Here is a 72,089-nt window from a genome sequence, read left to right as displayed (position 1 = left end):
TGTATACAGCAGTGGCCTGGTGGGCACAAGGCTAGATAATATTTGAAGGCACCACATCTTAGTAGAAAATGGGGCATTGTCAACCTTGGCAATTTATTCCTACATTGTGCACATGCAAGGCGTGTGGTCTGTTGTAATACTCTTGGGTAGCAACATTGTGGTGCTTGTTCAAATCAAGTCTAACTGATGCTCATATGATTTAGCAGCTCTAAGGCATGCGCATCTTCTCCGCACGTGCTTCCTTTGGTTGGTTGCTCCAAGTCTTCTCGTTCCATTTGTCCAGATGCATGGATTTCTCAAGGGCGATAATGCTGTTGGAAAGACATTGAAGATTGAGCCCCAGAGCAAAGACCATATTTTTACTGTTGTCATCGCTACAAGTTCAGAGCCAATCGGTCCCAGGTCTTCATCGGTTCTCCAATGCACTTTCCTCCTATTCCACCTAATGCTACGCAGGTAACAGCTGGGGTGTAACATGACTTTGGCATTGGCATGGCAGAAAAGCATTGTCAGCATGGACTCCTGGGGCTTGATGAGCAATCTGTCTTTGCCTTGCAGGGTATTTTCTTGGGTACAGATTTACTTTCCAGGTGTATTATTTTGAGTTTAATATTCAGAGATTCTCAACTATTTGCATGATTTATCAAGTCTAAGGCAGACTTTGCTTCTACATTTTGATAACAACATGTCTGTTCTATAGCAATCTGGCAAATAGGTGTTGTGTACATTATTATTCTGTGAGAGAGAGCATAACTACACTTGGTTCTTTCGTTTATCCATGTCCTCCTTTTAATGGATCATGATTTCACTGTTTCTGGTTTCATTTTTGATTGCAAGTCTTTATTTGCACTCTGTTTGCTTTCAGTCTCTATATATGAGTATTCTGCAGGGTTTTAATTTTTATGGGCCTCCAAGTAAACTGGCTGATGGTCTCCCAGTGCCTTCTTTTAGTATTTAAGAGGTTCCTCTTACCGTATGAGAGGATGGACAGGTTGTGAGGGCTACAGATGGAACATTGAGTTGGGGCTGATTAACCAAGTCCCATTGTGCATCAGGTGTAGACCCAATAGGTTTCAACTCCAGAGCAAACAGCAGACTTTGTAATTAGTGCTGAGGATGCATATAATAGCCCGATGGTGGCAAGTCATTATCCCAAGTGTAAATGACCCCTCCCAAGGTCTGTAAGGCTATTAGTACATGGTGGTGGTAGCAATACATGTTTTGGAGTTTTGGTGGTGAAGAAAAACATGTTTAAAAGTTAGCTGAGTTAACTGAGTTAGTAAATACATGTGGTTCTATTTTGTACTATTTCAATAACATGTCTGTTTTCATGCGTTAGGCAGTTTAATTGCAAAACGGAAACAAGTTTCACATAACAAAGCATGCATTTGGTGTCATGTAAAAGTAAACTATTTCTCTATAAGAAAGCAAACGCATGTTCCCATGTTTTAGCTTTCTCATGTGTCTGTTAAATAGGTGGTGCAGCAAAAAAGAAAAGGCCTTGCAGAGAGGAAGTATCTTGTTGAGAGAAACAGTGGGCCTCATTACACGGATGACGGTGGACCAAGGTGCTATTAGCACCTTGGTCCATGCCGGTAAAACCGCCTAACCGGCACCGCCTTGTTGGAAAGGGGAATAACCGCCCTATTCCAAGGTTGGTGGGGCGGTAATTCCCCCATCCCCCATTGCCCTTCCCCATTCCCATTTTTGCCCCATAGGGCATCATGGGAATGGGGAAGGTGCTAATTACGGCACCGCAAATTGTGGTACCGTAATTAGCTCCCTGGTCCCTTTGCCGGTTGGTTTTTAATGCCTGCAAAAAGCAGGCGTTAAATTCCACAACCGGCAAAGGGACCTCGTAGTAAGGCGGTAAGGGTTTACTGGTAAATACCAGTACCGGTAAACCCTTACTACCTACCGTGTAATGAGGCCCATTGTCTGGAAAGTGCATTGTTGTTTCCTTGTCTGCTATTGAATAAAAAATATTCAGAATGCAATCAATACCAGTAGTTATTGACTGCACTTTAAACATTCTTACTGGCTGAGACGAGGTCAATAACTATATCCATGTGTTAATAGAAAATGAGGACCAGGTTGAAAAAAAAAAGAAAAAAAGAACATGAGGACCATTGTGGGTCTACCATAAAGTGCCTGATACCTTTGGGAAAGGAGTTACTTGTTCCTTTTCTGCAAGGGATTTTTCTTCGTTCATTCAGCTTTGGGGCCCTACTGGATTGTCAGATCAATGGGTTCTGGCACAGTTGATGCTGCTCCTGTTCTGAACACTCCAACATTTCAGACCTGATTGGTTTTATACATGCTTTAGGTTATCTTCAGTTGTACATATTACCAGCATCTTGCAAGTTGTTTTTCTTTCTCCTTTTCATTGAGAGTTGAGCTTGATCAGCCTGCCATCCTTTGCTTAACTGGATGCTTCATTCAGAGATGTAAACAGCAGTGTCGATTATATATATCCCGACCTTCCTATTCAAAAATCACAACCTGTTCTAGATTAGTGTGTCCCCCATACCCTGAGTTAGTTACCCTCACCAAACCCCCTCCCGACATGCCCCTATTCCTCTTAACCCCTTCAACCTGCATTTATTTTCATTGCCATATCTATACATATTAATACATTACTTTGTTGGCAATATGTACCTGACGATGCAATGTGTTAATATGTTGGTGTCAAAATTATACCATACCTCATTAAGTTGTGGGTTAAGGGAATTGTCCAGCTACAGCACGGAGCGTTATGGGGGCCATGAGGGATGACATGGCGGAAGACCAGTGGGGACTAGTTTAGGTCAATCCAGAAAGGCAGGTATTCAGGGCGAAGAGGTCAACGGTGTCAAAGTTCACTAAAGCCTACGAACCACAAGCATTCCTGATTGGCTGGGGTCAGGAGTGGCATTAAAGGGGGACAGAACACTAGGCTATAGGGGAGGCACTTCAAATAAGCGAGGGACAGCAAGACCTTCCTCTGAACTGTTCATTGCCTTGGAATTTCACCTGGAGTTTTCCGGGAATTACTGCCTGGATCCAAACTACTTGCCGGACTTGCAAAATAGCAGTCTTTGTTTTGGACAGCCTGCATTCCACAAGCAAACAGTGGCATGTCTGAGACCACAGCTGCCTTCGCGATCCCAGGCCAACGGTCACTTTGTGAAGGGTACCACGTCCGAGAAGGCAAGCGGACTGTGTCCGGAAGGTGAACAGGGGCAACCAGCCTCAACAGAGGTGTGCACAGTGGCGGAGGGAATTCTGAGGCATCTCATGTGGACATGGCCAGGCTCAGTATACAAGACGAGTGGGGGCAACTGCCCGCAGCACTGGTGCTCACAGGTACAGAAGGAATTCTGCGGCAGTTCATGTTAATGGGGACGGGCGCAACACCCGAGTTGGGGTTCACTAGGACACCCAGGAGATAAATTGGGGTACCGTTATTAGCTCCATCCACATTCCCATTCCCATTGAGCCCTATGGGGGCTCGAATGGGAATGAGGAATGGTTCCCGGAATGGGGACTTACTGGGTCCCCCAAGGTTGGAATGACCCAGTAAGTCCCTATTTCAGAAACCCGGACCCAGAATGCGGTAAGGGGGTAGCCATGGTGCTGATAGCACCATGGCTACCTCCTACCTCGTAATGAGGCCCTCTGTCTCATTTGCAGTGGCACAGGTTCATGGAGCTCGCGCGAGATGCAAGGAGATGACTGCATTCCCAGCCAGGCTGTGGGAAGTTCATTTACAAGAGATTTTATTCAAATGAAAAGGGTGAAAACACCTAGATAGCTCTATCGCTATGAGGGAAGTTCCCTACCTAACAAAACAAAAGCTAAAGTGGGCTTTAAAGTCCAAAATACAGTTCTACAGTCTGAATCCTAGCCACTAACTGGCCCTTCCACATTAGAAAAAAACATCTAATTTAAAGGGACATGGGAGGCCTTGTTAAAAAAGCCTCAACAGGGCGTCAGCTTGGCCCAATTTATACCTGATGTGCCTGTGCTTCAAAAGTTACTTTTAACAACACAGGATATTCTACCCAGTCTTTGTATCAAGTTAGGGTTTCACTTTATCCAGTTATCAAAGAAATGTCTCTTGTAAACATTTCCGTTCTTCAGGGCTTTATTGAAAACCAGTGGTCGAAGTGTACGAAAAGAAGTAGTGGAACTCTGTTCCCTGCTGGCCTGCCCCCACTCCCCACAAACCCCATCACCACGCCCCCTCACACAATACAAACCCTCAAACACTTGCACTTGCTGTTTAAGGGCACGTCCAGTGCAGTGCACTGAAAGTGCACGTTTGAACTTCCTCCTACACTTTCATTTTAAAACGAAACCATTTCGGAACGGTTTCTTTTTAAAATAAAAGTATAGGAGCTGTAAAACGTAATTAAAAAAGTACAGGAGCACCGCTCCCGACCGCTCCCGCTCACTTCGACCACTGTTGAAAACAACCAAAATAGAATTCTGTTCCTTCTGTTACTTGCTCAGTCTTAATTCAAAGTGTCCATATCTATTTCTCAATCCCCCTTTCATAGAATGTTTGCAGCCAGGGGCATTGCTAGGGGGGGGGTAAGTTGGCTATAGCCCCTGATCTTTTGGTTGTAGCCCCGGATAGAATCTCAGATGCTACAGCCAAAAGACTAGCTAGCCCCCAGTCCCAACAATTCCGACATCTGCTTAGCCCTGGGTCTTTTCCAGACCTAGCACCTCCCCTGTTTGCAGCCACATTTTTCTCAGGTTCCCGTAAACTTGCTAGCTTTCCCAGCTGTTTTTCACAATTTTCATATTATTCTCGGTCGCCCTTTCAGAAGGAATTTGAACATTTAGGCTTCTCAGGCTCCTGTAACCTTCATAGCTTTTCCAGCTCTTATTTGCAATCTTTGTATTCTACTTAGTCCCCTTTTAGAAAGGTACATGCATATTCTTGATTCTGAGGCTCCCATAACCTCAATAACTTTCACAGCTCCTATTCAGCTCCTATTCACAATGTTTGTATTTTTCTTGGCCCTCTTTTCATAGGGTATATCCACATTCGGGTTTCTCAGGCTCCCATAACCTTCATAGCATTCACATCCATTAATCACAATAATGTACCTTTTATTGGCATGCTCTCCGTCGGGTTTCTCAGGCTCCTGTAACAACGTCGGTTTTCCCCACGGTAACCCGTCTCAGTAGCTGCGCTCTTACATTTATTGGAGCATGGGGACTCATACTCACTCTAATTATCTGTTCTCAGAGTCTGTTACCGGCCTCCTGGCCCACCACAAGTTGCTCATGGTTGCACCGTCAGAGGCGACGTGGATATACCCATCTCTGTTCCTTCTCCAACCTCGGTTCCTCGATCGTGTGGAATCCTACCGTTCAGGCTTTCGGCTAGTGCGTCGCTCTTTGCCTTGCTGCCACAGACTCCGCAGCCCGGCATGGCTCCACCCCTCTGTTAGGCAGAATCACCTGCAGTACCCTTGGGGACCACTATAGGCAATTAGGACTACAAGTGTAAGCACACTTTAACCTTTAGTACAAGCCTGTACTACACAGTAAAGTGGTAGTGATGGCTGAGCAGCCAGACTTATCTCAAGAGTTTGAAGTGAGCAGTAGAAGAAGTTGCACAAAGGATCAACTAATACAGTGATTCAAGTAAACACTTAGTCAAGGTTTCTTGGTAAAAGAATATAAATGTATTTACTCAGTCATTTAGAAAACATTACACTAACGCAAGCAGCTTAATATCACACACTACTACACCACAAAAATCCAACCAATAAGTAAATGAACAAGTTTAGCTCCGAAATGAAGTGGGAGCAAAATGGCATTTCAGACACTTAATAAAGGAGGGAAAAGACAAGGTTATAAGAATAGACAGACCAAATGCTTTCATAGACAGGGCAAACGGTTTCAGTTAAATACAACCAGCAATTCTTCTCAACAGGCCTGGGCAAAAGTCAATGGTTCAGAGTCTTTTGTGTAGGATACCACAGTTCTGGTATATAACGGTTAAGTCTTTTCCAAAGATTTTTAAAAGATTTGGCTAGGCAAAAAGTTTGACAAATGTTAAGGGAAGGACAAGCCTTCGTAGTTGAGGAAAGTTTTGTGCACTTTCTCGATGGCCGAAAAGCTTTCCGGACCGCGTTTGCACAGTACCTTGTCATTAAAGAAAGCTGTAGCTGAGGCAGTTGTTCCTGGCAGTTCGAGCAGATATCGCTGTTCCTGGGCTTCATTTGTGAGACAAGAAGGAGGACATCGGGAGGTTCCTGCACTGCCCATGGATGAGGCCAAAAGCTGTAGCAAGATGTTGTTTTAAGGTGTGAGTGCCTTAAGGTGCACGTGCTGGTTTCCTCCCCTCTGGCTATCCGGTTTTCAACAGCACTCTGATGAAAATTTGACCAGAATAGGACTGTGTCCAGGTGGCTTGCGAGTTGGTTGTTCCCACCAAACTCAAGGGAAGAAGTTAACCTTGAAGGGCTTCTCTGTCAATCGGAGTTTCAGGCAATTCGGACCTGCAGCACGGCTTCACTGGTCATCCAGGAGTTGCATCAGTCCTCTTCCTTCAGCTCGTCTTCGGTTCTTTCATTCCAGTGGTCGACTCTGCTTTCCAAGTATCAGAGACCTGCTTTTAAACAGTTTTCCCCAATTCATTCCAGCCTGGCTGTCACCCACACAGCAGGGTGGCTGTCCTTGCCAGACAGCCAGCCGGCCAATCACGCCAGAGTGCATTCAGGTCTCCTAGGATACTAAGCACAGGGAGTTTCGGGCACCTCCCTCACATCATGTCCATCCCAGACACTCAGGCACCAGAGGAGGACTTCAGCACTGAAGCCCGCCAAAGGCCAATGAACAAAGGGACCAAACCCAGTTTGGCACGCAGAGACAACAACAAGAAGGACTTTTCCTAAAAGAAATGGTGAAAAAAGATGACCGGAGTCTGTTTTTACAGATAGGTCTTGGGCGCCATATTGAAAAACATAGCTGACCCGATTTTAAGCTATCGTTGTTAGCGATCGTGAAAAATCACGGTAGTTGATCTAAACCACTGCCACCAGTCATTTAAAGTAGGAAAAGGTAACATTTTACTGTTACATGAGTGTTTTGACTCAGGGGAAGCTAGGCAACCCCGCCAGCACTCTATAGGAAGATAGTGTGTGCTGGGTCAATAAATTTAAAAAGACTAGTAAAGCCAATTTAACTTTACATACTCTGGGAGACGGTAGTCAGTCCATGAGAAGGTATTTAAACCTTGGGGAGTCTGAAACACACCCCTGTGCCGCTGCACTGAAGGTGCTGTGTGACGCATAGAAAAACATGATGTCACTGGAGTTGGTTTAAAACTCCATAACCAAGGAACACAAAAGTAAAACACACACAAAATACATGGAAGAGTGGGGGGAAAAGGCTCACACTATTCCCAGGTAAAAAAATCGAATCCTAGAAATCCAGCAAAGTTGCTGGGGGTCTCAAAAGGTAAGGGAAATTAGCACATATTGAGAATTCTTCCTAAGACCCTCCAGGACATCAACGATGCAGAGGCTGGCCTCTGTGTAGCGATACCTTCTCCTTTCCTCTCTTTTACACATGATATGAAGAAACAGAATGCAGTCCTTCTTCGCTGACTGTGGTGTTCAGGCTGTATTCATCATTGCTTGTAGCCAATATATACAGAGAAAGATCTTTGTGGAAAATAGTTGTTGTAGGGGATAGTAAAGTCTCTTCCACATCCATATATCCATAAACAATGGTTTGGGCTGTGAGTTCCACTCAGGACCTGGAGTCCTTGTCCGCTAAAGGGGAGTCACTAGGGAGGGTCTTCCGTAGTCGGATCACCTCCATAGCCTCACATGTGGTGCTTCCACTCTGGGGAGAAGGGACGAATTGTCCAGATACATCACAGTGCCAAGACAGATGCAAGGCAACCAGTGCTATTTCATTACCTAGGTTGTCCTGCTGGAGGTGCTGCAAGGGATTTCTGCAGGGGAATATGAGACAGTGCTATTTTGGGCAGTATTTTTGTTGGCTTCCTTTGGGGCGTTCTGCATCAGTGAGCTACTTCTGTCAAACAAAACCTTAGGTTTGCTCTTCGTGGATACCATAGTGGGGGAGGAGTAATTAAGATTAAAAATCAGGAAATTAAAGATGGTCCAAGTGGGCCAGGACCGATAGGTTCAACTAAGGTGCATAGAGGTTGGACAATCTTGTTCAGTATATCTTTTGAAGTCTTTCCTGGTCATCGGGCCAGTGGGGCATCATTCACTTCCTTGAAACACTTGTGTATAGGCACGTTATAAATGCCATATCATATCATATCATATTATTCTCCATGACAGAATCCCGCTGTCTGTGTTTCTGTTAATGGCGGTTATGAAGTCGGCATTTTCCAAAATAGCTAAACATCTGCCAACAAGACGCACTAATATCATGATTAATGGATTTGAAAGCTGTCAAGGTTACGGGACCCTGAGAAACCCACATGTGCACACACTCACACACATTTTGGTACACACTCATTCAGGATTGGGGCTGCCACAATGGCAGTGGGGATGAGCCTGCTGGTGGCCAGATTGAAAGAGATAGGGCGGTGGAAGCCAGACAGCAATAAGAGATATGTGAGGTTTTGGTGGAATCTGAAGTTGGTTGCATTGAGTAACACAATCTCTATCCCCCCTCATTTATGTATTTATTTTATTTATTTTTTGCTTCCTAGACACTTATACAGCAAGTAAAATACTGTTTCAAAGCACCCATAGTGCAAGGGGAAGGATTATGGAAGTGAACTACATTACAAAACCCAAATATTTAATAAGAGCAGTGGAGGAGAAAAAATGAAGAAATGACAAACCTATTATGCCTTGTGAGTATTCAGAACGTGCAAGTGCAGCAAGGAAGAGGGCAGGGAGGATAAGGCCTGGGGAGTCCGAGCCCATGGGTGAGCCACAGATGATGTGCTTGAGTTGTTGAGTGCAACACGGTCTGGAGCCATGGTAGGAAGGTGTGCCAAGGCAGATCCTGCGGGTAGACAGGAGCTGGGACGATTGGGTGTGGGTGGCCAGTGGCCCTGAGGATGCATAAGGGCCACGGACACCAATCACAGCAACTTTGGGATTAGAGGAGATAATGGAAGGAGGAGATAAAGAGGAATGTCTTGAGGAGCTTCTGGAATTTAAGAAAGTCATGCTCAAGGCGCAGAGGCAGGGGGAGGCTGTTCCATAAGAGAGAGCCAGCTGAGGAAAGTGATTGACCACCTACCCTCTGTTTAGAAAAGTGCTTTACACACAAAGAGTTCATGCCAGGAGAGTATTTAGTAAGATAAAGTTGAAGATAGTGTGGTCCCGGGCCCAGACAGCCTTGTGGATGATGCAAAGGGATTTCAATTTAATCTGTGCAGCAACCGGGAGCCTGTGAAGACTTTTTAGGGCAGGAGAGATGATGTCCTTGGGCTTAATGCCAAGGATAAGTCTTGGTCCCTATTCTGGACTAGCTGGAGGGGTCACAGATTGGAAGAAGGTAGATTCAGGAAGAGGCTATTGCAATAGTCAAGCCTAGAGAGAACCAGGGCTCAGGTAACATTGAGCCTCTGGGGGAAAGTTAGAAAAGGGAAAATTCCTTTGAGAAGAAAGAGCTGAAAGTGGGACTTCTTGGCAATGTCCTCAGTGTGAAGGAGGAAAGAGAGAGAGGAGTCACAGGTGACTCCAAGGTTCCTGGTTTCAGAATAAAGAGCAGGTGGAGAGCCCAATGAGAAAGGCCAGAGAGAAGGGAAGAAGGAGTGAGCAGGGGTCCTGATAGGAAGGATCTCAGTCTCAGGCATTGAGGCAGAGATTGTTGGAATTGCACCAGGACTGGATGGTAGATAGGCAGTCAGGCAGGGGTGATGGAGGATGCAAGAGGGTCAGCAGGAAGTTTGAAAAGGAGCTTTGTGTCATCTGCCTAACACAGGAAGTTGGAGAAGGAGGAGATGAGGCATGCAAGCTGAGCAAGGTAGATGTTAATGAGCCAAGGGGAGAAGATAGAACCCTGGGGGACACCACAGGTGGAGAAGGACATAGGAGAGGAGACGGTGCCCAGGGTTGCTTATGAAACAGGTGGTCCCCCAAAGAGGATAAAAGTGGCCCGGGTCGTGGGGCATTCGTTTGTTAAACATGCTGAGGAATGCGTGGTCTTTCGCGAGAGAGGTGGGAATCCCAGATTTCAGAATGCTGAAGTCAATTGGTTTGAAATATCAGAAATGAGATGGGAGAATTTGTAAGAACAGGTGATCACGCTCCTGTTAACACGAGGCCTGACGCCATTATCATTCACCTGGGGGGTAACAACCTCACACCAAAAGGCAGGGGTCAGTTGCTGCAATAAATGTCAGCTTCATTTCAGAGCTTGAGCTAACAAGTGGGGGAGTGTGAACTATTATGGTCAGCGATGGTGCCTAGATAACAGTCAAAAGGAGGAAGTGCACATAAGGCAATTGAATAATCCAGGAAAAAATTGAACCTGCCAATGGCCAGGTTTTACAGAATGGCAGGCTTTTGCCAAATTTAAGAATGGGCTAAGTAACCTGAACAGACTAGTGTACTATAGCAAAGATGGTGTCCATTTGTCTGCAGTGGGGACTGATATGTTTATTGTTGAATATTGCAGATGCACTCAGCGAGAGAGGTTTTGTCTGAAGTGATCAGCAAAGTAGGTATCACAGTGGACTGCAAAGAGGCGAAAACCCCTTTTTGCCGTAGTGGTAACACAAGCCATCAAACAGGACACAAATGGCCTATAGAGCAATCAAATTGGTCACAGAGTCCTCTCGCCTCTTCAGAGGCCTGATACAGCAGGGTATGGGGGAGGTCAGATATCATGTGTCGGGTGATGGGGGAGGTCAGATATCACAGCCCCGCAGATTCAACTTTCAGACAGAGAGAAACAGACAGCACTCCTTTACAGCTCACAAATGAGGCCACACATTTGGACTAAAATCAAGGCGTGGGCAAGGTTGGGGAGTGGGACCTATGCATTGGAAGACTGAAAAACAACAGCGTTGCTTTAAACAAAATGGTTAAAAAAATGTTGGATACATTGAGCCTGCTGACTATGATGGTGTTGATCATTGTTTGTAAATATCAAATAAATTGCTGCCTTATATTTTCCAAAAGAGAAAATAATGGTTTCCTTCGAATTATTCATCAATTTCTTCTTAAAGTTTATTCAGATACCCCCATTAACAATAAATACATTAGACCAGCACACTTTGCACAATCATAAACGCTTTCCAGACATAAAATGTAAAAAGGCCAAACATGACCCATCATAATTAAACATTTAAGAACATAACTTTCCTTATGATCCCACATTAAAATTTGTTCAAGTAGGTTCATATTTGAGGCCAGTTCCAAATATCTAATCACACATAAAAGGAACTGTGGGACTATGCAGTTAAAAATGAAAACCATTGCTTCCGTACAGCTTCCGATATTATTGTAGTATCGGGGAACCTCAAATAAGCAGCCAGCATGCAGGAACCATGCAGAAGTCAAGTAGGTACCAAAAGTAAATGTGCTTTAATACTTAGACCTCAGGCAGGAGGGTTACATGGGAATAAGGGGTTAGGCATCCTTCTAGCTCAGACTCCCATCTCCAAGTCCCCACCAACAATCATCTCCAGAATCCCCTACACTCAACATTAAGCATTCCCTCTGGCATTCCTAAAATAGCTGACCCACACAGACAGCAAGCAAAGCCTTAACTCAGCACACAATATGCCAAACAAACATGCCAGACACCACATACTTCCTTTCCTAAAGAAACAGAAGAACAACCCTAACACAGTATAGCCAAACACTCAGGACCAAACACTAGAACCAGTCATACAACACACGTTACTTCCAGACACAAAAAACATTCATCCTTCTGCACTGGGATGACACTCCAGGGCCTGAGACCTGCCACGTCTGAGCACAGCTTGCTCCCAACCGAACAACAACCTGCCGAAACAGAAGCAGTAAACACACCCAAACACACGTTACCCTCATAGAAAACCAACCGCCTCCCGCCAGAACCTGCCACATTCCAGCCTCAGATGTGCCACATCTGAGAACAAACCCTCGCTCAACAAACCTGAGCAACCAACAACACAAACTGTAACCTGTCATGCCACTAACACTAAAGAAATCCTGAGAAAGAAGCACAACCAACCATGCCCACTTCTCCCTAAGAACACAGAAAAGAACAGAAGGAAGAAAAGTGACTTACAAGGCTAAGGAACACATTGAAAACAAACGTGACTGCAAAGGAACAGCACATAGAAGGCCCAAGTACACGGTTGGCAAGCCCAATGCACGTGGAAAGCACACTATCTCACTCAGATGCAGGTTAGTCACTCGTACATCTTGATGAACCTACAAAATAGAGCAAACTACATTGAAACATCACATAAAAAATGTAATCTCCAAACTATCTGCACAGCAGTGCACTAATGTCTACCTCCTGACATTAGCCCACCGACACTAACCGCAAATCAACCTGCACAGCAGTGCACTAATGTCCACCACCTGACATTAGCTCCTAAAACAACACCTACTACAAGCTGGTGCATAAACTCCAAAACTACACTCAGGGAACACTTCAACCCCAACCAGTGGTTTGCTAGGCCATTATCCGGGTGAACAACTCTCAACTCCTGGCAACCAACCTACACCCCAGGACTACCATACCCTAACCAGTGGTTTGCTAGGTCACTGTCTAGACAGGAAATTTAAAACACCTAATCTGGCTATACTCAGAACACATTCTAATAACTGCTATAACTATTCTCTCCAGAACAGCTACCAAGCCACCAACGAATCCCTGGTGCACAAGATCCTCCTCTCCTACAGGTGCACACAATCTATGTTTTATGGCTGGTTGTAATGCTTGGTCCCGAGTGTTTGGCTGTACTGTGTGTTAGGATAGATCTTCTGTTTCTTTAGGAAGGGAGGTGTGTGGTTTCTGGCATGTTTGTTTGGCACATTATGTGAATGCTTTCCTTGCGGTCTGTGTGGGTCAGCTATTTTAGGAATGCCAGATGGAATGCAGAATGTTGAGAGTGGGGGATTCCGGAGATGGCCATTGGTGGGGAATTGGAGATGGGAGTCTCAGCTAGAAGGATGCCTAACCGCTTACTCCCATGTAATCTTCCTGCCTGAGTTCTAGCACAAATTCAGCATGAAGAATTATGACGCCCCACAACCCTCTCAAAATCACTTCACGTTTCTGAAAATGCTGCAATAAATCCAACCGCAAGGCTAAGAGGAAGTTCCTTATCTCCCAGCGCTGCGGCACATAAAAGGCAATTCCGCCAATGTAACTTCTGATACTTCTCCCAGCAGCACCACACATAAACAAACTCAGTACCTCAGGCCAGGCGCAGCTGAGAAATTAACTTCAGTGCAGCTCCATTATCCTGAGTTCCACTACTCAGAAAGTTAAATATTTGTAGCCTGCACACCCATAATATGCTTTTTGCACATGTCATCACGCCCCAGTATGTTCGGCGGTGCCTTCTTCTAATTAAATCATAAATGCTGTGTGAATCCTCGGAACGCTGTCTCCTGAGGCGTTCTCACGTCACTATCCCCTTCAGCTTGCAAAATGACATCACCAGTACATTCTCTACCACAGAGCATGATGGAGCGCCTCCAGTAAAACTGCGCCAATGCCTGCCGGTGCGACAAAACATCCACCGGACACATTTACAGTCTTGTGCACCCTCACTGTGAGCAGCATACTCCTTCCTGCTCTCTCGACAAGCCGACTTCATTTCGGTAGGGTCCAAAACGCCTGCATGATTAGACTCTCAGTGCCAGGACACTGCACTGTGGCTTCCTTTGGAAAGATACCTTACTGTGGTGGGCAGCCCTACAGCAACCCGCTCCTGCTCCAGGTCGTCCTGCTGCATGTCCTGACACCTCCTAGGTTGGGTTGCAGGGATGGAGCTCTCCTTGCTGAAACCCCAGGACCTGGATGAGCACTGGACTCTTACTGCGCCTCCTGACCCCAACTTCTCTTCTGCTGCTCTGCCTCCTGACACCAGCTTCTGGCCTTCTGCTCCTTCACCACCTGGAATGGTCCGCCACCAACACGGCTCAGCATTTAATCCTAGGCTCCTTTCTCAGAAGCCCATCCTCATCGCCAAAATGTAGTATCTGGGAACCTCAGGTAAGCAGCCAGCATGCAGGAACGACACAGGAGTCAAGTAAGTACAACAAGGAAATGTGCTTTAATACTTAAATCTCAGGCAGGAAAGTTTAATGGGAGTAAGGGGTTAGGCATCCTTCTAGCACAGACTCCCATCTCCAAGTCCCAAGCAAGGAAAGCATTCACTCAGCACACAATATGCCAAACAAACATGCCAGATACCGCAATAAAAAAGTTATGTTTTAACCAGCTCACCTTCTCCCTTCTGTAAAATGGGCAGGTCAGAATAAATTGTACCAGATCTTCAGTCACACACATGTCACATTGGCACTTTACTGAAGCCTTTAGCCAAATACATTTAGCCTGCTCATATTTATAAGTCGTCTCCCGTCTGGTGAATTGAGGCCAGGAATAGGACGTGTCGCAGTCAGGCACCCCTTATACTCCTTATAAATTGCGACAGACGGTAATAATTTGAGATTTTTTACATGCACTGCCAGAGATCTGTCTCTGGACCAGTTTTGTATTTCAAATGTAACTTGGTCTGCATTAATCCGCCCTTTTCTGGCTGAGGACTGGTCCAAGAGCCTACAACCTGTTTTATACCAGGCCGTCTTATGTATCTCCAGGCGGTCCGCTATCACTGAAAATCCTAGCTGTAAATTTGTATTTTTTGTATCGCCCGATTTCAGTTTAGTAAAAAAAGCCTGCTGTCTCTGTATCCGCAGTTCTATTTTTGGGGACTACTTAGGCGACCCCAAGGTAGCCCTAAAAGTTGGTGCCAAGAATATCTCTGGACAACCTCCAGAGGCTTGCAGGAGCTGTAACCCCATATTTTACTACCATACAACATCTGGGTAACCACCTTGCATTTAAAAACCTCTATGCACTTATCAAGCCTTCTTTGTAAACACTGGAGTCTTATTTTTTCCCAGTCTAGATGATATTTAATAAGTTCCTTCCAGAGGCAGTCCTTTGAACATTTTAATCCCAAAATAGATGTATGAATCCACAACTTCTATTGACGCTCACCTTGCTGCTTTCCTCTTTTTCCCAAAGATCAGAATCTTGGTTTTGTCTTGTTTAAACTTCAATTTATTACTTCCAGGAAATTCTCTGCATTATTAAGTGCTTTCTTCAAGCTTGCTGTAATGAGCGCCAGGATAACTGTGTCATCAGAATAAAGCAGGGCACTGTATTCCTTATTACCCAGCTTCGGTGGACCCACACTATTATTATAGTTTGCAGGGTCAAAATCTGGCATTAAAAGTATAAAAATAAGTGGTTTGACCGGGCAGCCCTGTTTTAACACCCTGTTTGTCTCTAACAAATCTTTGTTATGCCCTACTCTGCCACGTCTAACCGCCGTCCTGGTTTGATCGTAACATAATTGAACCAGTCTTAGTAAATTGAACAGGATCCCCAATATTATTCGTTTTTTTTCCATAGCATACCTCTGTCTATTTCATCAAAAGCCTTTTCCAAATGTAGAAAGGAGGCATGCACAACTCTGCCTCAGAGTTTACAATATTGGTCAATAATTGATGACAAAATAAATGAGTGATCTATTTTTGCAAAACCACTCCTGAAGCCTGCCTGCAAATGGCCCAATATTTTGTTCTCCAGGGCCCAGTCTTCCAATCTACCAAGAATTCAGTGTTCTGAAATCTTAGCTGAAATATCCAGTAGCATGATGGGGCGATAGCAATTGGGATCATTCATGTGCCCTTTTTTAAATATAGGAACTATTATCCCACCCTGACACTTGTAGGGAATCTTACTAGTACCAGCTATTGCTTCAAAGAATTTTACAAATATATGGGCCCACCAATCAGTGTGTCCTACAAATATCTTTGAGGGTAAAAGCAGCTTTCCCTGCTTTTAATTGGATAATATCCCTTAACACATCCACCTCATTAAACCAGCTTTTATTATCTGGGGAAGCCACTCGCAACTTGATCTCCTCACCCCTATCAATACAGAAAATAATTCTGAAGTGCATCACCCACTTGTTATTTCCAATGAGTCCAACCTGCTGGTCCTCCAACTTATCCAATTATATGTCCCATTGTTTCTCAATGGCCTCTTGTTTCTTTGTCTTTAGGAGCGTCTCATATTCCTTAAGTGCTCCATACAAATGTCTCTTCCCAGCCCTGCACTCCAGGCCATGAAAGGTGCTGATCATTGATTGTAAATATGAAATACATTGTGGCCTAATATTTTCCAGAGGAGAAAACAATGGTTTCCTTCGAATTCTTTTTCAATTAATCCTGGAATTAAATGGTTGTTTAGTGTGTATGCAAGTCCCGGCATGGAAGACTGCACATGTCCTTCATTATATGTTTCTGTATTTCTCTGTTATGGAAGGCTGGCAAGCTCACTTCACTCTTGTGGTGTTGTGTCTTAGTGTTTTATTTGGTGCTTTGATCTGCTGTGTTTTCGTGTTTTACCTTGGCACTCATAATCGACGAGGCTGCTCTACAAGTATCCGGCAGTATCTTAGTCTTTCAGACCATATGAGATTATGGTAGCTGTTGTTGGTTCTGCACATTTGGACTACTTCTCGAGCGTATGCCATGTTGTCATTGTATGACACATTTTCCGTTGCCAAAGACAATTCCATTGATGACGGGACCCTACTTCATATGTTCTCGTGAAGAAGGCTCTATGAGAGAGCGGAGTAATGTTAATAATTGGATAACTCACTGGGAACTGTACAGCAGCGCCCATCTACTCCCTCACAGTCCATGTTTACTTCCTACACCGCCTCCGCTGTAGACTGTGTGGTAAGGCAATGCATACTGCGTAGGTATTGCAGACAGGACGTCAGGATGGAATGTCAAATAAATGTGTCCTCGGGCCAAGGCGACGAGGTCAACATATTGTTACATTTAAAGGCCTGGCGTGATTGCCTGTTTTACTAGTCGTAAACATACAGAGAGAGCTGTAATGAGATGGAAAAGGCTCCCGAGTTGTTAAGATTAGCGGGAAGTAATTGGAGCACGGATTGTTTAGGAATGCTTTGCACACATATTAGCATAGCCCAATTCTCTCCAGAATTTGCATGAGAGTGACGTTTATATTGCATGCAATGTATTGAACACTCTGCTTGGATTTGCTTGACAGGCAGCAATTCAATGTAGGTTGCAACCTGCCATTAGCTCTTGTGTTATCTACCAGCCACTGCATGAGGCGTGTGCTTGACAGACAGTGCATGCCTTTTCCAACTATTATTTGGAGAATGCCTGTAATATGCTAGACAACTTTCAAGCGAACATCTTTGTCAGAACATGGAACTAGTTTCAGCGCCCGTGCATCTCCTCCAGAGGGAGGGCTAATGTGCAGCCCCGCTGATGAGAAGGGCCACTCACCATACATTTACACTGTCAGTTCCACCTTAGTTCTTATGAATGGGGGAATAATTCGGATTTATGTTGCGCACTCTATAATCAAAACTCAACATGGGCACATTAAGGAGAAACGCACAATCCTGCACATAGGGCTTTTTTTGTTACAAACTCAGAGCAGCTCTGCTTTCCCCTGATTGCATGATCAAAATGATGCCTGCAGTTCAGCAAATTTCAGGCGATTTTAAAAAGCCAAAGACCTTACTAGAACGCATGCCTGGCTATGCGGGCAATCGGACATCTCTGCTCTTGACTGGTGACAGGTGTAATCAAAACAAAAAATAACAGGATTTATAGAGTTGAATTGAATTGTTTTATGTATATTTTTTTTTAATTGACGTTGTCTACATCTCACGATGACCCAAACGTGATGAGGTCATTGACCAGCAAATAATATAATAATAGTAAACACAGTAATAATAAAATGCCTTTCTTGATCTCCTATTTAACCACATCGTTTGGCCCGCTCCCCCGTGAGCAGCACTACTGCACACAATGAAGCCATGTCCTAAAGTGTGAATTATGAACTTTTCTTTGATTTAGGGTAGTTAGCGAATGAATGCACAGAGTAGAGGCCGTGCGTATCTTGTTTCATTACTTTACAAGGCTGTTTGCTGTTATCGGCGCTCTGTAACTGGTGCTAACTTGTATTCCTAGCGGGGCACGGCGATTTATTCTCTGGACCTGCACCGCTTTCTCTAACCCCTGCCAGCAGCTGGTCTCACGGGCTGCAGCTTTTCGCCCCTGGCCTTGATGTGCAGGTACAACCTGTCAAGCTCCCCGCCACGCCGAGCTTTCCGGGCAATGTAATGAAAAAACAATTCAATTGATGTCACTCAAAAATATCTGGCCATGGAGTGAAATAACGCATTTTTTTCATTTTGAAATTGAAAAAGTTGCACGTCTCACTGATGAGCGGACCGCGTGACAGTTGACCGGAGCCTTATTTTTTAAAATCAAGCGTTTGATATGATAGCAGTGCCTATCTCATTTCTGTGTAAGGTCCACGAAAGAGAGGTCTGATCCAATAAGAGGAGGAGAGGTCAGGCATTTGCTGCGGGGAAGCTATGTACCAGAATGTGAATGCGTTCAAGACATTTTCAAGGATCCTTCACAATCGGAATTAGAACCACTTCTTTACCTTTTGAAAACACTTTCAATCTTAATCCTTGATTTGCCAATATTTCTTCAGTTGCTTGTGAAATAGACCACAGTCCACTGGAACATTTCAGGAAGACAAGGTACACATTCCCTTACTCCCACCTGACCCGGCTGGTAACCATTATACTCTGGGTAAAATCATGTGACTAAGACCACCACGGCTCAACTATCTTTCTTATGTAGCAAGACAGCTTAACTGGGCAATGCCAATCATGGAAGACACACATGCTGACAAAATATCCCAATTGCTGTGTTAAAACAGAAGAAAAGTGGAAATCGCCCCAGGAAAAAAAGCGAAACAACCTGTTGGCTTTCAACATTGTTTCTGTGGGTCACAACTTAACAGGGAGGGCCTGTGATTACCCAGTCACAGTTCAACAAGGGACAGTCTGCCAAGAAGCACACTTTGCAGTCAAGCGTCAGCTACATTTAAGGGCAGAATACAAGGTTCACCAGCCAATCAGCAGTCCAGCCCAAAAAACATGGACCCCTAATATTATGAGAGAGGAGCCTCAGATCGCCGAAGATGCTGCGGTATCTGGTCTGAGGAACTTCCCAGCGCTGGAAGAATGCCTCATCAGGGAGACTCTATTCTCAAGGGCCAGTGCATGCTGGCTCTGTCTGAAGGGGAAACCCCTGGGTATCAGTCACAGAATGTATTGGTTGGGATGGCTCCTATAATGCTAGCCCTAGTCGCACAATCAGCTTTTGCAGTTAGTTCAAAAGGTACCTTGGAGTGAGGTAAACTTTGGAAGGGTAATTTCCAAGTTTTTACTGGCTTGAAATGGCAAGATCTGTCTGACTCATCATTTCTCTGAAAAGTTCAAGCAACGGACTAAAGTACTCTTAGTGACATTGATGATTAGAACCCGGGGGCATTTTAGGTGACGGTTTGCCGCTGTGCTAACAGTTCAGGATGGACATACTGGCAAATAAAAAGGAATCCACTGGTTAGATGCCGCTGAATGTTGGCATTACTATTGACTGGTTAACTGAAGCTTGCACTGTGGAGTACTTATCTAAGTCACCACTAGGGAAGCCAAATCCGAACGGGAACCTGAGAGACCCCCATCCAAAGCCATTGTGTTTCGCCTGCAAGCCACCTTGTAGAGTTGGCTGCATATGCTCCAAAAGCAGTATCAGCCATTTGTAGAATATAGTGGGATTTAGTCTGCTGTTCCCTCAGACTGCCTCTCCAGGTAACCCTTTGAAAAATGCAATACAGACTCTAACAGACAACATATTCAATAAGGTCCCGTAACAAATACAAAAAGTGAGTAAACCTGAACATCGTCAGCACCCTGAAGTTCATCTTGAAAAGATATGATCTACAGGAGCCAGTTCATATAATAATTTGTTGTTTTATCTCCTTTACGTAGGACATATTATTATTAACCAATCGTAATGAGTACTCACTTTATCGACCGCAGGAGGATAAAAGGCTGAATCAACAACGCCGGGATTTGAACCTACGACCTCCAGATCAATCACAGATTACAGCAATGAGCACTTAACCCCCTGAGCCATCATATGCTGGCTGTTCTGTAGAAGTTGATCCCACACTATTAGTCCACATCGGAAACAGGTCTGTTATTGGAATTAAGTTACTTCTCTTGATTCATCAAGCGACAAGCTTGATACCTTCTTGAAGAAATCCTTCACAGTGATCAGATCTAGTTCTTAGGTCTCAGGAATATGTTGAGTACATGTCTGTTGTACTCAACATATTTTTGATAGACTTTACCTTGCCTGTTTTGAACCTAAAGCAAGAAGAGTGAATCGCACGCTCAGCTTTTCCTAAACCCAGAAGAAGGGAGCTGAAATTAGGTAGACACAAACTCTGGATTTCAGACTGGAAAACTGAGCATTCACAAATAAACAGTTAATTGAACATGTTTTTCATTTTCCAGAAGGTATTTGGTGACCAGATAGAGGATGCCATGAAGATAGAATATAAACATCATCAGCATGCACAGACCTGCCAGCAATATTCTCCACATGCTGCAATGGCTCTTTACTTACTCTTTTCATCAAACTTTCAGGGAAGTTGGCAGACCAAAGCCACAAAGCCAGATACTGGGGGATGGTCGGGACCTTGTCCGACAACTGCGGATGTACTAATATAATCAGTTCCTAGGTCCTGTATATATAGAAGCAGTGGACACAGAAGAACTGGTTGAGGTGCATGTCTGTTCTTTGCTGATGAGTAGAAATTAGAGTAAACTGGGAACCCCACAGATCAAGTGTGGTTGTGAAAGCCTTACCATGCAATGCTCTCAAAGTAGAAGTTGGGCCCAGGTCTATAGTTGAAGAGACTCATTCTATGTTTAAAATCCAATACATTCAAGATGTAATCCCTTTAGCAAATGATAACCCTTATTTGAAAAAAAGACATTGAAAATTCATACATGTTTGGCTCAGGCACCATATGTTCCTTATTTTGGCATTCAATGATTATTTTGAAATCAGGGTGCTACAGTTCAAGCTCCAGACTGTGCCAATGTTTTTATAAAAGGGATGGCATCAATTGTGAGATCACTGCATACAAGATGCATCTTTTGTCAAGCTCGATGTGACAATTTGTTATTCACCACTGATGCTTTTGTACAAGGAATAGATGAATACTCTGTTGGTGGTGCAGATGCTTGGGGTATTTGTTCTGCTGCTGGATTTATGGGAACCATCTGTGATTCCCCTCCAGGACCTCTGATTTATGAGCTCTTGATTCAGGACAGATCAGGAATTGGTGTTGCTTCCTGATGTAAGAGTTGTGAAGTTTCAGATGAAGCTCCAGAATGTATCACAGCTTCACCAGGCTCCAGCGAGGTTACCGCTACTTTTTCAGAGTGGCATAGCAACATGTCCCTATGCAGTTCTTTAGGCGTAACTTCACATGAGGACTCACATGCATTGCCATTGCTGTCTGGCTATGCAAACATTAGAAACAATTTTTTTTGTACTTCAACCCATCAAGGAAGATAAGCAGTGCTCAGTGGATTTGGGCAACTTAACAAAGGATTGATTACATGTGTATATTCAAGGGCTTACAGCAGATGCCAGGGAGCTAGTTTAAGTAATTATGAGACATGGCTCGCGCATATTGAAGCCAAGGTATGAAGAGCATTGCAAGGAAATTGGGCAGCTGCCCAATTTAATTATAGTACACATGAATTGCAAGCAGTTTCTTTGACTCATGTGTATGCGTCTAAATCCATTACTGTAGCAACCTACGCTACTGGGAGTTCAGGTTAATTCAAAAGCTTTCACTGCAGATACATATGAATGCCTTTCTCAGGAAGACTGCATATGTTTATCGGTCCGACCCTACTCTTCCCATGCACTTGGAGTTAGCTCAATACCAGGGAAGGAATCGGGTCAGAACAAACTCCAGCAAAAACTGTTTTTCAGGAGCACACTCCCGTGTAGAATTCAGGCCTAGCCCCCTGTCCCCCCAAGTTAAGGAAGCTCTTTGCCTCCTACTGTTATTAGTTTCCTCAACACACTGGGCCTCATTACGACCCTGGCGGAGTGGGTTTACGCCAGCGTTATTCGCGGCGGACCCGTCCGCCCTACTACGAGTTCCCGTAGCGCCATGGAACGTTTTCCGCCTGGTTTTTCCGGGCGGAGAAATCCATGGCGCTACGGGACCTTGATGTTAATTACGCCACCGTATTTTGCGGTGGCGCAATTAACGCCTTCCCCACTCCCATTATACCCTATGGGGCAAAAATGGGAATGGGGAAGGGTAAAATGGGGAATGGGGATTTACCGCCCCGCCAAGGTCGGCATGGGGCGGAAAATCCGCCAACCTCCATGGCGCTATCGGCAGCTTTCCGCCGTGCTCCGCGGTGCATTTAGCACCGCGATTTCCGCCAGGGTCGTAATGAGGCCCACTGTCTCAATGGGTGCCACTGATCAGTGACATGCAACAACTACACAGCCGCATTTGAAAGTCTTCCTTCGCTGGACAGCCCAAACTCAAACAATGAAACAGGCCCAAGTTACGGTTTGCTGACACTTTACTGTTATGGTGACTATTCTGACAGATGAAATGGGCATCATACCAAGTGTGCTGTGCATGCTCAGAAGGAATGCACATTTGGATTACTATCACAGACATGTTTGATTAAAGTGAAGATGGTAGATACACTAAGATAGCCCTAGTTTAGCAATTCATTTTGTGATTGCACAGTGATGTAAACTATAATTGATTGCCCATTTATTATATCACACTTTCACTCCTGTGTAAATATTGTATTGTCAATTGTTTTGTATGAATTACTTTTAAGTACCTATTTTTTTTTATAAATGAAATGAATTATACATAATAAAACCATATTAACTTTTATAGAGATAAGCTACTGGGTCTAGATTTATCTGTAATTGCCCTGATCTGTTTGTGTTTTACAAGTAATGTGGGTCAAGGTATCTTCTGGGGCCAATGTGCGTTGTTATAGCCCTCTGTCCTAGATTTGCAGTAAGTGTCCCTGATTCAGTTCCTTTCAAATAAAGAATAACATGTCTTATGCACATTTACCCGAATAAAAACATACCTCTGAAATAAATGCAAGGGGGATTTGTGTTACTTGAGTCTAGAATTAGCAATGCCGGGGGATCAGTTGCCATTTTGTGGAACACCAGATGATAAGGTTCCATTCAATCATTAGACTAGTGGAATGTTTGCAGAGTATAAGGACACACATTACATCACTAGGTCTGTCTTTGCAGTGTTCCACAGATCCCTTATATTCAAGTGCTATATAATGTGAGACCCACTTACACAGAGCTGCAGAAGACTGCATCCAAGGGACCGATTTCCAGGCCATGCTTTAAACTCCTCTAGCACAGCACTGCCCCCCGTTGGTCGTAATATCCTGAATGCCTTCCTTGGAAGGACAGCCACCTTTTGCTTTTGTCATTGACATGGATCAGAGCTCTGCAACCTTCAGCTCTCTCTATCTTTTTTGTACTGCAACTCTCATCAGCCCTAGCCACCATATTCTTTGGCAGGAGCTTAGGGAGATGTAGCACAACACATCTAGAGAACCACAGTTGGTGACTAATTTGGCCAAAAGACATATTGGGCTTCCTTATGAAATAAATGTGCAAACAGCTCCTCTTATTAAGTGATATTCGGTTAGGGCAGGGGTCTGCAAACTCTGACTCTGCATGTGTTTTGGACTACAGCTCCCATCAACCCTAATCAGCAAAGTACATACTGATGGATCATGGGAGTCATAGTCCAAATCATCAGCCAGAGGTTGCAGGGGAACATAGACAAAAGATAAACTGGGCCTGCTGATGAAATATATTTTCAAGAGCTACTCTTGCAGTATGCTTTTGTGTTTATGGGGCACATCTTTCAAATACTTTGGAAAAGAGCTTAACAACTGCACGGCACATGAAAAACCAAGACATGTCTTGACTCATTTATTAATTTTACAAGCATAAAGTGTCTGTGGGGAATGGTTTGTTGCATGCGATAGATCACCTTTCTTACTGTTAGTAGGGAGTGAATCAAGCCTCTTGAAATAGAAATGTTGCTGTAGCTTTATTTTGCCAGCCAACTTCCAGTGCTATGTGGACCACACTCAGCTCATTTCCAGGCTACCTTCAGCCACCTCTTCTCCTTCACTCATCTCTGACTGTCTGTCTGCTATCCAGGAGTGGTGTGCCGCCAATGATCTCTGCCTTAATGCCAGTAAGACTGAGATTCTCCTCATCGGCACAACTGCGCCCTCCTTTCCTGTCACTCTCTGGCCGGCCTCTCTTGGCCCTCTTCCTGCTCCCACCTGCAAGGCTAAAAACCTCGGGGTCATCTTCAACTCCACACTTTCCTTGTCTCCTCACATCTCTGAAGTCTCTAAGAAGTCACACTACCAGCTGCACCTACTTAGAGGTATTCTTCCTTTCCTCTCCTTCCCCCAGAAGCGCTGGTTCTCTCTAGGCTGGACTATTGCAACAGCCTCTTTCTAAACCTACCCGCCTCTACTCTCCGCCCTCTGCAACTCATCCAGAACAGGACTGCAAGACTTGTCATTGGCCTCAAGCCTAGGGATCGTATCTCTCCAGGACTGAAATCTCTGCACTGGCTCCCAGTGGCTCTGAGGATTAAGTTCAGAACCCTCTACATTGTCCACAAGGCCTTCTGGGGCCAGGGGCCTCAATCCCTTCAACTGTCTCTTCCTAAATATCTTCCTTCCCGAGCTCTTCGGTCATCTGCCTCCAACTCCCTCAGGGTCAGTCGCTTCTCAAAGCAACAAGTTGGTAGTAGATCTCTTTCTTCAGCTGGGGCTTCCCTCTGGAACAGACTCCCTGAAACTGGAGGAGAACCATCTCCGGAAGCACCTCAAAACCTTCCTCTTTCCTTCTGCTTTCTCTCCTCCTCTCCCCTGCTGAATTCCTGGCTGAAATTGCACTGGGTACCTGGCCACCCTCTGATCTCAGGCCTAGGTCACCTCCCCCGCAGGTTGCATACCTGCACTGCCTCCCTGGCAACCCTCACACTTGGGGACTGTTTTCTGTATCCCTACAGCCCCCCTACCAGCACTTGACACCTGATGTCTGCACTTACCCGTGCACTTGCCACCAGCTGGCGGTATATTTTTTATTTATTTTGTTATTCTATTTATCCAATGTACTGCACTGTACCCGCCCCTTTCCACCCCACATGTTTCCCCTTCCCTCTTCCCATTCACTTGCGCGATCTGAATGACACCTGGCTTAGGAAGATCGTTGTCTGTGTCTTCCCTCGGTTCCCCCTCCATTGCCGCGTTGCACCTTGAAATACTTGTGTATAGGCGTGTTATAAATGCCATATCATATCATATCATACCTTGGTTCTGCAGAGTCTGGATAGTCCCCATACCTCCTTGCCCCAGCTTTGTGGTGAGCAAAGTACTTGTACTTGTTTGTTCTGTTTTCTTTAACACAGCATGTATTAATAAAGAGCTTTGAAGAGGACAAGTATTATTGAGGTATGTCTATATTGTGGAGAGAAATAGCCCTGAAAGCCATAATTACCGACCCGAGTCAGTATGAGGGCTTCCCCAAAATGAAATGCCTGCTTTGAATTAACATGGAAATAAGGCCCTACAATTTCAAAGCAAAAAGGAGCAAAATTAGGCATCAACACTTGGAGATGCCTAAACATGTTCATTGCCTTACATAGGGGAAAGACATGAGACCACATTTGCAAAAGGTCTGGGAGAGCTGAAGTCATATTGTCAGAAATGGCAGTATTCAGAGGTTAAATGAAAATGCCAAGATTGTGTGCAAGCCTGCACAGCAGAATGGAGCTTTTTACTGTGATAAGAACAGTTGCATGTAAAATGCATTTTTCTCATTCAGTTAAAGATATGCTCCTCTAAATGTGTGCAAAAGTGTAATAAAGGAACTGCAGTTGTGTCCATCAGGAGCCCATCAGAGAGTAAACCATAATTTACAGAATCTACAAGGAGATGTGAATTGCAGCAGAATGAAAGCTTTCACGGCTGGAACTTTCCCCAGTGACATTGCAATTGTGCCTTTAAAATTAAATTAACACTTTAAGCATTCAGATATACAGCTAAAGTCTTTAAATATATATTATGTTGTCCTTCTGTAATCACTGTTTGCAGGAAATTACTTTTGCAAAGGGTTACGTGTTCAGATTGTGTGCATTTGCTAAGATTGGTAAAAAGTAAAATGCTTTTCAGCCGAGGTAGGCCCCCAAATCTTGGTTGCTGGTTTCACGTCTCTGCTGTAGGTCCCCCACATGTGAAACTAGATTTCAAAGCTTCGTTGTCATCAGGATTAAAGTCTGATTCTTCTTCAAACAAGAGTCCATTCTGTTAAGCGTGCAAGCCAAGGCTGGTAGAGATCATTTTTGTGCGGACGAAATAAGGAATTCTCTTGCTCACCAGTTTTATGACTCAGACCACTTAGGCCGTAATAAAGCTTGCCATTAGCCCTTGAAGCCTTGAGCTAATCTAAACACTGGAACCCCTCTTGAAGTCACAGCCAGAAACAGATCCCTTCCAAGGGTGGGGGCCAGAGCTAAGGAGTAGTTTCATTACTATTCTGTAAAATGGGAGATATGCTGTTTTTGGGGGTAACTTTGGCAATATTGATCATACACTATTCATGTTCAGATTTCTGAAAACCTGTCAGCGAGCCGCTTGGTGACACCAGCATACCAAAAATTATAAAGGAAAACTTGATGTGGCCCTCTGTACAAATGTGAGAACCATACAATGCTGATAAAATATGGAAAATATGATCCATATTCCACCCACCGACTGCCATATTTTTCATTAATATAGTTCGGGAGTAAACAAGAGAATACTGTGGCTCCGCCCCAGTACGTCACACAGACACCTTATAAAGTTCATGTGATTCACAAAAAATGTAGTATTAAAAAATGCTGACATATGTGTCCAAATAAGATGAGAAAGGACATTTTTCACACAGTGAGATTTCCCTGTGCAAAAACCAGCCCCAGCCCCCTGTCAGAGTTAGATAATGGATCAGGTTTCCTCCCCTGGCTTCCCAAAACACTCCCACATTATCTGGACCTATTGGCCCACATATAGGAGGGAACCTTTGGACACTGTCCAATCCTTTCTGCGAGAACTATAAGTCAATCTGCCTCAAATCAAGGCGCTCCCTACCAGATTTTGAGGTGTGCTCTGACCACATCTGGAACCATACTAACAGAGTGAGGCTTACATCTTGGAGTGGAGCCAGGAGCTGCAGTAGCTGGAGTGGGACTCTTTTTGGAAGAGAGAGAGAACCTTTGACTGACCCCTTGATTGTCCCAGCAGTGAGGCTCTGGTGCCCCCTGATGTTCATCAAACCCTCTCTTTTAAGTATATACATCCCGAGCCATAGATTAAATAAGCCGTATCTTCGCCAGCCTTTCCCTTGAGATTCCCCCAAGGATAAATCCCCTACCTTATGTGTTTGTGTAATTCAGTCATTTCCTATTGAAACATATTTTATTTGTCTGTGCATTGTAGTAATCTTTCCCATTGAAATAATACTTTGCTTGCCTGTGCATTTCAGTCATTTCCCAGTAAAGAATGTCCAGTTGGTTGTGTAGAACCCTATTAGATTTTTCTTTCAGTAAATCAATTAATTTCCACATTTATTTAACGGGATTGGGATATTTGGAATTCGAAACAACTATCTCTTCCCAGTGCCTTGTGAGCTGTTATAGTTATAAAGTGTTCCCCAAATAATTCATTTCATTGTGAGATGAAAAACAAATATGTGTGTTTAAATTGTGCTACAAAACGGCTTTCTCTTTGCATTTGTCAGTTTAAACCCAAAAATGATTTTGCTATGGTGTGCTATTCCTTTGCCCAGAGCCTACCTGTTATTTGCCTCTGTCATTTTAACTGAAACCCAATTTTTCCTATTGTGAGTTCCCCCGTGCACAGAGCTGCCTGTCATGTGCAGCCTTAGTAAAAATGAGTGTCATTTGCATTTAACTTTCCCTGGAAGTTTAGCTTCACTGTTTAAAAACCATTTTTCCTAGTCTACTTCTCTTTACCTACTGTACTGTGATAATGAAATTCAAGTTGCATTCCCTTTTGTTTTCCCATGTGTTGCATATGATAAAATCGATTTTCCTCTTGTGTGCCAGTGTTCTAAAGCCCTATTTGTCTTCTAGTATAAGCAGCACAAAGTACCCTTGTGTGCTGTCCCATAGCATTTGTCCTAACTAGTTAAAAACCCATTCTTCCTGGTGCAGAAAAACAAATTGACCCATTCATTGCTGGTTCCTCATTTGTTTCTGAAAACCCCACTCAAAATCAGATTTTAACCGGGTGTTCCCATTCCTTGCCACTGCCTACCCTGCAAAGCTGACAAGCCTAGTGGAGGTCGGGCAGGGAGCGTGGGTTAGGGTTGCTGGGACTCACAAATCCTTTGTGTGTGCATGCACTTTTCTGTGGGTTGCATTCAATTTCAAGGTTTTTTAAACTGGTTTGATGGTATTGTTGAGAAAAGTAAAAAGTAAATCCTTGTGCTATACATGTTTGAGTGTCTTAGGGTGCCTCTTGACTAGAAGGATTCTGAAATTTGTGTTGCCACACCTTGGTGGCTAGTGTAACTATTTATTCAACTTTACTATTAAATCAGAAATTAATAACATATTCATTGATAAACACACCAGCCTGGTTCCTAGTCTACTGTGACACAGGGGACTTGTGGAGGTTGGGTGCGATATGGGTTGGAGGCCTCATTAAAAGAATCTACATTGTAAAAATAAAAAACGGTTTTATTGTGCGCCACATTCATTGCAGGGGAAAGAGATCCCCCACTTGCCTGTGCTGCAAAATATATTGTGACAATGTCTATGGTTCCCCATGGGGAGTTGGTCGCAGCAGGTAAGTCCCAGGTAAGTCTCAGTAATGTAAGCAGACGACTGTCAACCTGATAGAATGATGGGGTAATTTATACTGCCAGAACCAAAATTATTCCACATTCCTGTGGGATTGCAAGTTGTCATGTGTTTCCGGAATGGCATATGCTGCTGGCCCATGAGCCTGAGCATGTTCCCCATGAACAGGCTAGGTTTAAAAGAAGCTTGACTAGGAAGAGAGAATTGGCTTTGGGGTGAGCACCGCAGCAAATAACTTGTGATGCAAAAAAGGAGTTGGGGTGTGTGTGAGCAAGACCTGGTATTGGATGAGCATTGTGTTATGGTTGGATCTCAACCCTGCCTTAACGCACAATAGTTGTCATAGGTCCTATTTGAATGGACTAACATCTGGGCACTCATTGACTTGAGCGAGATTGGCAAATGTATTTGTTGAGGGGACGAGAGGAACACTGCCACCTGCCAATGCAAATACTTCTGTAGATGGGCTGAGGGGATAGGAGTGTTCAGAATTACTTGAGTGTGTGGATGTGGGTGGGAGTCAGAGTACATCCAGAGATGTCCAAGTTTGGACATCTGTGCCTTGTATTATCTTAATATATCCTGCATGCTGCCATGCTCTGTTCCTGATGGCTTCTCCATTTTCATATAGGTGTGTTTGGGAAATGATTTGGTAAATAAGAGAGATTGAGGGGTTCAGAATAGGGGTCTGGCTGTCAGTTCAGTCTGTCTTGGTGCAGATATAGTGTTGAATGGGAAATCATATCATGCCTCCTTAACTGTATATATTGGCCTAAGCCCAGTCGCTCTGCGAAGAAATCCGCGATGCAAGGTTCTGACCTTAGATCAATCAAGCCACCATTTTAGGTTCATCCGCCATTTTGATTCTCGCTCCAAAGTCACCCTGTGTTCTAAAATGGTGGACAGTGTTCTTCTGTTAGTAACATGGCCATCTTGACCTCTGTATGCATGTTAATGCCTAAACTGCCAGTAGGCCAAATGTTAGGGTCATGTAATGAGACCTTGTGCTTTGTTGACCTATAGATCGAGGATTACCTGTGTCAACAATACTCCATGAACATATATTAAGCACAATGTAGTTCAAATACTGAATGTGAGCACGTGTTTGACTACATTGTATGAAATATGTACTAAGGCTTATGTTAGATCCGAGAATATACTGTTGCTATTGTGATTTGTTGAACATGTAAACTGAAGGTGATCCATATGCATTCAGCTGGGTGAGTCAGAGGTGAACTCGGCACGAACCCTAGATTGGGAATTATTAATGTACAGAGGGGCTGAACATCATGTTACAAAGCTGTATAAAAGAGCGAATATTTTGATGTACAGTCCCACTCACTTCACACACCGAACAGGGCTGGTATTCACTGTGTTGTACTGAGGGCCTGATAGCTATCTGTTGCTTTGTCCTTTGAAAACTGTTCAGTTGTAGAATAGAGATCTGTATATCTTTGTAAGCTTGTGTTGGTGTATTTCCTTTTGGGGTACTCAGCCTCGATATTCTCTTTTTGCTTTTACAGATGACGCCCGAATAGGGACCATGAAGATTGATGCCAGCTCGTTGAAGGTAGATGCGGCTATCGGACTGGGATCGGACGGTGTAAAAGGGGGCCCCTTACTTGGATGAGAAGCGACAACTCAGCAGCGCTGCACAACCCGATCCCTGGACGGTGGGCGCGCAGTCCAAGTCAGCATCTTGACGAGGGTCCATATATTGAGGCGGGCAGATTTGCCGAAATCACCAAACACGAGGGTCCTTTGTTTGTTAGAAAATTTGTATCCGATCAGACCTCCTTAGGATTTGATCAGGTGAGTTGTGACCCGATTCTTAAGCATCCTGATAATTTGTTTTGGTGTATTGCAATCGCGAGTACAATTATTGACCAGGTAACACCAGTATTCTGATATGCCAGGGAAATTGTCTGCCTGCTTCAGGGCATTATTCCGTAAGGACAGACAATCTTTGGAATTTGGCCGACGGCACCAATGGAGGGGTCGCCGGCGTGTACTATGTACTGTAAGCAAGGCATTGGTAGTGTAGTATTTAATGATATTTTGCACAGACAAACTAGACATGCTTCCGACCTTAAGTGGCCAATCAATGGTAGTTTTGAAATACCCAGTATTGAATACTTAGAATCTATATTGTTGAAGAAAAAGGCTACACCGTCAGTATTTGACCTAATACAGAATTGGAAGAAAGAAGCTTTAGAACAGCTCAAGAGTAGAGAAAAACATGTGCGCTGTCATATTACGAATGCCGAAAAAGTGTTGTTGTGTGACCAAAATAAACAGTCTGAGTCGGCTAGGAATATGGATAGGGCTTTCTCACTTGGTATCCAGAAAATCTATCCTTCTAAAGACTTTCATGTTTCTGATGAATTTATTGATAAATTGTTAAATGAACGAAGGCCTGGTGCCACTGCGCCACCTCCGTATGTTCCTCTTCCTGCTGTTATTCCTCCTCCTGCTTCTCCTCCTCTTCCTGTTGTTCCTCCTGCTGTTACTCTTCCTCCAGTTGTTGTTCCTCCTTTTGTGGTTGCTCCTCCACCTGCTCCTCCACCTTTGCCTGCTGTGCCAGTAATAGCACCTCCGTTAAACTTGCCTACTCTCCCTCTTCAAAGTGGTTCTACACCGCTTGTAGTAGATAGGGGAGTGGGATTGAGGGTTGTTACTCGTAATCCTGTGTCTCCAGAGAAAAAAAATGAGTTCACTCCGTGGGCTAAGCATTACATGGAGATGGGTGATCAAGCTAATGTTTTTGCCACACTCTCTAATATAGACAATTTTCCTGAGAAAAACGTTTTTATTGAGGGATTAGGGATTCATTTGTGTGTAATGTGGGACAGGTTAAATGATACAGATCTCCAACGAGGCACAGTGAGTAAAAGCAGTGGCTGCGAACTCTCAAGTGGTTAATAACCACTGAACAGGTTATCATGTCTGTTCTTGCGAGAGAGGGGCGCCCGCTACCTTTGTAAAACTATTTTTTAAGGAACCTGGGATTGGTAACCCTAGGTCTCCTGGGGGCAACCAGACGTGGTCTCCCTCTCACTGTGCTTAGAGAGGAATCAGCTTCAGCTCACTGATGATCCCCAACAAGGGTGAAACACGTGTATGGGGTTGCTGGTGGTACTCTCGTTCAGATTGGATTTGCCATTGTATTTCGGTGCTGGACTGCCCCTGGGCAGGACAAAGACTGATATGCAAATGGATATTTCCCGTCTGTGAAAGGCACAGTGAGTAAAAGCAGTGGTGCGAACTCTCAAGTGGTTAATAACCACTGAACAGGTTATCATGTCTGTTCTTGCGAGAGAGGGGCGCCCGCTACCTTTGTAAAACTATTTTTTAAGGAACCTGGGATTGGTAACCCTAGGTCTCCTGGGGGCAACCAGACGTGGTCTCCCTCTCACTGTGCTTAGAGAGGCATCAGCTTCACTTCACTGATGATCCCCAACAAGGGTGAAACACGTGTATGGGGTTGCTGGTGGTACTCTCGTTCAGATTGGATTTGCCATTGTATTTCGGTGCTGGACTGCCCCTGGGCAGGACAAAGACTGATATGCAAATGGATATTTCCCGTCTGTGAAAGGCACAGTGAGTAAAAGCAGTGGCTGCGAACTCTCAAGTGGTTAATAACCACTGAACAGGTTATCATGTCTGTTCTTGCGAGAGAGGGGTGCCCGCTACCTTTGTAAAACAGATCTCCAACGAGGGTTAAGGGATCTGAATACTTTAGCGTTCTCTAGAGATACTGCGGAGAAAGTACAAGAGCATGTTGGGAGGGTACTTGAGTATAGAAGGGAGCTGGAAAAGTTACAGAATGAAGATGAAGATGGAGATAGTTTGGATGTTATGTTCGTACAGAAACAGTTCCTTCCTTGTCATAAATTGACGAATGAGGAAATGCGGATTTGCACGAAAGACGCGATTAGATGGATCTCACACACATCGACAACTCCCGTTGAAGTATATGACACGCATAGTCAGTATATGCTAGAAATGCAGAGGAAAGTGATACAGGTAATGGTAGAATACCTACAGGATGAGTGTGTAAAAAGAAAGATTTATTGTCCCGCAGAGTTATTAAGTATTTACAAGAGAGCTTTTTCGTTTGACACTTCTTCGGCCGCTTTAGCGCTCGATTTGGCTCTTTTGCTTAGTAAGCGTTCGGAGTTGCCTACTTCTCAGTTGCCTATGAGAGAGGTTCCTCCGACATTTGTCCCAAAAGTAGATTCCTGCTAAAGCTGTAGCAGGTACACCAGCTCAGGATATTCCTGCACATTATGTGTCGCAGTTTGTTCGCGTCCCGTTCTCGAGACAGGAAGTGAACACCATCAAACAGTCTATTCCCGACATTAGGAAGAATCCAACAGGGTTTTACAAAGAAATAGAGTCTGTTTTGCAATCATCAGTATTTACTTTAAGTGATATTGATTTGTTATTTCCTGTACTCCTACCTGTTGATTTGTGGAAACAGATTAGAACTGTGGATGATGTACTATGGTTAGGAGATACATGGACTAACATAGTTAGGCTCGATGGAGAAAGACCAGCTGGCGAAACACCGCCTCAGGTGATACTAACTTTGCCTGACAGAATAGTTACGAAATTGAAAACTATGATTCCGGAAAAGAGAATTATTTGGGACAAGCTTACTGCCTGTATCCAAGGGAAGTCTGAGGGTGCTACCGAGCTCTTTAATTGGTTTGAACAGGTATTTTCAGATTTCAGTGAACAAGACTTAGGCACAGAGTCTGGGAAAAGATTATTTGTGGACAAATTTGTGCGTGGATTGCTGCCTGACATCCAGTCGCAAATTATGTCCTCCGAGAGTGCTTGGCAAGCGAAGTCTCAGTCAGAAGTATTGCACATGGCTCAGTACTACGAGAATCGTGTCAATAGTGAAAAAGAAAGAGTAGAGAAGAGAAAAGGAGACTTAAAGACAAAAGTATTATAACAACAAATAGTTAGAGGCCCGAGAGGGTGTAATTCACAATTTAGAGGACAGTACATTCCACGAGGAAATGCGCCCTTGGGTCCTGTAAACATTAACGAGTGTGCTTATTGTAGACAAGAGGGTCATTGGCGTGCACAATGCCCGATCCTCCAGCAGAGGTAAAATAACACATTTGAAAATATGGGTATACGATCTAGAGGTCGCCCGGGTGTAGGGGGTCCTGTTAAAGGTCAGTTTTCACAGGATTCACAGCAACCTTTTTCGCAGGACAATCGGGCATCGAGTGTGGATAATGGAAACATTTTTGATCATCCTTCTGCTGCTTACCTCTCTGAAGAACTTCCTTTTGATGACATTCTGTTTCGTTAGGATTGCCCGAAGCAGGGTTTGGAACCAACGCCTATTCCCGTTAATCGGAAAGGTCCCTACGTTGAAATGTTAGTGGGAAATAGGAAACATCTTTTCTTGATAGATACAGGGGCACAGAAGTGTTCCATTGATCATTCTCGGGTTCCAAACAGTCCACTGTCAGGGCAAACCAATGTTTCTGTAGGGTTTTCTGGCACACCAGTTGCTTGTCCGGGTTTTTCGCCGGTATCTATTTCTTTGGGTCCCTTTACGGACCACTGTCCATTCCTTTTGACTACCAATTGTGGAGAGAATTTGTTGGGGTTGAATCTGTTGAAGGAATTAAATGCGGTAATTCACTGTTCTTCTGATGGAGTGCGTTTGATGATTTCACCACAGCAACTTTCTGTCTCTCAATTGTTGACCAGACCTTTGCCGCCAGAATTTAGTGAAGTTCTGGAGTGTTTATGGGCTATTGATGATAATGATGTCGGTGTTTTACAAATTGAACCTGTTAAAATTGTCTTGAAACATGGAGTAAAGTTGCCACATATTCCACAGCACAAGATCTCGGTTGATGGTGAGCAAGCTTTGAAATGCATTGTCTCCGATTTTGTGCATCGAGGGGTGATCGAGGAAATTGCAGGTAGTTTGATATCAAGAATGTCAATCCACCAACAAGGCTCCCACCACCACCTAAAGGCTTTCGGAAATGTGGCGTATGCTCAATGTGTAAATATGCATCCAATAGCATATCAACCTTCAAAGACAAATATGGAATTACATACATGATTGAGGATCAGATTAACTGTAAAACAAAATACGTGGTCTATGCAATAATTTGCCAATGTCAAGAGATCTACATAGGAAGTACAATCCAACAACTAAGAACAAGAATAAGAGAACATTTATCGAACATTGGAAGTCAAAACATACATTTTCCACTGGCCCAACACTGGCAAAGGAATCACCAATTAAATGATAAAAGATTGCTGAGGTTTGTTGGTCTGAAGAAAGTTTTATTAGGCCCAAGAGGTGGAGACCAGGAAATGAAGCTCAGACAAGAAGAAGCAAAATTAATATGTACATTTCGTTCAGTAGAGAGGGGCCTGAACTCTGATAACGAAATGGCTTCTTTTTTGTAACAGGATGATATAAATAAGGGGAAAAAAATGGCAATGTATGGTATGGGGTAATAGGAGAGCCGCCATGGGGCAACAGTTCAAATCATGCAATTGAAACACCTTGCACAATGCACACTATGAGGTGACAAGGGATCTATACCCAACATGAATGTTTAGAACCAATGACTTTATTCTCTAAAAGACGTCTCAATAAAGTGTAAACTGGTACCCAACTTGCTCCGCATTACTCAACCAAAAACAACATGTAAATTTAGCATAATTATTTTCTAAAGTAAAATATAGCACAAATCAATTTAATAATGACAAATAAAGAAATACGAGTCCAGCATGATTATAATAGTACATATCATGTAACAATAAAGATTGTATTGCACACAACATGGCCGCCACAACAGTAATCAGAGGTTATTAAGTATAATTGACAACACGAGGCAGCATGACTTATGTTTTAATTATTATTTGTATTATTTTTATTTCACAAGACCAGTCAGGTGTTAACAAAACATTTAGAAGAGTGAATACATTAATGTGAGGCAAACAAGGAAACATGTTAAAACGACTTTACACATTTTCACATACTTAACTAGGAACCGAGCCCAAAGTATGGCTGAGGTTAAAGAAACAGGAAGTAGGACTATGTTGCTAAGCAACAGTTGTATTTACAGAATAGAACCTCAGGGACACGGAGTGTACAAGGACATATTCGCACGAGAACAAGAACAGAAGGTGAAAGTAACCGTGCATGAGAGGCTCGACAGGTAACTCCTGTTTCATAGATACACGAGCAAACACGTGAATCTGCTCGTGCCTTTACAGCGATGCCAATATAAATATAGAAAAAGCATTTTTGAACCATTTTAACGTTCTCGCAATGCCGCCATGTATTTTAAGGAATTTCTTAAAGAAACAAAGGGAAAACACTAAAGGACTGTGAACACATACAGGCCGATTCATGGAATAAAAGGCACCGAAAATCTCTGCGCAAGCGTGCGAAAGTGTGCGAATCGCAGCGCAAGTGCGAAATCGCAGTGCAAGCGTGCGAAATCCACACACATCGATTCATGGAAGTCTGTGCGCGTGTAAAATCTGGGATGTGCGCTAAAATTCTGCGTGGCGCACGCGGGCGCACACGTCATCAAACGGTGTGCACTAAGCGCACAGCAAAAGCGCACATAGCGCGGCGCACACAACAAAAGAAGGCAGAACACCGGGCGTAACACGCGGAATGGGGAACAACGTGTGAATATGTGGGTGTTACAGGGGAAGTACAGGAGGCAAATGCGCGGAACGCCCACACGCGCGCCTACAACACGTATTCATGGAATTGAACAGGGCAAACGCGTGCGCCAAAAAAGACGCGCTAATCCGGAAACACATACGCCAGCAGTAAGCAGCCGTACGCCGACCCGCGCAGCATAAAAGTGCGCGCAAACAACAAACAAGCTCAGGCGCTACGATGAATATACCGTTCCTCACAGCAGTGGTCGTGGGACACCAAAGGAGGAGGAGGATAGTCAGGCCCAGAATTTTTACACCCAGGACCAGCCTTTTTGGGATGCCTGATGACCAGGTGTACGGGAGGTACAGGTTTCCACCTCTCCTAATACTCGACCTGCTGAGTGAGAGGGAGGATGACCTCACTTCACCCACCCTGTGCTTCCAAGCACTGAGCCCCTTGGGAAAGGTGCTCAATGTACTGCACTTCTTGGCCACTGGTTCATTTCACCGGACAAGTGCCATAGTGCGGGGGTTGTCACAGGTCACGCAGTCACGCTGCCTACACCAGGTGTTGGTCATCATGACTGCATGCCCATCAGTCTGCAGGCACATATACCTGCCCAGAACACCTGCAGAAAGGCAGGCTGCCATCCAGGATTTTTACGGGGTGGCACACTTCCCCAAAGTGCTAGGTGCCATTGATTTCATCCATGTGGCTCTACGTCCTCCCAGGGCAACTGAGCACATCTATAGAAACTGCAAGCACTGGCATTCCATAAACGTGCAGGTAGTATGTGATGCCAAGGGAATCATCACCTCAGTATATGCCAACTATCCAGGGTCCACCCATGACAGTTTAATTTCCAGAATGTCAACCCTAAACCGGGAACTAGAAGCTGGGCGGTATGGCGATACATGGCTGCTTGGTGAGTATAAATGCCAATGCACATGCATGCATGTCAGATACTGAGTAATGTCACAACCCCACTAATGATACCCATCATCACCTCCACAGGGGACAGTGCCTACCCTCTGAGCACTCACCTGATGATGCCAATTCGGAACCCCACCACACCACCCGAGGTAAGATACAACACAGCCCATATTGCAACCCGGGGTATAGTGGAGCGCACATTCGGAGTGCTCAAGTCACGCTTTCGCTCCCTTGACCGCTCTGGTGGGCTGCTGCTATACGCGCCCCCAGTAGTGTGCAGGATCATAGTGGCAGCATGTGTCCTGCACAATGTTGCAACCCGCCGGGGCCTGCCGGTGGACATGGTGGTGCCCCTACATCCCCAACCACATGCACAGCCACTGCGCATGGGAGGGGAAAGGGCACGTGGTGAGGCAGCCCGTACGCAGGTGGTGGCCAATTACTTCAACTAAAATCACACCCCTGTGGAGTGCACACAGCCCTGGTACATACCAGCTGACAATCAATGATGAAGACATAAGGGACAGTCAACTGTCACAACCATACCAGCCTGAGATTGGTCACCAGGAAGTGTTACACTGTGTGCATCCCTACCTACCCAAAGACAACCAATGCTGTGTCACAAAAAGACACACATTCATGCTGCATGAATGACTACCTCCTTGCAAAATACAACATGAAAACAGCGGCATGTCACCCAACCCCTCCCCATCTCTGCTACTCAACACAGCATGGCATGTCATGCAATGTGAATGCAAACAAAGGAATGCACAACACATGACACAAGTGTCACAAAGTGCACTGTCCCAAATGGAAACAGGCCACAGACAATATTCTCCCAGAAATCAATAACAAACAGCCCACATGACCAAATACTTACCAGCAACACAATACAGCAACACAGGATGAAACATTGCCAAAATATGATAGTACCAAACTAAATTAGTGCAAGTGTTACAACCTGAATAAGCCAGCACAACCACCCCTTCCAACTGCAGAGTGTTCACGTCAGGCAAATGTGTCAGTGTACTGCATACAACATGAACTGCATCCTCAAAGGAGACGGCCTTGTGAAGACATGAAGAAAGTTCCTGTGAATAAGGAGGAAGACATGGATGCACAAGCACATATCAATACACCATGCAGTGTTCAATACAACAACAATCCCCACTAGGGATGTACACACAGTTTTGACTACATACTGCCCAAACAGCTCATGGGAGCCCAATGTCATTGTGTAAGTCACTGTCACTTGGTCACACCCTTTGCAAGCCCATGGAAAGGGAAGCAGGAGGGGTGTGTGTGTCAGGAACCCAAGCATCTAACCCAAACTCAGGACAAGCCTGCATGTGCCCAGCTAGAATACACAGTGGATGCCCATGGGAACCACACAAGACAACACACTGTAAAAAATGTTTTTAAAAAAAATCAAAAATGGCCATGTGGGGGCCGGGGGGGAGGCCACCAAGGAGGTTCGAGGACAGGATGCACACCAACAGCCACCTGTGTGGATGTTGCAAAAACAAATACCTCCATGGGCTCATGGCCTGCACGGCTACGCTATTGTGGGAGGATTGCTGCCGTCGCTCTCATCACCCTCTGCTGCTGCATCAGGAGGTGGTGGTGCTATGGGAGGCAGCCCACGCAAAGCCCTGGTATGGTCCTCCATGGCAGCAAGCATGCGGGTGTGGAAGGTCTCCCTGAGCTTATGGAGTTCTACCCTCAGGGCTTCCCTGTGGCCCTGTGACTCTATAGATATGGCTTTGCGCAAAGTCTCCAGTGCCGCCCGTCGGTCCCTGTTGGACACCAACATGTCTTCCCTGTGTGATTGGCAAATGGAGTCTGTTGCCTGCTGTTGTTGCTCCTTCTGCCTTTCAGGGGGGAGAATGGAAGTGGCCACCCTCTCCATTGCCTGAGCCATCATTTCAACCAATGGTCCCTGTTGGGCTGCTATACTAAACATGGAGTTTTCCCATACAGTATTGCCTGGTGGCGTACGGCCACAAAATCAGCGGGCACCACACCTGTTTGGGGCAAGGCGACCTGCACCTTGCTGTGCCGGCACTGCCTGAGGCTGCAGGACTGCACTCCCCCTCTGATCTGCTGGCCCAGGAACAGGATCAGATGTTGTGGAGTGTGACCCTGCATTCGTAACCACCAAAGGCGGACTTACCAACACTGACATCCCCATAGACGGTTCTACCCCTGGTGCAGGTGGGTTGGACAGAACAGAATCCCTGCCAGAAACACTCACCTGCGACGGCACATAAGTCTCATCATCCGATTCAGCACCTAAATAGAGGTCTGGGGAGGTGCATCCAGAGACACCCCTGGACAGTATGGTCTGCAGTAAGATTGGGTTTTCACCCACCACCACACCACGTCCCCCACTGGTGCCCGGTCGTGGCTGAGATTCCTCCTGGGTCTGCAAAATCTCCTCAACCTCAACAGCATCAAGTGCGTCAAGACCTGCAAAAACATGAAAGACAAAAAATTGAAGCAGGCATGAGCACCATAGCACACACATAGGCCTGACAAGCCAGAGATCCAGTACATGATTTACACATGTCCCACATGACTATAACCCTGGCATGCATGCACTGTCAATGAGTTGGAAGGGGAGGCAAAAAGCAGACGCTGATGACACTAAGATGGAAAAGCAACACATTTGCTGCATGCTGGGTAGCACTGGCATCACACATTAGCCTGTGAGTGGCATGTCCAATACACATACATTACATGACACATGCCAGCACACAGATGGCATGTAGCATAGCCATGGTGCATTTGACAAGTACAGCCATATGTCAGTGAATGAGCACTGTCACCAATCCATGTGAGATGGACATGATGAGATGAAAAATGCAAAATAGTGTGACAAAATATGCATGTGCCACACACTGCAACACATCCAGTGTGCAATAATACAGTGATGGCAGGCAGATGTACACATCAATGGTTGGTCACTTCAAATTCAAACAGGCACCAAAAATCAATGTGAGCAGGCCAATACTCAATCTGCCTGAATGGTCTAATCATTCACCTGACAAGGTAACAAATGTGGTCCTATGAGGGGTGTAATCAATGACAGAAGAATGTCACATATGTGGCATTAGGGCTGATAAATGCGTTGCAAAAATTGGAGAATTGAAACAATCAGCCTGAATGAACCCTGAAAAAATCTGAACAATGTTGTTGCAAGATGACAGTTCAAGGGCAATTGCAGTAATGTTGCGCTAATTGGCTACTGTGGGAAGAAGGGATACTGTCATACCCAAATTCAAGGCCGGTGAATGTTTTGGAGGAAGTACATGGGTGACCCATACCACTCAGGAGTACACACCCTCACCAGGCACTCAATCAGAACGCGTCACCCAAACAACATACACATGGATTACACACACATGCATGGGCACTCACCGGACAATGCGTCGTAATCTGGTAGGTCTCCCACGCCTTGGATCTGTTCCTCTGTGACGAAGGTTCCAGCAACAGACTCATGTTCAGTGAGTTGGTTGTCCTCTGGTGGAGACCCACCGCCAGTCACCAGAGTAGAGGCATGATTTGAGGCCAGCTTGTTCTTTGCTCTGCGTTTCAGGTCATTCCACCGCTTGTAGCAATCATCAGCTGTGCGCCTCACAAATCCAAGGGAACTAATGATGTCGGCGATGGTCTGCCAGTGTGCCTTACGTTGACCAGGTGTGGTCTTGCACCCTGCAGTCACCACCATTTCGCGGCTATGTGCTGACACATAGGCCACAAGTGCATCAAGTTGGGCATCATTAAAGCTAGGCTTCCTTGACGTGCCGGAGTGTGTAGCCGTGTCTGGGGTCTCAGCCTGTACTGCCAGAGCACCCTTCTTCTTCTTTTTCAAAGGTGGTGCGGATCCTGAGTGGCTTACGCCGCTCTGGTCAGTAGGGGCAGAAGCAGCGGTGGACTGGGTACTAGGAGTGTGGGAATGCACAATGACCATAGGTCTTGGTGCAGGCATTGGCTGCAGAGTGATGTTGGCAGGGCCAACGTCGGTTTGATGGACCTGGACCGACACTGTCCCGGCTGGGAAACTCAGAGCTGGGGTGTATAGAGCTGCAGCTGCCCCTGCAGCTTCCTAACCTGCCTACTTGGGGCAGCAGATGACATTGCTGCCCCAGATCCACATGGCCTGGTGACAGCAACTTGCACCACCACACGTGGCTTAGACTTGCTGACCTGGAAGTCAGCCTGAGAGTCATCCTGTGCCGGTTCTGGTGCCAAAATAGGCTGGTCCAACAAGGGCTGAGATGGGATGGTGTCAGCTACGTTTCTCACAACCATGGGGGTGGGGGGCATGGGTGTCCCTGATTGGTCCTCCACACACGGGGTCTAGGGGCACCCTGCAAATCCTGGCCACGCCCCTTACTGCACCCACCATGCTCACCTTTTGGAGGTCGGACACCTTTGCCTCCCTTAGCTTGGTCGCCTCCCAACCATGGTACTGATGTTGTTGTGCTTATGGGAGTAGCAGTAAACAATTGTCCTGGGCAATTGGGGGTGAAAGGGGTAGGGTACTAGATGGAATTCGTACCCTAGGGCTCTATCAAGGCTGTCTATGACCCTTGGGGGAAGATGACAGGTCACGCAACACACATGCACCCCGAAAACAAAAATGAACGTGCACGCAACCCCTCATAGACCACGTGCGTGGAAAAATGAACCCGCACTACGCTGTGGAACCCAGAGACACAGAAATAAGCGTACACGTAATACAAGCAGCCTACAGTGACCTCTGAAGGGCTACGTGACACACGGGGCAAGCACAGTTGGTAAATACGTGCGCGACACACCGTATGCCTGGAAAAAGAACGTGAAAAAGACGCGCGTGTGTGCGTTGACAACACCCCTGCCAAAAGAAGAATTTTACGCTGTCTGAGGAAACAGGACAAAAGAAGAAGTGAACTCTGTTTGAGGAAACAGGCCAAAATAAGAATTGAACACTGTCAGAGGTAACAGGGAGTACGAACTTGAACTGTTGTGAAGTAATCGCGTGTGAACTAACTAGTACAAAATTCACCCACTCGCTCTCCACGAAAAGCACATACAAGAAAATGGCGTGCTACATGTACCTTTTAATCGGCCCACACGTACAACGTCACTTACGCATGTATGCGCGAAGGCCCTTTCCTCCAATTACACGAGCTGACACTCGGATGTGCAGTTTTTGCACGTGTACGATGAACATTCTCCCGTGTTGAGGGAAACGCCCTTCCGCGTCACGTCACAGACGCGCTTACGCGCTAAAGGGACTTTGGTCCAATGAATTTGCGTACGTGCAGTGTATTCACATGCTGATTCACTATGCACCCGTCACGAGGGAAACACCTGTGCGTATATCGTCACAGACACGCTTACGCACTAAGGGCCTTTCCTCGAATTACACACTGACGTGCAATTTTTTCACGTGCCAAATCACTCCGTATCAAGCTGGCCATGCGACAACACATGGAAGACCACGCTCCTGCCCAGAAGGCCGAATTACTGCCTCCAAGAGCCCTGAGCATGCTCCCAGCTGCCATCTGCTGCTGCCTGCCTGCTGCCCACGTGCCCTGCTATTTACTGTCTGCACGTCAGCCAGGGGTGCAGTTGCTGTGACCAACCCTGCTGGAACTGAAGACTCCCGACTGGGATACCATCGCTCTACAGCCCAGCCCCAGGACCCAGTTGCCCAACCACACCTGCCTCTGGGGTTGCCATGCCAGGCACAACACCATCTGGCACCACTGGCAACCCCCAGCCAGAGAGGCAGAGGGCCATCAGCTTCAGTGCCAGGGAAGTTGGAGTCCTGGTAGAGCAAGTCTTGGGGCAGTTTGATGCCCTCTTTGGAAGTTTGCGTGCCGACTATGAAGGACGGACCAGGATCTGGATGGACATCATGACTGCCATCAACGAGGAGGGGGTGGCAGTCCGTGACATCAGACATGTCAAGAAGCGCTGGGAGGACTTCAGGTGCAGGACCCTTGACAAGGCCCGGCACCTCTTGAAGGCAGCGGATGGCAAGGGGCATCGGGGCCACCTGTCCGACCACCAAATGAGAGTCCTGGAATGCATAAGCCCAGCGCTCCATGTCCAGGTCCTTGAGAGGCAGAACCGTCTGGAGTCGAGCGGTAAGTGTACATGCATACTGGTTGGACGCTGTGCGTGTCGTGCTGTGCCAGTGGTGTGCAGGTTGCACATGTGTTTCTGTAGGGCCATGTATGGATGTGTATGTACAGGGGCGTGAGGCTGACACATGTGAGTCCTCTCATGTGTGAGACACATGGATGGTGTATGTGCGGGTAAGCATGCAGGCCAAATGCAGATGTGGGAGCACACACGTTTGAATTACTGTGTATGTACGCTGGCATGGTTGTGGTGTCACACATGGATGTTGGTTCCAGCTGCATGTATCTGCACTGTGTACATGTGCATGTGTGTGTATTTGACAAGTGTGCAACTGTGATGCAACATGGATGCATGTGGCACTGGCATGTAGAAGGCTGAATGCCAGATGTGATCTCATCACTCTGACAGTTGGTGGACATGTACACATGCATGTAAGTGTGTTGGTGTGTGTGCATGTGTTGTGTACTCCCGTGTTTCATGTGACGTCAGGCTCACCTTCGGATGCTGATGCTGTTGTATGTGTATGGATGGTGCTGCTTGGTGCAATATTGCTGTGGAATTGCTCATGTGTGTGAGTAGAAATTACACGTGTGTTAGGGAATGTGATGCCATGTCTGAAGTTTGACACTGCCACTCATGTACAACTGTCATGTGTGTATCAGTCCATTGTACAGTGCCCTGATGCCTGTGTTCTATCTCTCCCTGTCTGCAGCGACAACTGATTAAGAGGGCGGAGAGGGTGCTGTGGAGCAAAGCGGCAGGGATTGCACCACCAGCCGGAGACGCAAGGCCTGGCTCCCCTCCCAGATTGTCATCTCTTCGGGGAGTGAGGAGTCTGGTGCCGCGTCCCAGGCCGCAGATGCAGAGGGTAGGTCCAAGAGGCAGAGGTTGGAGATGGATTCCTCGGCAGCAGAAGGGGCAGCTGAGACCCCACAGGGTCCGACGGAGGAAGATGGCATGGAATCATCCAGGTTGGTGGGGGGTTTGGAGGAGGAGGCGGCCGTGGAAGGGACATACACAGGGTCTGGAGGTGGGGATTCCACTGGTGCCAGTGGTGCAGTGCAAGGGCAGGGACAGGAGGCAGCACAGGCCGCCGCGGAGGTGCCTGTGTGTAATCCTGTCCCTGATCTTGTGACTGCATCATCCGGCACCAGCAGGGATGCCTACGTCCAGACCCGTTTTAAGGGAGGGGATGGGTGCACAACAACTGGCCTTCCTCTCCCTGTGGACGTGGCTATCCGGGACCAGGTTGAGCCTGTCCTGGCTGGGATAGCGTTGCGTCAACGGGGCATGCAAGGTGACCTACGGTGTTTTCGTGAAGACACTGCACATCATCTCAGATGCCTCTTTGCCCGCTTTGACCTACTGGGACGGGTCACCAGTGCTGGATTCCTCCGTGTGCTGGACCTTCTTGCGACCCCCTCCTCACCTGAACCCCCTACCTACCAGTCGTCCTCCATGCCATCTTCACACCCATGTATCACCTGGATACCCTGTGGAGCTGCCTCTGACCCAGCGGCCAGGCTGGTGGAGGACACATCCCTGCCACAGTCGGGAGCCGGAGGTCCAGCAGGGTTGGCCACCACGACAACTGCACCCCAGCCAGAGGAGGACGTGCAGGCAGCAAGAGCCATGGTGCAGGCACAGGCACATCAGCAGCAGCAACATGGTGGGAGCAATGATGGCTCAGGGCCTTCAACATCGCAGGGGCAGGCATCGGCCAGAGGGCAGGAGGACCCAGGATTGCAAGTGTCTTCCGTGTGGCAGCGGTTGGGCCACGCCATAGATGTGGAGCGGCAGCGTGCGGAAGAGGCACGGCTCACAATGGTCTGGGCGGAGAACTCTATGCGGAGGGCACTGAGGTGGGCCGAGTGCCTTGAGGCAATTCGCAGGCAGTTGGAGGTCAACATATCATCATCCCTGCGAACCCTCTGGGCCATGGAAGAGGAACGCCTCCAGGACATTGAGCGGGAGTTCGATGATTCCATTGCCCGGGACATCAAAAAGTGAGCCGTCGAACTAGCCCGCTGCCATTGTAAATAGTTAGTTAGTTAGTTAGTGTTAGGTTTAATTTTTGTTTTCATTTTTTTTGGGGCGCTTGGACAATACCCCACATTTTTGTATATAGTTCTTTATTAGTTAGTGTATTTTTAAAGTTGAGTTGGTGATTATATTGCAAGTGACATGTGGCTTGGCTGGGGGGCATGCCCATGGTGGATGGGCTGCCTACGGGACATGACCAGGGGTGCAGGGTAGTCCCCTGTGGTGTGGGCTGCCTGCAGGAGCCGTGGATGGGGTCGAGGGGCACCTGGGAGGGCTCACACTGCCAATTCACGTGTGGGACTCCCCGCACACCCCACTGGATACACATACCCCGCTCTGACAGCGGAATCGTGTGTGAAACTTCACACGCACCCTCGAAATACACGTACCCTGCTCTAACAGCAAAATCGCGTGTAAAACTTCACGCACACCCCCGAAATACACGTACCCCGCTCGCACATGGCCAATCACCTGTGAAACTCCGCGCGAACCCCAGTAATACACGTACACTGCTCGGACAGGGCCAATCGCGTGTGAAACTTCCCGCGAACCCCAGTAATACATGTACCCCACTCGCACCGGGCCAATTGCGTGTGAAACTTCCCGCGCATCCCAGTAATACACGTACATCGCTCACACAGGGCCAATCGCGTGTGAAACTTCCCGCGAACCCCAGTAATACACGTACCCCGCTCGCACAGGGCCAATCTCGTGTGAAACTTCCCGCGCACCCCAGTAATACACGTATCCCGCTCGCACAGGGCCAATTGCGTGTGAAACTTCCTGTGCACCCCGGAAATACGTGTACCCCGCTCACACAGGGCCAATCGCGTGTGAAACTCCCTGCGCCGGGGTGTACATGTATTCGGAGGGGTGGGCAGGGAGTTTTACAGGCGTTTTCGTGGTTGGGGGCTGTATGCTGGTCCAATGGCCTGTGCGCCATGTACGGGATTTGTGCGCTGTGCATGGCACACGAGGAGGGGTTGGGGGCGTAAGTGGCGCTGCTGCAGAGTCGCTGTGCCACTCTGCGCCACGGCTGGTTTTGGATGTTGAAATCTATGATTACGCTGTGCGCGGAAATGGATTTTAGCGCACGTGGCTGGCGCAGACTGTTGCACGCGCACACTGTGCGCCCGCCGCGTGCGCCACTTGTGTGCTGGATTCTATGAATTACCCCGTAAATGACACTGCAATAGGTCTTTAAAAAAATATGTGGGAGTCTTTACAAAAAATTCAGCGCTCATTGCCATAAGGCTAATCAAGATGTTAAAAATAAGTGGAAATGCTTAAGGACAAAGCAGATGATTTTTAATGTACAGAAAACGCTGCAATGGGGGGTTTATGAAATATATGTCCCCATGGAGGATTTTAGAAACATTTCAACACGACATGCAGATCATGTAGCGCACAACTTTGAAACCTTAGGTTTACTTTTAAGTTAGAATGGGACTTGTTCATGAACAGGACACGTTTGCATTCATTATATATATATATTTTTTCAATCAGCTTGGGATTTGACCCATGACTTGAAACAAAAGACAGAGGTAGAAACAAGAACAAGTACTAATGGGTAAGCTCCAAAACCTCAATACCATACGAACCATTTATTCTAAAGATGGTCAAGTAAATGCAAAGAAATAAGAAATTAGTTACTGTGATGAATGTTCACAATGTTTAAGCACATATCCTAAGAAACTAATGTATTCTTTCATTTTTTATTATTTTCTTTTTGATGTTTCTTCTATCATTCCTAAATACTCGTACCCTTTACCCCTCCCTCAATGGCCAATACTTTGAATTGATCTTTTGTAATGACTGTTTGAAATTACAAAAATATGAATGTTATTCCTTTATGATTTTGTGAATTTGTAAAAATAATAAGCCCTGATTTGAGAAAGACGGAGGAACCGTCGAAACACGTGTTATCATAGAGGGCACTGTTATTTGCAAAAAAAGAGAAAAAAACATTAAAAACTCCCAAAACTGCATTGGAAAACTGAGAAAGGAGTTATGTTTTTTTTTCTTTCTCAGAAAAACATGGGTGCATGTGCCCAATGTTAAAGTAACAGCTTATTTTTGCTTTTCAATTTAACGGAGTAGAGGAACCTAGTACTCCGTTGTTACTTTATCATGCGACCATAGATAAGGTAACTCATATAAAAACATACTCAAGGGCGCTGAGGTCCAATCAAAGGAATACCCACCCCAAAGGTTCCTCACTTTTTGTCAATAGTTTGTGCAATAGTCTGATTTTGCCCGTGTACAAAAAAGGCGATAATGCAATTCCTTTTCGTTTCATAATTGATCTACGTGCCATCAATAAGATCATTGCTCCACAATTTCAAATTGTGCCTGATGTAACAACGATATTAACTATTATGGCGGATTCAGCTACTCACTTTAGTGTTGTGGATCTGAAGAACGTTTTCTTTAGTATTCCGATACATAAAGACAGTAGAAACTTGTTTGTGTTCACCTTAGGGGGACGTTCGTTTACCTTTACCCGTGCACCGCAAGGTTACACGGAAAGTCCAAGCATCTATAGTAGGGCTTTGAAAGAGCAGCTTGATACCCTTGAGTTGCCTACCACTTGTACACTGCTTCAACATGTCGATGACCTACTTTTAGCTGCTGACTCAGAGAGCGCTTGTAAGGAGGGCACCGTGTTGTTACTTATTAACTTAGCACAACATGGACACAAAGCTTTGCTTAAAAAATGTCAATATTGTTGTCAGGAGGTCGCCTATTTAGGCTATCTCCTGTCAAAGGAGTGGAGAAGGTTGACGCCTGAACGGATAAAACTTATTTCTAGCATGTCTGTCCCAAATACGCAGAAGGAAGTTAGAGCCTTGATAGGCATGGCTTCTTACTGTGGGCAGTGGATCCCAAACTTCTCCTTAGTGATTAAACCAATGTTGGCTTTGACGAAGAAGGGCATTTCTTCGCAATTTCCATGGGACTTGGTACATTTGATTTGCTCAAGACTGCACTGTGCTCGGCACCAGTTTTGGGCACACCAAACTACGAAAAGGCCTTTGTGTTGTATGTGCATGAATGTGATGGATGTGCTTTGGCTGTGTTAATGCAGGAACATGGAGGGAAGAATAGGCTGTGCAGTTACTTTTCTTCCATCCTTGATCCTGTATCATGCGCTTTGCCAAGATGTTTGTGAGCTGCTGCGTCTGTAAAACAGAGCAAGGGAATGGACCTACGCCATCCTTTAACCCTAATGGTACCTCACTCCGTAGATGTTCTATTGAACAGAACTCAAACGCAACACCTCACCTCCGCACGATTAACAAGATATGAATTCATCTTCTTTGTGCCACACATACAAATCAAGAGGTGTTGTTTTCTTAATCCGGCTGACCTTTTAGCTTACCTGCAAGGTACTTCTTGCAGTGACAAAGAGTCATATGACTGCCTTTACACTACCGAACAAGAGACAAAGGGTAGAATCAATCTGAAAGATAGTCCTTTGAACAACCCACAAGGGGAGCTGTTTTGCGACGGCTCTGGCTTCAAACTCCCGGATGGTACATACACAGCTGCTTATGAAATCACTACATTAAGCACGATCGTGGAGACCAAGAGGATTATGCATAACTCTGTGCAGGCCGCAGAGATTATAGCATTGACCCGAGCTTGAGAACTTTCTGAATGGCTTACAGTAAATATATACACTGACAGTCAGTATGCCTTTGGGGTGGTTCACAACTTTGGGAGACTTTGGTCAGAAAGACAGTTCTTGACCTCGCATGGTACGAAAATCCAGCATGGCTCCTTGATAGTACGGCTACTCTCAGCGCATGCACTCCCTACTCAGCTAGCTATCATAAAATGCGCAGCACATCAGAAGATTGTAGGTGATGTAGGAAAAGGTAACGCTTTTGCTGACCAGATAGCCAAACAGACTGCCACTGATCTCTCTTCAGACATGTATACTTCAAGGGAAGCCACAAATGCTTGTACTATGGATGAGGTTATTGATTCTGTAAGGGATATCCAAGCCGATGCCACGTTAGAAGAGTCCAAGAAATGGGCTGAGGGCTTGGGGAAACTTGATGATGATGGGTGTTGGGTGGACAGAGTTGAAGGGAAGTGGCTAATTCCTGACGCGTATATTATGATGATTCTTGTTATGGCTCATGGTACCACACACATATGTGCTCATAAAATCACAAAAATGTTGCAAAAAGTATGGGTAAATGACAAAATCTCTAAAGTAGCTGAACGCTTTCTTCAGGAATTGTGATTTGTTTGCAGCATAATGTGGGAAAGGGCACATCAACTCCTAGGGGTAGTTTTGGCCCACCCTCTGTCCCCTTTGAGGTCATCCATTTTGATTTTATTGAGATGGAACGTTGCAATAATTTAAAGTATGTGCTAGTCGTCATCTGTGCTTTTGGAAAATGGGTTGAGATTTCCCTGTCAAAGACGCCACAGCCATGACCACTGCAAAGACTATGTTAAAGGAATACTTCCCGAGATTCGGGTTACCAAGAGTCATCTGGTCAGACAATGGTCCACACTTTATCGTTGCTGTAATTCTGCAGATATGTGCGGGATTACAGATCAATAAACGGTTCCATATAGCTAGACACGCTCAGAGTGCTGGACTAGTGGAAAGACACAACGGCCTCATCAAAAACTAGCTTGCTAAGATGTGTGCCGGCACCAAACTAAAATGGCCGGACGCCTTACTGATCGTGTTGTCATCAATGCGAACAACCCCTCAAACTAAGACTGGGCTCTCTCCCTTTGAGGTGGTTATGGGGAGGCCTGCTAATATTCGGAATATTACGAAGTGTTGTTCTTTGCGAGATGTTGAAAATGTACTTCTTTCAGATTACTGCAACCAGTTGATTAAAAACTTGTATTTGATTTATCACCAGGTGCGAGAGGCTTTACCTGTACGATATGAGGGTCCCAGTCACAGCATACGACCTGGGGAATGGATCCTCGTGAAATCCTTTGAGCGATCTTCTTGCCTCGCACCTCGTTGGCGGGGCCACTTCCAAGTCCTGCTAGTCAAACAGACTGAGGTGCGGGTGGCAGGCCGGAAGAATTTGATTCATGCGTCGCACACCAAGAAGATTCCACACCCAGTGCCACACGATACAGAAGAAGCAGAAGCCCCTCACCAATGCTGTAAACAACGATCCCAAAGCAGCAACTAGCATCGAGAGTTCACCAGAGACTCTCCCTGAGCCCGTGAGGCCATTCTCCAACAGTTTCGTCTTGTGAATTGGTTCCGGATCTTGCATCTGATCTTGCTTTGTATTCCCCAACTCCAACGGGAAGTGACGACACATTGTTCACAGATCACTCAGTACCAGGAAGCACAAGGTACGATCTGCGTCCAAGGAAATAGACTTACGGCACAGTTTGGCTGTGCGATCGAGGAAAATCATCAAAGGGCTTGTCTTTTTGGCCTGATCAATTTTGCAAAAGGGGATTCTGTTGGCTAAGGTTGTGGAAGGACTAAGAAGACGCTCGGCCTGGAGGTCGCCAGAAAACTAACATTGGTGCTTTCGTTTGAAGATTACAATGCCTTCAACCGCTCCCGCTCGTACAGGACTGATAAGAGAACGTGTGACCAGCTGTGAAAATGGACAATCCATTACGTGGGCCCTCGAAAACATACTGCTGTCTTGCGATAATGTTAATTGGTTTCTGGTATCTAGAAGAAGTACATCCGCTTGAGAATTTGTTGCCTACTGAACATGCACCTACTGTTTCTACTCCTTTCATACCTCTGCACACTCTATCTCCTAGAGACTCTCAGCACAGGCAGAGATATCATAATAATACATTAATACTCATCATGAATGCTACACATGCCATTTTTAACAAATCTAATTGTTGGGTCTGCTCACATTTACTGCAACACGGAGATAAGGGGCTAGGTTGGTATATTCACCCTCTTCCTTTGACAACTGCATGCTATGCTTCTCTTAGAGCACTATTCTTTGGTCACTGGAATGATAGCATCTCAGGGAACTTTGATGGGACTAATTTGAATCAGTTTGAAAAACGTGTTCTGACTCCCTTGGGATGCTCGCTCTTTGCAAACAGGAGTAAGCCTAACGTTGCTTCTATTAGGCCTTCCGATAGACTGTCCCGTCCTTTTCAATCTTTGATCTCTTTCAAGATGGCTCCTATAGGCAATAGGGATGCCACGCCTCCTTCCTACACTGTCAATCATAGCCCCGATTCAGTTTCTTTCTGCATAGAGAGGAATGGTATTCAGTCAATGGCTGATTTTAAAGGTTGCGCCAACTTTGCGAATTTGACTAGCGAGGACAGACCTTTGTATGTAGGCGAACCTGTCTACTTTGTTTGCGGTAATGTAGCATGTCCATGGCTACCCAGGGCTTGGCAGGGAACTTGTTATTTAGGGATTCTGTATTCATAGCCAGTACTGTAGACATTTCGAAGGCTCGTCCACGGCGGGACGGGAATGGTGACACTTCAGCACAAGTTCTGGGCGATGCAGCGAAATCTTTTGTGCCATTTTGGGGACAAATAATGAACTCTGAAGATATCAGGAGACTAGCGAGAGTACTGGAGAGGACCATCAACCGGACCACTGACATACTCTATAATATGACTCTAGAACAGAAAGCAATAAGGTTAGTAGCACTTCAGAACCGGATGGCATTAGATGTCATCCTGGCTGAACGTGGTGAGGTATGTAAATTAGTGGGGGCCGCTTGCTGTTTTTTTGTGCCAGATTCCTCCCCAACTATCTTCAAGGCAATACAGAATCTGCATGTCCTAAGTTCAGAAGTGCATGTTTCCGAGGGAAATTGGGATCTTAGCGCTTGGTTCTGGGACTGGATCTTGGTGATGGAAATTACTTTCGGTCTTGCTGATCACTTTGGGTATTATGTTGTTTCTTTGTTGCTGTATACAATGTCTTCCTGGTCTATGTTCAATGCTAGGAGGATGTTGTGCACAGGCGATGGGTTCATTAGGAGGCAAGGTATACGCTCCAGATAAGAGCTCCAACGAATATGTGCTGAAAGAAATCTTATTATCTGATCTTATGGCAATTGACATCTCCGATAGTGATTCAGGATGTATGGACATTGAGAAGTGGAGTTACTCGCAAAGTGAGAAGTAGTATAGCGCTTGGCTTAGGCCAAAAGGAGGGTTTGTTGAACAGGACATCATATCAGGCCTCCTTTACTGTATATATATTGGCCTAAACCCAGTCGCTCTGCGAAGAAATCCGTGTTGCAAGGTTCTGCCCTTAGATCAATCAAGCCGCCATTTTAGGTTCATCTGCCATTTTGATTCTCTCTCCAAAGTCACCCTGTGTTCTAAAATGGTGGACAGTGTTCTTCTGTTAGTAACATGGCCGTCTTGACCTCGGTATGAATGTTAATGCCTAAACTGCCCGTAGGCCAAATGTTAGGGTCATGTAATGAGACCTTGTCCTTCGTTGACCTATAGTTTGAGGATTACTTGTGCCAACGATACTAATCCATGAACATATATTAAGCACAATGTAGTTCAAATACTGAATGTGAGCACTTGTTTGACCACATAGTATGAAATATGTACTAAGGCTTATGTTAGATCCGAGAAAATACTGTTACTATTGTGATTTGTTGAACATGTAAACTGAAGGTGATCCATATGCATATAGCTGGGCGAGTCAGAGGTGAACTCGGCACGAACCCTAGTTTGGGAATTATTAACGTACAGAGGGGCTGAACATCATGTTACAAAGCTGTATAAAAGAGCGAATATTTTGATGTACAGTCCCACTCACTTCACACACCGAACAGGGCTGGTATTCGCTGTGTTGTACTGAGGGCCTGATAGCTATCTGTTGCTTTGTCCTTTGAAAACTGTTCAGTTGTAGAATAAAGATCTGTAAATCTTTGTAAGCCTGTGTTGGTGTATTTCCTTTTGGGGTACTCAGCCTCGATATTCTTTTTTTGCTTTTACAATAGAAGCAGTGGCACATGATCTGCTGTTGCAGTGACCTGCACTGACGTATACTGTGGCACCTAACTCAAGTATCTCAATAATTGCAATGCTTGCCAGCCACCTCCATCAGTAAACAGGGTCTGGGTTTTCTCTGGTGTTTCATGCTATGACCTCCATCTCAGGCAATGTCCATGCCCTAGTTATTTATTCCTATAATCTGAATTCTCAGATTGACTCTTATCTAAATCAGTTTGATTGGCTTTTCTGGGTGGGTTGAGGGCTCAAAGGAGCGCTCTGCCATCTTGTAGGCAAATCCAAAATCATAGTCAGAAGACTCTATGGTTCAGCACTTCTGGCAGCCACCACCACTACCAGCCTCCATATGAAAATCATGTGGTTGTGTCAGGATCCGTCCATGGAGACTGTGGCATCAGTGGAAGTTACCGTCACGAAGACAGGTATAGTAGCGGTCCAGTCCTCATTCAAGATGGCAGCCACCACTATATAAGCAGACTCCGCCCATCTTTCGGCACGTTGTATCCGTGAATTTTCGCTGAGACCTTCGCTCCCTGCCTTCTTCGTTTTTTCCTTTGGATAATCTAGCTTTAGCCAACTTTCGCCTTTGCCTTTGCCTTCCTTCTGTTCCTTCTGTACTTCTTTCCTCTTGCAGTCCTCAGTCCGCCCCTCCCGCGTCCCTTCGCGTTCATACCTGTGTCTGTTTTCTTGGCTGTATTCGGTAATCTCTTTTCCTACTTGCGGTTCCAGTCCGCCCCTTTCGCCTCCATTCGTGTTCTACCCTGTACTATCGATCACTTACCTTTTACTTATTCTGTTCCCGCTTGCGGTCTTCAGTCCGCCCTTCTCGTGTCCTAGCGTTCTGACTTGTTCCGCTCCTTTCCTCTTCCCTCTGGCTCACTCACCTACTTGGACCTTCCCATTATGGTACCCGCTGCAATCCACTACTCCTGTACGGTTAATCCGGACAAGAACTTCTCCGATCTCCATTTCGTATATTGTCATCAGTTGGATCTTCCCTCCAGTGATTCCCATCACGTGATCTACCTCCTGGAACTGCTTAACAGGGTTTTTTGTGCCGTGGTTTGGCTTTTTCCCTGTCGCGGGGCCTGGCTCCTCGGGGCCCTCCCCTAGACAAGTTCCTTATCCTTTCGAGGTGGCCTCCGAGGGAGCCAGACCCTATTTACATGACAGGAAGACCCGAGACAAGCCCATCAAAGAAAAGTCCAAGACAACACGAAACCAGTCTTCGCCAGCTAAGGAAGATCCAGAGCAGACTTCAGGTGAGGAACGATTGGAAGGAGGGGATAGTCCTGACAGAATACAACGCCCAACAAGATCTATGGCCTCCATTGAACAATATCAAGAGCTGGTCGCCGCTCTTCAGAGCCTCACCCTAGAAGTCCAATCCCTTAAGACTGAAAACGCGGCACTGCGCCAACAGGTGGTTCTACATAGAGACGACCAAGGAGACCTGCCTCCTATGCCCCTGTCGTTTGGCAAGTATGACGGCCATCCAGGAGGGCTCAAGGACTATTTAGACGCCTGTCAAGTTTATTTTGCCTTCCAACCCCGCGCCTTCGAAACTGCCAAGGCCAGGGTGGTATTTCTGATAGCCAATCTTTCTGGGAATGCATTGGCCTGGGCCACTCCTTTGGTGACAGAAAATGATCCCTCCTTGACAAACTATGATCAGTTCGTTGAACGCTTTAAGGGAAGGTTTGATCATCCTGAAGTGCTGTACACGTCATTAGAAGGTATTCTTGATGTTAAGCAAGGAAATACCGAGGTACATATGTACATTTCTCGCTTTCTGAGACTAGCGGCACGGTCAGACTGGTTGGACTCCGCCAAACAGACCATTTTTCGGAGAGATCTCCAGGACGAATTGAAAGACGAACTAGCTCGAGTTGCCAGGCCAGCATCCTTTCAGGATCTCATGACTCTCACTCTGCAGTTGGAGTATCGACTAAACGAAAGGTGCCAAGAAAGAAGACGACCTCGTCAGAGCCTTCCTTCCCCCAGCCTAGTTCCTCACCAACCAAAGTTAGAGACCCCATCGGAAGAACCTATGCAGATTGGGGCAGCTAGAGGCCCGTTGACTCCCATGCAACGGAAGAGACGGAGAGATATGGGACTCTGTCTATATTGCGGCTCCTCTAAACATCTGCTTAGAGATTGCCCAGAGGTTCCCCGACGAAGGAAGGAAAACTCCAACCCTCGGGCCTTTGCAAGGGAGGTTTCGAGGGAGCAAGACACAGTCCTTGCAACCTTACCAGACAGTCAGAAGTGAGAGTCTGATGGTATTTCGAGTCAGACTTTGGATAACTGAAGCTATTCAAACCGAAGAATACGCTATGCTAGACTGCGGAGCGGCAGGGAACTTTATGGATCTGGAATGGGCTAGGGAACATCAAGTCTCAATTAGATGTAAAGAAAGACCCATCCCAGTTGAAGGTGTGGACGGTATACCTCTTTCCTCAGGCCCCATCCTATTCAAGACTGTGCCGTTACGCCTGGCCTTGGGAGAGCATAACGAACTGATGGTTTTTGATCTTATAAAGGCCGCACATTTTCCCTTGGTGATTGGGATCCCATGGCTGAGGAGGCACAATCCACAGATCAATTGGACTACCAAATGCCTCCGTTTCGACTCTGCATACTGTGCTCATCACTGCAAGATGCAAGGCTGTGACACTAAACCAGTCATAGAGAGTGGACCATCTCAACTTAAGGTAGTCTCATCCGTTCCTAGACAGTATCAGGAGTACGCCGAAGTATTCGAAGACCAAACCCCCAAACTCCTACCCCCTCACAGGCTAGAGGATTGTGTGATAGAACTCACTCCAGGGTCGGTCGTTCCTTTTGGTAGGATGTATCCTTTGTCCCTTCCGGCAAGACAGGCTCTCAGATCCTATTTGGATGATAATTTACAGAACGGACTGATACAAGAATCCAGATCATCAGGATGGGCTTCGTACTTCACAAAATTCGACCTCAGAGGAGCTTACCACCTCCTCAGAGTAAGGAGTGCGATGAATGGAAGATGGCATTTCGAACCTCTTTTGGGTAATACGAATATAGGGAGATGCCCTTTGGCTTAGTGAATGCCCATGCAGCCTTCCAGAGGTTTGTTGACAAGCTCTTTTCGGAAATGTTGTATGTTTCTGTAGTAATCTACTTGGACAACATCCTTGTTTTCTCTCAAGACCTTTGGGAACATAGGAAACAGGTTTCCAAGGTACTACACAGACTTCAAGAAAATCATCTCCTGGTTAAGCCAGAGAAGTGCCAGTTTGAGGTGAAGTCGGTGTCATATTTGGGCTTTATCCTCTCCAACGAGGGCATCAAGATGGAACCAGGAAAGATAAGGGCCGTACTAGAGTGGAAGCCGCCTAGAAGCGTTAAGGAGATTCAGACGTTTTTGGGGTTAGCCAATTTCTACCGACGGTTTATCCCAAATTTCTCCAACCTGATTTTGCCTACTACCGGTTTGCTCAAGAAGGGAGTAAAGTATGTATGGGGTTCTGAACAAGAAGCAGCTTTTTCACACATAAGGATCTATTTACCTCTGCGCCTATTCTGGTACAACCTGATCAAACAAGACCATTCCTATTGGAGACCGATGCCTCGGGGGGAGCAGTAGGAGCCATTCTCCTTCAAGAAGCTGAAGATGGTCTCACTCATCCGGTGGCATACTACTCCCGAACGTTAACCAAGAGCGAACGTAACTATTCGGTTCTGGAAAGAGAACTACTGGCCATAAAATTGGCATGCCAAGAGTGGAGACATCTGCTTCAGGGAACAGCTCACCCTTTTCAGATCCAAAAAGATCACCGGAACCTAAGAGTGTTGCAGCAGATGGTGTGTACCAATGCCAGACATGCCCTTTGGGCATATTTCTTCTCCCAGTATGACTTCACCATATCTTACATTCCTGGTACCGAAAACAAGGTGACAGATGCACTCTCCCGATGTAATGAAGAAGAAACAGACCACTGTCTGAACCCCCCTGATCTCTTATTTCCCAACCTCAAGCTTTTGGCAGGGGTTACCTCATTCCTTCAGGAGCTCACCACTCAATACAACCAACTGCCAGCTTTCCCCACCACAGTGAACCGGGCTGAAGACGGATTGTATTACCATGGTACTGGGCTATTCCTCCCATCTACAGAGCTACAGAAACAGATCCTCACATGGTGCCACGATACCCCTCTTGCAGGTCACCCAGGCATCAGGAAGACCGAAGATCTCATCAGCAGAAGGTTTTGGTGGCCCGCACTACACAAGGATGTGGAAAGATATGTGCCCTCTTGTCCAGTTTGTGCAGCCAACAAATACCAAACAGGGAAGCCATTGGGTAAATTACAACAACCAATACTTCCGACCAGGCCTTGGGAACATATCTCTATGGATTTCATCGAAGACCTGCCTGAATCTGAAGGAAAGACAGCAATAATGGTGACAGTGGATACTAGCAGTAAGATGGCTCATTTTTCTGCATTGGAAGGCCTTCTATCAGCACCCGAGAGGGCTTCGGTTTTTCTCGAAGACATGGTACGTCTTCATGGTTTGCTCCGAACGATAATCTCTGACAGGGGTTCCCAATTCACCTCCAAGTTTTGGACACTGCTATGCCAACAACTGGGAATCAGTCGAGCACTGTCATCTGGTTTTCACCCGCAAAGCAACGGCCAGACCGAAAGACTCAATGCCGGATTGGAACAGTATTTAAGATGCTTCTGTAGCGACCAACAAGAGAAGTGGTCTTCTTTTCTCGTGCAAGCTGAGTTCGCCTACAAGAACAATTATCATACTTCCATCCAAATGAGCCCCTTCTTTTGTACTTACGGTTACCATCCCCAACAGATGCCTTGGACCGGAATGCTGCAAACGAAATCACCAACCCTAGATGACAGGTTGTCCAAACTTACAAGGATACACAAGCTGGCTAAGGAGGCATTAGAAGACAGTCAGCAGTCGCAAAAGAGATGGGCAGATCGTGGTAGAAGATCCAATCCTGAATGGAAGATCGGCCAGAAGGTCTGGTTATCCACAAGGTTTTTACCGAGGTGGGTACATACAGGCAAATTCGCCCCACGATATCTTGGTCCTTATCCCATTTCAAGACAGATAAATCCAGTAGCCTTTGAATTAAAACTATCTAAGGCTCTCAGGAGGATACACCCTGTTTTCCACACCTCTCTACTGAGGGAATACAAGAATGATCCATATCTACGCAAGACCCCTCAGACCAGGACATCCACCATCATAGAACCACTGGAGTAGGAAGTTGACTACCTGGTAGACTCACGTTATCACCGGGGAGGTCTTCAGTATCTTGTCCACTGGAAGGGATATTCCACAGAAGAGCGAACCTGGGAACCCAGTCATCACCTACATGCCCCCAGGTTGCTGAGAAGATTCCATCTACAGTACCCGGGTAAACCAGGGTGTTCCCGGAGGAAGAGAGGTTATACTGTCAGGATCCGTCCATGGAGACTGTGGCATCAGTGGAAGTTACTGTCACGAAGACACGTATAGCAGCGGTCGAGTCCTTATTCAAGATGGCGGCCGCCACTATATAAGCAGACTCCGCCCATCTTTCGGCGCGTTGTATCCGTGAATTTTCACTGAGACCTTCGCTTCCTGCCTTCTATGTTTTTTCCTTTGGATAATCTAGCTTTAGCCAACTTTCACCTTTGCCTTTGCCTTCATTCTGTTCCTTCTGTACTTCTTTCCTCTTGCGGTCCTCGGTCCGCCACTCCTGCATCCCTTCGCGTTCATACCTGTGTCTGTTTTCTTGGCTGTATTCGGTAATCTCTTTTCCTACTTGTGGTTCCAGTCTGCCCCTTTCGCCTCCCTTCGTGTTCTAGACTGTACTATCGATCACTTACCTTTTACTTATTCTGTTCCCGCCTGCGGTCTTCGGTCCGCCCTTCTCGCGTCCTAGCGTTCTGACTTGTTCCGCTCCTTCCCTCTTCCCTCTGGCTCACTTACCTACTTGGACCTTCCCATTATGGTACCCGCTGCAGTCCACTACTCCTGTACGGTTAATCCGGAGAAGAACTTCTCTGATCTCCATTTCGTATATTGTCATCAGTTGGATCTATCCTCCGGTGATTCCCATCACGTGATCTACCTCCTGGAACTGCTTAACAGGGTTTTTTGTGCCGTGGTTTGGCTTTTTCCCTGTCATGGGGCCTGGCTCCCCGGGGCCCTCCCATAGTCAGGTTCCCTATCCTGTCGAGGTGGCCTCCGAGGGAGCCAGACCCTATTTACATGACAGGAAGACCCGAGACAAGCCCATCAAAGAGAAGTCCAAGACAACATGAAACCAGTCTTCGCCAGCTAAGGAAGATCCAGAGCAGACTTCAGGTGAGGAACGATTGGAAGGAGGGGATAGTCCTGACAGGTTGAGACCACCGATGAGATAAGCATGCCATCATTTGAGTATTCCTCTATCACCTTTTAAAAGAGCATGATCTTCCAGAAGCAAATTCAGTGGAGCAAACAAAGGGGTTTCCCCTGCAGCATGTATGTACTATCATCTCCCTGGTCCCCCATCCACACTTTCATACCACAATATTGGTTGATATTTGAGCATGACTCCAATTCTGTTTAGGTGAACCAGATGTCAGTGTGTAATTGGTGTTTTCTGCCTTCTCTCTTGTAGAGTACATTTGACAGGTACACATGCCCTTGAAATTGAACATTGGACATTCAAACTGCCACCTGCAGTGGAAAATTTCAGAAAGGACCATGATTACATTCCAAAGGTCAAACAAATGAAACACCCACAAGGACATGCTAACTATGTGAGCGTGATGAAGGTTGTTTCAAAAGTGAAGAAATACCAAAATAAAAAGGCTTACAGCCAATACTAAAGGAGCATGGATGGCAACACAATGCATCTTGGGAAGGAAGCAGTATATAAACAACTGTTTGTTTGTTTGTTTATTTATTTATGTCACGATCCTCACCCAGACATATCTGGGTGTATTGCAAGTTATTTGTGGATAACACGTCACATTTAGGATTAATACAAAGTAAAGTAGTTACATGGCATTCTTAGATTGTTTACATTGATTGAATGAAATTCTTAGATTACAATATTTACAATAATTACATGACAAACAGTAGTTTACACGCTACAGATTGACCGGTATTATCCCACAGGCATGTACCAAGTCAGGTTTACATGGCCAAAGGTATTAGTCATTGGCTAGGGTCTACAATCATTTGCCAAGAGCCAATCTTTAGTGTTTTTCCTAAAGCTGAAGAAGGGTTGGTCAACTATTGACTTTGTGGGTAAGGAGTTCCAAAGCTGGGCTGCCATAACTGGAAAACTGCTACCACCTGCTTTTTTCAATGTATATCTGGGTACCTCCAGGCAGAAGGAATGCAAGGTCCTAGTAGGGCGTGTTGATGTCTTTTTTGTCAAATTTGTCCATTAAATATTTAGGTGCTAAGTTATTTAGGAAATTATGAGTGAGGGAGGCAGATTTATACGGTATCCTGTCCTTGACTGAGAGCCAGTAAGTCTTCTGTTAAGTTTCTGAAATGCAGTGTCTCCTGGGGATGCTTAACACAGTGCGTTATTCTGCAAGATTTGCAGTTTGTTGACAATAAATCTATTTGCGCCTAGGTAGAACGCATTACAATAATCAATTTTTGAGAGGATTAAAGCCCGTTGGAGTAAAGGGTGATCTACAGATGCTGTTTGCTGCTCCTGTTCCTTCTCTTGCTCTTGCTGAGCCACTGTCTCTCTGTGCCTCTGAATAACCTGCATTTACTGCCTGCCACGCTCCGACTCGCGTAAGACTGCGGCTGGAGCCGTAGCAGTTTGAAGCGAGCGTGCATAACAACTGCAGTGTGTCACGTGTCACGTGGTAGCAACAAGCCACGCCCCCCGGAAGCACGGACAAAAAGAAGACCCGACTGCCGTTGCGGCGTTAAGCCCGTCGGAGAAAGAGGGCGATCCACAGACGCTGTTTGCTGCTGTTTACGTCTGGTGACGCGGTGATCGCCTTTCCTTTACCTGACATACAGCTGTATAGTACAGATCTAATTGCGAGATAGAGACAATGGACTCCACTAAACCCCATACTAGATTACAAGAAAAACTGGAAGAGACATTAGCTAATGTCCTGAAAAACCCTATATCTATAGATCCAGTTGTTAGCCCCAGCCAAGATCAATATATCACTCCCGTCAACCTTACAAACAAGTCTGACCACCCGCCCCTTGCGGAGTCAAAGACAGATGAGAAACCAACCAGGTCACTTATACACAACTCAATAGGAAATAATGAACAATCTGATTTAAAACCAGCAATGAAGCTACAAACAAATAAAACTAAACAAATTGCTCTAGCAATGCAAAACAGTGAGTTTCTTTCACACACGGTTGCATCCATACAAACTGCAAAAAATCATTTAAAGACATACACGGACTTACCCTGTACGCCATCTTTACAGCAAAGAGCGCGATCTGCAAAACATCAATGGCAAACATCATATTACCTGTTAGACTCTCCACAACAAAACACAAATAAACAATTGGAAAATCGTGTGGCCCGTCTATCTCTTGACTTCACGGAAATAGATGCAATTATGGATTCACAGGAATGAAGAATGAAATCTTCGGAGAACCAAAGAATAACAAAATAATGACAACAAATAGCACATCCACGCCAATTGTCAATAAAACCAAACCAATGCATATCAAAACCTCTCCCGCTCATGCCTCCGCATCAAAATCCTCACCAGTCGACAATAATCTTATAATAGAGGAGAGTAAAACGAATATTCCCACTGAGACTCCAGAAAGAATTCCAACCACAATGCTGGATCTCCAGAACACGTTAGTGGCTGTTCTCTCATTAGCTATGGTACCCTTCCTTACGATCCAAGAAGCAATGGTAGATTCTATAAAAGACCAAGCAACCCTATTGGCTATGATCCTAACAAAACAAATCAATATTGAAGGCTTCATAGGTACTATACAAGAATGTCTCAACTATGAGGCAGACGCCACCAGGACCTGGCAAAGCCGCCTGGCAGAAATTGCAAGAATTGACCGGGTTGACAAACAAAACTTAACATATACCTTGACAACGATCACAAAGAAAATGCTGGATGACAAATCAAAAAAACATCTTGGCACAGACAACAAACCAGATTACATCTCATCACAACCTCAAAGTGAAAAAGCAGAAAAACCTGCATCTGATGCTAAAATCAAAACTAATCAAAATACTCAATACGAAATTCAAGTAGACTCTGTAAAACTATCCATAAGTATGGCAAATGATGAACCCTCATCATGCACTCCTTTTGACATCTTTGACTTAACTAAACAAGGCCATCTAGGAAACCAACCAATGCCAAAGAAAAAAACTGTGAAAAAACACCAGACAGGCTCACGAGCGTTCCTAAGAAAACTCCAGGTGGTTGAAAAACAACAAACCACATCTATAAAAACAACACAAAAAAATCCTGAAAACACGAAGGTACAAGCTCGACTAGATACGAGGAAAGCCTCAGCGACAACAAGATCAGATCTTGAAGAAGCATTGGCTGCCTCGAACCAAAGACGAGAAACATCAATGCAAAGAGAGGACGAACCACTCTACGCACTACTAGCCGTGATTGACCAAGAAGCAGTAATCGATATGACGAGGAACCATCCTGACAATCCTACAAGGCCTGGTACTCCAACGGAACTGGATGACACGCTGACTAATCCTCAAGACGAGCTACTACTAGTCCTAGATGAATGTTCTGAGACCTCAATTGCCAATTCGATCTCAATTAACACATCCACTAATATCTCCTTCACATACTCCACAGTATCAAATGAGGAAAGATGGACTTCAGTTGAAACTGAAAAATCCTATAAAAGTGAGGAAATGACTATGGGACAAGGAGAATGTAACCTCATCCGTCCAATCTTTGTGGATCCGAGGAAAGTAAATAACATCTTCCGGCTATCACTGTCTGCAACTAGTCTAAACCCTACTGAATCATTAATCATGAACAGATCAAATATTTTACATCTATTTACAGTTATTCCACAATTGGCTCAAATCATTTCGAGTGACATTGATGTCCTACATTTCCAAATAAAAAACAGATGGACAAAGTCCACATTGACTTTTACAATCAAAAGACGATGATGCACGTCCTGTCAACAAACAATCACCTAATGAAATAGGGATTTACAACAGAAGAAGTCCTTGTAACCACATCCATGGCTACAAAAAAACTAAAAATAACCATGAACCAAGAATATTCGAATCAAAACAAACAGAGGATTATCGACAAACAACAGAATATTATGCAGGTAATACCATACAATGACCTGCGGGACAAAGATTCTCAATCAAATTTTCATCCGATCCGCAGGACAGACCAAACGTATCCTGACATGTCTCATAATGCTCGAATCAAACAACAATGAACACAACGAGTTGATACCCAAAACTCAAGAATTAAGACCTATCTATAACAACCAAAAACTAAAGAAACAAAAACAGAAGAGATAACACTATGCTCCCGGAATATCAGAGGCTCAAACCATCTCTTCGAAGAAGGATCCTTAAATCAAAAAGATGCAACTCTAATCTGCCTCCAGAAACTTGGCTGTCTGAAGAGGTAATATGCGAAGGTTTCTCGACCTTCATAAATCCAGCGATTACCTCATATCAAGGTAGACCGTCATCAGGCATGCTGATTATGACCAGAATAAATACATTTTGGACAATCGTAGCTAAGCAAAATCTACACCCCTGGGCTCAATACATCATCATCTGCATCCAAACCCCAAAAAAGGAATCCAGCGATCTAACAATCTTCAACATTTACTGGAACCCAACATCAATGAATGAGAACCTATTCCTCGATTCAATCTTTGATGAATTTGATTCAATTGCCAACTTATACAACTCGACAGAATTTATAATTGCTGGTGATTTCAACATCCATCTTTATAGCCCAGAAGGTTTGAGACTAAATTATTCCAATCTATCCTCAAGGGCAAAAAAATGGTCCAAAGAAATTTTTATTAGACATCTAACATTGACTGAGCAATCACGAAATGATCAAGATAAACCTTCTCCAACATGGACCCGTGAAAAATCCAAGTCAATTATAGATTATGTCTTCATCTCAGAAAGGATACTAAAAAACCTAACGGCAACTGCAAATCATCCACAAATAAATAGTGACCCCCACCAAATTTTAATAACATGGACTACTGCTCGAAATCAAATTTCACGATTAAACCTCCCAGAGTTGGAACTAAACAATGGTCTAAACAAACTTCGAATAAATCAACACCAAATGGTTTATCTGGTGACAAACTTTGAGGCCTCAAAATTACCAGACCACTCAAAACTCAACTACGAGTGGGTTCTGCACAAATAGCAAAAACCCAAAAAAACTAGTGTGAATGAGGAAACCAAACACAAACATCAGTTTAATCATGAAATCAACACAATGAAAAAGAATGTATACAAAAAAATTTGACAACTCAAAAAACAGAATACAATAACCTCTGCTGCAGAAATAAAAAAGGAAAAACAAAAATATTCCAACTTCATAAAATCACATAAAGCTATAATGCGCCAAGCAGACGCAGACGCAATTTTAGCAGCTCTAAAACATAAAAACACCAGTCAGCTGTGGTCGCTTCTTAACGGAAAATCCAATGGATCAACCATGATACAAGAGGTAGAACCCAGAGAATGGTCACAACATTTCAAAAACCTCTACAAAGCGAAAACAGACTTTTCACCAGCAGGAAGCTCGAATAACCAACATGCCTGGGACCTAAAATGGGAAAGAGACGAGATCAGAAAAACTATCATATCCTTAAATCCATCGCAAGCACCTGGCCCTGATTGGCTCTCCAACACCAACCTAAAATCTGCCCCCAAAGAAAGGGCGACCTTTTTTTCAAAACTTCTTAATTTAATAGAGAAAACTAAACAAATCCCATGCAGCTGGACCCTTGCGATATTGATACCGATTTATAAAGCGGGTGACAGGAAAATGCCAGCAAACTACAGACCCATAGCCCTTCTTGACCCACTGGGAAAGCTGTTCGTGGGATTTTGTAATGAAAAAACTTAAGTCTTGGACAGCGGAAAATGGCTTTTAAGAGAAGAGGCACACTGGTTTCGCTAACAAAATCGGCACAAACATCAATCTGCTACTTCTCAATATGATTAAGTATGAAACGACAACAAATAAACAACAAGTTTACGCTGTGTTTATAGACCTAAAAACAGCATTTGATCTGGTGAATAGAGAAAAACTGTGGTTGAAGTTAACATCATGGGGTTGTCCCCCAGCTATTCTCAATCCTATTAAACAGCTCTACTCTAATACTTCGATCAGAATAAGGTTAACAAAAGATGGTGCAGTAACAGATGAAATTACCACCTGGAATGGCCTGAAACAAGGGTGTCCCCTGGCTGCTTGTCTTTACAACTTATACACTTTTGGCTTTGTACAAGTGATTCATGATCCACTCTCGAATCCGCCGAAGATTAATAATGAACAGTTAAAAACCTTAATGTATGCAGACGATATCATTGTTATGGACAAAACGCAATCGGGTCTACAAAAAACATTAAACAAAGTAAACTTTTTCATGAAAGAGAATGACCTACAAATTAACATTCCCAAAACCAAGTTAATGAGATTAACATCATTACATAGTACCAGACGACAAAAAGTGAAACTACAACTAGAAGACAATGAGATTGAAGAAACCAAAGAATTCAAATATCTTGGTGCACTGATACATTCATCACCAGTTGAGCAAGAATGGAAAGACCATATCGAGAGAAAAGCAAGATCCTTAGCTCGTTTGGGTCACTTTTTTCATTGCAAATTTGCAACCTTTACAATAAAATCAAGAATCCTACTGTATAGACAAAAGGTGGCTCGCATCCTAACCTACGCTGGAGAAACAATAATTAATTATGACACAATGAAATGGCAACAATATGAGGCCATATTCTGGAGAAAAACTCTGGCTTTACCTAACTCATTTCCTATCCCAAGAATTCGGTTTGAATTGGCACTACAATTGCTAGATTCTTTAATCACCTGGAAAAAATTGGATCGCTACAGAAAAATAATTTGTCAGGATAAGATTCCATCCTTAGAAATTCTCAAGGAAAAAAAGACCCCTCTATGTGTAACAGCTCTGCAATACTGGACCAACGAAATAAAAAAGAAAATGAAGGCCGAAGATATTAGCGAAGACATGCTAATAAACAGACCACAACATGCTAAAAGAAGAGTTCAGCAAAATGATTGGATCAACAATAGAGGAACAATCAAAATATAAATGAGCGATGAATTGTCCAATAGAATCAAGAGCTCTTAACGAACTACCACCATATTTAGCATGCTTTCCAGAACGGTCAATACGAGATCTATTCCTATGCTTTCGTCTAAATATATTACCAACCCGTGATTACCTATCAAGCATTAAACATCCAACCAGAACCACCACAGATTGTCGGTTTTGTAAGATTGACAATACTAGAGAGACTCTCTTTCATGTAATCGTGGATTGCCATTCTTTGACAGATAAAAGAAACTTGTTCAAGGACTTCTTCAAAATTTCCCAGAAACAGATTACTACACAGGAACGATGGGCCCATCTTCTAAAAGGACACGACAAGAACCTAATTTTAACAGTAATTCAATTTTGGACTGTGATCTTGAAAAATAGCGAGTTATGAGAATCAGAAACATAAATGTTAACCCTTTCTCATTTTTGTAAATGATATAATGAAAAGTTTGTATTACCAAACAGATCATTTATAAAAAAAAAGTTTTTTAAAAAAGAGGATTAAAGCTCTTGCTAAGTGCAGCTCTCTCTTGATAAAAATGGTTTGCATGCATAGATCAGCTTAGATGTAAAGGTAGTCACTGAGGCCGTAGCGTTGAAATGCCTATGCAGGTTTAATGCTGAATCTCGGTAGAAACCCAGGGACTAGGGACCAGAAGCTCAGTCTTCTCATCATTCAGGCACAGGCTGCGGGATGCCATCTAGGCCTGATGATGAGATCAGTTTTATTGACTAAGCCAAGTCAGTCTGATAGTCACCAGTCAGAGGAATGAGGAGCTGGGTGTCATCTGCATAATTCATGTCAGTGACACCCAGATTGTCTAAGTCATCTATCAATGGCTTGGTGAAGATGTTATACATAATAGGGGATACACATGAACCTTGTGGTACACCGCATGTAATAGGAGTAGGATCTGCTGATGACGAGGGTGAGAATACTCTCATGACTCTGTTGTTTAAAAAGGAATGGATCCATGCCATTGCTTCCCGGGGAGAAGTGGGCAGCTGTAGATAGATGTTTACATAAGACTTTATGGTCCACCAGGTCAAAGGCGGCAAAAGGTCTAGAAGGAGTAGGAGGGCACGTTTCCCACTGTCCTTTAGTTTGTCCATTTAGTTCTTCAGGTCAATCAAGGCTGTTTCTGTGCCATGTTTGGGTCGAAATCCTGACTGCCGGAGCCCTAGTAGATGGTTTACTCATGTCAGAATGTGTTCTCAGGGGAGCATCTTAATTAGGAAGGTTATGTTTTTTGCTGCTATTATATTTTGGAGAAGGGAAATTTTGTTGGAAAGCGCATTTTGAATTTCGGTGCACCTGTTTTTATCCTTGGTGCAGGTGTCTGTCGGCAGGATGGGGGCTTCCATTTCTCTTAGGACGACAAATAGTTGTCGAGTGCTAGAACTAGCTTTGTTAATCATATCATTATAGGCATCACATTTAGTTTGTAGGATCTCCCTTTTGTATTTAGCTGTGATTTTAAGTAAGTTGTCTTTATTTAAGGCTGTAGAGTAGTTTTTCCAAAGGGTCTCAACATTTCTTTTTTCGGACCGTAAAGCTTTAAGATTAGGGGTAAACCATGATTTAAGGTGGGCTCTAGGTTTGCTTTTGCACATTTTCAAAGGTGCAATGTTATCTATCGCTTGGGTGATAGTAGCATTGTATGAATCTACTAGCACGGCTAGGTCAGAAGTAACCAGCACATCTCTTAAGATAGGGAGGAGATAAGGCCGTCGCAGTGCCCACTTCAGATATGTCAATCTATTTCGGTAACATCCTATCACCAACACCCCGTGCTTTATTCTCATTAGAACATCAATCATACTTGTCATCAATTTGCATAAAGAAATGGGCAACTCAGATGAGCCCCCTGCACACAACAACATCATCCACCACATCCAACTATGGTAAACTCACTGGGTGTGATACGCTTGATACATGCAAACATCATTATATACATAACACCTGCAGCAGAGCAATGGAAGAAGGCCCACAGGCCAACAGGGACTGGATGACAGGACCATCACCAGCTGCAGATTCATTTGCACACAAAGTTTGCCCATCCCATCCTGTCCACACCACCGCTGATGCAATCCTTTACCAGATGCCCACCAACTCAGTCACAGAACCATGAACGACAATCTGTAGTGGGATTAACAGAGATGAAAACAGCTGCATGCATGCCCACACTGCACCACTCATGATGTCCATCTGCAAACCCTGGCTGCACCCCAAAACTCTGCCGTATAGCACCAGACCCATCACTGTCTAGCTGATGTAAGGACAGAACCCATAAGCACATAATACAAACCAATGCATCAACCTATAATGCAATCTACATGGCCAGGAACATATACATTGAGACTGGGTGGAATAGAACCTTTCCTTTCAGCCCGGCTATTTATTCAGGAATGGAGGGATAGCAGAATGCTTTGTTTGAAGATAGCACACCATACAATCATCAGCTTATATGATTATGAGCAGTGGAGACCTTGTTTAGACACAATACTGATGCCGAAGGATAACCCTTCCAAGTCCCACAGGTCCCACCAAAGACAACAAGCAAACCTGAACATCAGCAGTTCTGAGTCGAATCATAGCTTCTGCATGAGACACAATATATATGACTGACACGGACGACTACACAGAAAGTGTACAGCATAAAGACTACTCAAGATACAACACATGTGCACCCAGCATGGATTGGTGGCAGAAAATGCCAGACTTCAGTAAAGCTGAGATGCTGGTATTGTGCATCTGCATGAGCTTTGCTGTACCATTCAGTAAAAAGAAACTGCAACCAACATAACAAGATCTGGGAAGACATCCATTTGTTGGCGCTTCTGCACACAGACTGAGGTCCCTGTGAGTTTAGCGCAACTATGCATTAAGTATGACTAGATACACCTCCTTTCAGGGATCATGTGGTGATGAGAAGCAAAATGCGTGTCCACATCTGGAGCTGGTGCACAGACTCTAAATAAATACACTGAATGGGAAGAAATTGCCATCTATTACATCACCTGAGAACAGGCAGCTGAATTGGCACACGCCAACACTGATTAACAGGGTAATCCCACATTCCTGTGATCTTGCATATGAACCAAATGCAATCTTAGGGACCTGTATGTTATCACAACAGCACATAGCCATGTGGGGATAGTATGCAGAGTGGAACTCGTGGGAGTGAGTATAGGGAGATACACAATCAGTCATGTTCTTCTTGCATCAATGGGCCAAAACCCTCCTTGAATATCCTTGTATATATATGCCCTCACGTGCCACTTAGCAATGTTCTATGATCAGCGAGGTAGAAGCAATCGATATGTTGCAGATAGTGCTGGAGCAGATCCTTCTACGCTTGCCGGACATTGTGAGGAAGTAGCATGTGGTACAAACACGGAATGATTGAATGCTGTGTATAGATCACTATTCTGATATTATGCAGTGGTGTGAGGACAGACGCAGTTGTTCAGCAGTTGATGTCTGATTCGGAAGGACAATAGGTAATACACATGGGCATTGCATTTCCTCCACCAGTGCTAGCCACGTTAGTGTCCTGGAAGCTGGCAAGGGGACACATTCTGGTTCCCATTGTTTCCTGTGGTCAAGCCTGGGGAATTAGGTGCAGATGTACATAATACATCCTGTCATTTGTTACTGGGAGACAGATGCACAATGGCATACACAAGTGATCAATTTCAGCGCTGTACCCATGCTTATGTGGTTCTCTTTTGGAGGTTGATGTTGTCCTCTTTGTGCTTTAGGATTCTCAGAATGTCTTCAGTGAGCAGGTGTCTCTGCTTTAGTAGTTGGTTTAACGTGCCAGGTACTCACAGTTCCTGTGGGTCCTCCTACTGAGGTTAACAATGTTCAACACAACCTCAACAAGCTTCAGCATTGGGTCCATCTGTACCAGTTCATGGAAATGCCTGAGTGTCCACTGAGGCAGCATTGTGGTGTCAGCTGCACAGTGGTTGCCAGTGGGATGCATATCATATCTCTACTTGGCAAGGTGAGTGGGGGTTACTTCATGGGTATTGCTGTTAACATGTGCAGCTGCTGTGCTGTGCTGTGCTGTACGTTATGGGATTCCCAAAGCCATGAGAGTGCTAATGTGCTTTGCACATTTCGGAGGAGAGAAAAACAGAGTCAAGGATATTGTTTTGTGTGCCTCATGCATCTCAGTGTATAGCAAAGGTCTTCTGTGTTGTCCATTGTTGTCTCGACACACCAACATGTTTTCCTGTACTGTGCATTGCTTCTGACTTATCTTTCCGTTTGTAAGAAAGAATGTATCCTGTTTATTTCTGGTGTGTTGCGCTGATTGTGTGAGTTTTTATTATTACTTGCATGTTGGGAGTTTGTTTCTGTGAGTCTTCACTTGGAGAATGTGCTTTGAGCATGATAAGGGTTTGGGGATGGGGTTTGTAATAATGATAATGATAATGATGTGTTATTTATAAAGCGCCTTAATCCAAAGCGCTTTACAGAGCACATATTTAGCATAATAATTCTGCAGGCAACATCCAGTGTTTGCAATTTTCATTTCCAGTGGTATTTTCTTCTTTGCTATAGAAGCCATAGACTGTGGACATGGTTATGTACATGAGGTGGTAGTTGCTTAACTCTGAGTCTGTATCTGTTTGGTGACTACTGTCTATTGACACCCTAGGAGGAGCGTTCAGCCAATCAGGTGGCTGTAAGCATGGGCGTGAACTGACACTGTCCTGTCTGCGTTCCTACAGCCACCGGAGCCCCTCGCGTGGGTGACACCATCTTGTTTTTATCCTTCCTGACCCGCCTTGTCCCCTCCTCCTCCTCCTCTTCCTTTCCCTCCACCCCCGAGATATCCTGTGCAAT

Source organism: Ambystoma mexicanum, chromosome 4q, assembly GCF_040938575.1.
Source record: "Ambystoma mexicanum isolate Mex_15411 chromosome 4q, UKY_AmexF1_1, whole genome shotgun sequence".
Taxonomy (NCBI): domain Eukaryota; kingdom Metazoa; phylum Chordata; class Amphibia; order Caudata; family Ambystomatidae; genus Ambystoma; species Ambystoma mexicanum.
This window is presented reverse-complemented; position numbering follows the sequence as displayed.